The sequence below is a fragment of the Balearica regulorum genome, chromosome 2 (genome assembly GCF_011004875.1).
Source record: "Balearica regulorum gibbericeps isolate bBalReg1 chromosome 2, bBalReg1.pri, whole genome shotgun sequence".
NCBI lineage: Eukaryota > Metazoa > Chordata > Aves > Gruiformes > Gruidae > Balearica > Balearica regulorum.
This window is the reverse complement of record NC_046185.1, coordinates 1,215,666-1,281,626: the sequence shown is the minus strand read 5'-3', so window position 1 is coordinate 1,281,626 and position 65,961 is coordinate 1,215,666. Positions and strand designations below refer to the sequence as shown.

Here is a 65,961-nt window from a genome sequence, read left to right as displayed (position 1 = left end):
CAGAAGGCACAGGGCTGGCAGGGCCACCAAGGTGGGGAGCACTGCCGCGGCAGAAGGCACAGGGCTGGGCAGGGCCACCAAGGCGAGCAGCACTGCCACGGCAGAACGCACAGGGCTGGCAGGGCCACCAAGGTGGGCAGCACTGCCACGGCAGAATGCACAGGGCTGGGCAGGGCCACCAAGGCGGGCAGCACTGCCGCAGCAGAAGGCACAGGGCTGGCAGGGCCACCAAGGCGAGCAGCACTGCCACGGCAGAAGGCACAGGGCTGGGCAGGGCCACCAAGGTGGGCAGCACTGCCACGGCAGAACGCACAGGGCTGGCAGGGCCACCAAGGTGGGCAGCACTGCCGCAGCAGAAGGCACAGGGCTGGGCAGGGCCACCAAGGTGGGCAGGGAAGGACTGTCGCTTCCAGAGGACACGGGCAGCTGCCTTCAAGCTCTGTCTGCTTCGTCCCTCTGTGCCCAGCTTTGCTACTGGGACTCCAGGGTGCTCTTCCAGTTCCTGCAGGGTCCTTAGATTAGCACCGTGCAGCAGCAACGTCATTAGAACCATTAATTCCCAATTAGTCACCTGGTCTTCATGAGCGCAGAGGAAGAGCCAGCCCCAGCGTGGGCTGGCACAGGGTGGGGGGGGGCGAGCAGAGACCCCCCCTCACTGGCTGGCCTGCCGCAGCTCAGCGAGGAGGCGGTGCAGCCTCTCCGTCATGGCCACCTGGCACGGGAGCAAGAGGGGACAGTGAGCGGGTGCTCCCTGGGAGGACCGCAGCCCCCATGTCCTGCATCCACCCACCGCTGCGGCTCCGTGGTGGGGCCACGCTGGCTTTGCTCAGGCCACCGGGGCCGGGCAGGGTTCCTGGGTGCGGAGCAGCAGTGGCTGGCAAGTGGTAGACCTACCAGGTAGGGTTGTGGCTCGTGGAGGTGGCGGTGAGCGGGGCTGAGCAGGCTGAGGGACACCTGTGCGTGGCTCCTCACCTCCGACAGGCTGGGCAGCGGCTCACACACCTGCGGGATGGACATGCACAACCGTGTGTGTGCAAGCAGCTGGCCATCCAACCCTCATCTCCAACGAACCAGCTCCATGCTGGACTCCAATGCCACCATGTCCGAGGTGGCACCTGGGTTGTTGGGACAGGGGACATCTCCGATACAAGGAAATGCTGGAGTTTAACCCTTTGATTCTGCCGTTACTGCCAACACACCACCACCCTGGCTTGGTCCTTCACCCAACGTTGGGGAGGACACCCCACCACCAGAAGACAGAGCCACCACTGACCTGGCCATCTCTGAAGTAAATGCGATGGAGGGCTTCCACAGTAGTGGGAACGACCTTGCTGGTCTCACCAAGCTGCCCCAGGACACGGACCGCCAGCTCCTGCCCTGCGCTGGGTGAGGGCTCCTCTTCCAGGGCCATGAGATCCATGAAGGGGTGACCTGTGGGTTGCCAGGTTAGGGGCCAGTGGGTGCATGGGACAGCAGGGACAGATTTATGAAGCAGGAGAGGGATACAGGTCAACAGGACAACACCACGGCAAGGGTGTCCCAACTCACCAGCAGCATCATAGAGCCGATAGATTGTCTTAGTCCCTGGGATCGTCATCTTCTCTTCATCTTCTGTGAGCTTCAGGCATGGAGAGCCATTGACCTCCACCAGCTGTAGGAGAAAAGTTGTGGAGATGGACACCTTATTTTTGTTGCTCATGCCAGTGCTGGGGACTGTGCTGAGCTCTGTATTTTCTGTCTGTCCCCACATGCTAGGGAGACCACTGATGCAAAGAGCTGAATAAATCATAACCACCGCCCCCCCACCACCCCAAACCACCCCAAAGTTGGACATCCTGCCTCCTCCTACCTGCAAACTTCTTGTTACAGCAGTACCATGACCATTATTTCTGAGGAGGACAGAGAGATGGTGGGATCAAGTGCACCCTCAGCAAATTTGCAGATGACACCAGCTGAGTGGTACAGTTGATTCCCTTGAGGGAAGGGATGCCACCCAGTGGGACCCTGATGGGTGGGAAGAGTGGGCCCCTGTGACCCTCATGAAGTTCAACAAGATCAAGTGCAAGGTCCTGCACGTGGGTCAGGGCAATCCCCAGTAGCATCGAGAGCAGCCCTGTGGAGGAGGACTTGGCGATACTGGGGGGGGGGTGACAAACGGGACATGAGCCAGCAAGATGCGCTCACAGCCCAGAAAGCCACCCGTGTCCTGGGCTGCGTGTCCAGCAGCGTGACCAGCAGGTCGAGGGAGGGGATTCTGCCCCTCTACTCCCCTCTGGTGAGACCCCCCTGCAGTGCTGCGTCCAGCTCGGGGGTCCCCAGCACAAGAAGGACATGGAGCTGTTGGAGCGAGTCCAGAGGAGGCCACGGAGATGATGCGAGGGCTGGAGCACCTCTGCTCTGGAGACAGGCTGAGAGAGTTGGGGTGGTTCAGCCTGGAGAAGAGAAGGCTGCGGGGAGACCTTAGAGCCCCTTCCAGTCCCTGCAGGGGCTCCAGGAAAGCTGGAGAGGGGCTGGTGACAAGGGCAGGGAGTGACAGGACAAGAGTTTAAACTGAAGGACGGGAGATTTAGATTAGATGTAAGGAAGAAATCCTTCCCTGTGAGGGTGCTGAGGCCCTGGCACAGGGTGCCCAGAGAAGCTGTGGCTGCCCCTGGCTCCCTGGCAGTGTTCAAGGCCAGGTTGGATGGGGCTTTGGGCAACCTGGGCTAGTGGAGGGTGTCCCTGCCCATGGCAGGGGGGTGGAACCAGATGGTCTTTAAGGTCCCTTCCAACCCAAACCATCCTGTGATTTGATGTTGGTCTCACAGCAGCGTCTCTCAGGGCTGGAGCCCTTTTTGCTACTTAGCCCCAGCTGTGCAAAGCCTGGGAGAAGCCGGGGAGCCCCACGGCCCACGAGCCAAGCAGGGCAGAAAAACTGCCACCCCCACCTTGTAAACACAGCCCAGCGACGGCTGCAGGGGACACGTCACCAGGTTCGTCCCGACGCCGATCATGTTGATCTCGCTCCCCTGGTACAGCAGAGAAGACAGCGGCCATCAACAGCCCAGCCCAGCCACTGGATTTTAAGCACGTGCCAAAACCAGAGGCACGGGGCAGGTCAGAAGATGTCCACCTATCCCTCCCAAAACCCTTCTTCCCTTCTAGAACCTCTTCTCTGTTCTCAGGGAGAAAGTCCCAGGTGACGCTCATATCCATCCACCCACCCACCTTGGTGGGGCCAGTGAAAGCCCAGGTGATGTCCCAGCCCTGACAGCAGGTACCTCACCTCCCGGCTGAACTCCTCCAGGCTCCGCTCGCTGATGTCGTTGCTGACGGCGATGGGAATCGTCTCAAACCATGGAACCTGGAAGCTGGAGAGGGGCAGGGGAGTGAGCAAGGAAGGGGCTGCAGGGTTTGGGGGGGGACCCCAGCTCCACTCGCAGCACCCCCTTGAGCCGCAAAGGCTCCTGCCCTGGCAGGACAAGGTGCTGAGTGACGAAGCTGGGGACCCGGTGGTGGCCAACCCAGACTTGGTGGGGGACTCACTGAGCACCGCAGGCTCGGAGCACTCGACGGATCTCCTTGGACTGCTGGGCCAGGTCCCCGCTGTCCAGGCGCACCCCGATGGCCCGGTACCCCAGTTGGTGCAGGGCCAGCGCCACGGCACAGAAGTTCGGCAAGCCGCTCCTGCCGTGGGCGAGGAGAGGGTTAGTGTCCCTTGGCTGGTGGGACAGGGACCCAGGGCAGGTCCAGCAGCAGGTCCAAGCCTTGCATCCGGCAACAGCGAAGCGCAGGGATGCTGCCAGGTGGAAATGTCCCTGCTTCAAGGCCACCAAGCCAGGAGGGATACATCCGTCCCCTCTGCCACGGTGACAAAGCTACCCCAGGGGAACCCGGCATCCTCACCTCCTGGTGCAGTAGGTGTCCAGCAGCCCTTGGAAGTCACACGGGAAGGTGATGGCGTAGGACACAAAGGCGCCCAGCTCACCCCGGTTCGCCTTCTCAGGGGGAGTCTGCAGCAACTCGCACACCCGTCGCAGCCATGACTCAGCCAGGGCCGGGAGATCCACCGGTTTTCCTCCTGCCAGCGGCAGCAGCTCCTGCCCGGGGTGGGGGGACATGGGCATTACACACCCTGCGGCATCCCACGGAGCTGGGAGCGCAGCCACGGGCAGAGCATCTCATCCCATCCCCTGCCCACGGTGACGCTCACCCGGGGCTGCACCTCCTCCAGCGAGGTGAAGGACATGATGAAGGAATGGGCGATGGTGCCGCGCACTGGGATGCCGTAGAGCTTCCCCGCCAGGATGTTGCTGATGCAGTCGAAGCCTGCGAGGAGGGACAGCGGGGGACACGGGTGACGGCGTGGCCGCAGTGCCGCGGGGCACCGTGGAGCAGCACTCACCCCCGATGTAGGAGTACTTGGAGGCCGAAAGGGCACCGTCCGGCCCCTGAGCACGACGTAGTCCCATCTCCATCAGCTTCACGTTCGGGCCGGCAAGGAGCCGGAAGCGGGTGGCGTTCGTGGCCACCAGGCTGGGGGAGGAAGGGACAGGTCAGAGCAAGCCAGGCTGGGCATGAGGCCAGCACACTGCTAAGGTGGGAGGGGGGACACTCCAGGGCCCACTCCGCTCGACCACAGCCAACAGGCGAGGACATGGCGGGGACCACCACGGGACTTGGGAGGGTTTGGCACAGTGGTCAAACAGATGTGGTCCCCGGCAGCTGGTGGACCAAAGCAGGACATGTCCCTACCTGGCGTAGTTGACCAGGCACAGCAACATGGTCTCCAGCAGCTGCACCACCAGCAGCGGCCCCTTCACCTGCAGGAATGGGACCTGCCGGGACAGTCAGGCTGTGACATCTCTGTCCTCCTTGGGGACACACGTGCCAACAGCCCCAAAGCCCCTCTGAAGCAGGGGAGGGTATGGAGCACGTCTCACCCTGGCAAAGACGACGGAGCCCTCCGGCACAGCAGACACTGTCACCTCTGAGGTGTCCAGGGTGGCCAGATAATCAAAGAAGGCGTCCTCTGTGGTGCTGGGCAGGACGGAGCGTAGGTAGGCGACATCTGCAGGGGCAGAGCTCAGCGGGCACCGGGCTGGGTGGTGTCCCGAGCCACGAGTCCCATGGCACAGGTCAGGCTGGAGGGACCGAGCCTCACCGTGCTGGGGATGGGTGACAGCTTGCGGGCAGGGGGCACCTCACAGTCGCCCACCCCAGAGAGAGAGAGAGAGAGAGACGGTGAGGTAGGAGGTACCCCAGCCCTGCGAGGGTACCACGGCCCCCAGGTTCCCTCTGAGGAATTGTCCATGGGAGGACTGTCCTCCTGGAGGGTGTCCCAGTGTCCCCTAAGTTTCCCTGAGGGCTGTCCACGTCCTGTCCCCGCCATGTGCCCCTGAAGGGTCTCCCGGGTTCCTCTAAGGGACGTCCCTGTGCCTCCCCAGTCCCCCCGTCCTTCTTTAGCCTTCCCTGTCCCCCTAAGAGATGTCCCTGTCCCCACCCTGTCTCCACCAGGTGTCCTGCTCCCTCTGAGGGATATCCCTGTCCCCCTCACGTGTCCTGCTCTCCCGCTAAGGGCTGTCCCTGTTCCCACCAACCCACCAGTTCCTCCTGAAGGGTCCCCCCTGTCCCTCAGCTCCCTCTGTGGGCTGTCCCTGTCCCCACTAGCTCCTCCTGAGGGGTCCCTGTCCCACTTAAGTCCCCCTGAGAACTGTCCGAGCCCCCTGCGGTCCCACTGATGGGCTCCCCTGTCCCCCCACCAGCCCCATTGCGGGTTACCCGTGTCCCTCAAGTCCCCCCCAAAATGCTGTCCCTCTCCCCCCCCACCCCCCCGAAGGACTCCCGCAGATCCCCCGCCCTCCCCGTCCCCCTCCAGCCCCACGTACCGGCAGCGGAGAAGCGGAAGGAGCGGAGGCAGCGCAGCACCTCAGCCAAACCGGCGCCAAGGGCGAAAACGCCGCCGAAAGGCCCGCGGCGAAAGAAGAGCTCGGCGGTGGCGGAAACGCGGTGCCGCCCGGCCCGCCAATGCCCGTAGGCCATAGTGAGCTGGTACAGGTCGGCCAGCGGCGCCATGGCCCGACCGCGCAGTCGCGGGGCAGCCTGGGAGCGGCGGGGGAACGGGGCGGGGCCGCGGGTGGGGTTCGGGGACACGGGTGGGTGCGAGGAAGAGGGTAGGGGGATGCGGGACGCTGGGCAGCGGGAAGGGGGTACGAGGGAGATGGGATAGTGGGGATGGCGGCCGCGGCAGGGGTGGACGGGGCACCGGGGATGGCGGCACACGGGACACCAGGGATGGCGGCACACAGGGGACAGGACACCGGGGATGGCGGCACATGGGAGCAAGGATAAGGGGACACCGCACAGCCAGCAGCAGGCACGCGTGGCCCCAGCTGTGCCATCACCCAGGACACCAGGGACTCTGGGGACGGCAGCACATGGGACACAGGACAGGGGGGGTACCCAGGACACTCGGCCCAAGCCCCAGCAGCAGGCACACGGGACACCTCGCATCCCCAGCACGGGGCACATGGGACACTGGTGGCTTAAGGGACATATAGCACTTGGGGCAGGGCAGCGCACAGAATACCCAGACCCAGGTGACAGGCCATAGAAGGGAGAGGGGTGCACAGGACAGCAAGCACGGGATGTGCCAGGCATGGGCCGGAGTAGTACAAGGGACACAGGGCACATGGGATGGCAGCACCCAGGGGACACGGAGCAGCACCTGGGACCAGGCTTATGGGACACCGCATGCCCAGCAGCAGGCGCGTGGGGCTCTAGGGATGGCAGCACACGGGACGCCAAGCCCAGAGGACACCAAGCACTCCCAGCACTGGCAGGCAGGGCTCTGGTGACAGCAGTCCACAGCACAATGTGCACATGGGAGTCCCAAGCACAACCAGCGCAGGGGACACTGGGCACACAGCCAACACCAGGCACATCAGGGTATCCCAGCACCAAGCACAGGGCAGACGCCACACACCAGCATCCCATACACCAGGCCTAACAAAACACCGGCCAAACCAACGGCAGACAAGGCACCGTGCGCGTCGCTCCCAGCGCCGTGTACGCCAACGCCAGCCCCAAGGGGCACACCAGGCCCGGTGCTTGTGTTACCGCAAAGCACGCCAGCCACAGAGCAGCCAGGCTCCAGCCATACCCCTACCCCCCCCAGCACAGCATGCACAGGCAACCGCTCAGCACCAGGCTCCCCGGGGCATCCGCGCATCATCACAGGGCACTGCGCACAGCCAGGAAAGCTGGTACTGGAATCGTCGTCATCGCTTGGCTGTCGCGTACCGCCCAGGCTTGCAGCGCTAACCCCGCAGCACTCCCCATTTGTGTTCAGTGTTCTTGTGCAACTTGCGCCTGGACCTTGGACTCTGGCACTGCGACGCACTGCATGGGCCTATGGTTAGAAACGGCGCCTGTCTCTTTCCACAGGTCACCGTTCAGCACGGCCCTGGCTCCTTACAAACCAAATGATCAGCTGAAGACCTGTGGCAGGACTATCAAGAACAGCAAGGGGAAAAGAGGGAGGAAATTCAGCCCCAAACCTGCAATTCCTGGTGATTCATCCTGGGCTTTTTTTGTAGAGACTGATTGGGGACTCTACCTTGGGAAAGGTGATTGCAACACCCTTAGAGCACAGGCTACCCAGACGGGATGCTGCTCAGACTGTCATTCCAACCTAGAAATGTAGGTCACCCCTGTCTCAAGGCCTTTCCTTTTATGAAGGTGACAAGGAAGGGAAATATATCCCCAAGTGTCACAACAAATCACTCTGCAGAAGTTGCACTTGGCAGAGAAAAAAACCACCCCATTATTCAATCTGCACTCCCAATCTTGATCTTTATTAGTTACAGTTTCAGAAGGGGATACAGTTTTGCTTCTAGATCTTGTTGAAAGCAGCAATGTCAACGCTCTGCACCTGAAACAGAACAAAAGCAGCAGCTACAGGTCACCAAGGTGTTTTCAGACATTCACAACAAAGCAAGCACTCACATGGGGGATTTATTCACAGCATGCACTAGCAATGCTCAAACAGATGAAGGAGGGCCCAGGTCTTAGGTCAGCTCCTTGGCTGTGGTGCGCAGGGCTGGAGCTCCTACTGTCATTTCCGTGGAAGGAGGAAGGATGGGGATTGAGACATCTCCTCCAGCCTCAGTCACCAAGGTTAAAACATTTGTATGTCTACCCTGGTGCTGCCCAGGCTAAGTGTAAGAGCTGGGGTTCCCCAAAATAATCGTCGGCGGGGGCTGGATGAGCAGCAAGAGCCTACAAAATGGCTCTACAAACTATCTGCAAGATAGCTGCATCAGCCAGCTTTAAAAAAAGTGTATTTAAATACATTATGCAAGTGTCTCAGCAGGCAGACACCATCAATTCCATGCGTTTTTCTTTTAAAAATCCAAGTTTGCCAAAATCTGCAAACGAATCTTAGTTAAAAATGACCTTGCAGGTCAGGCATCACCCAGCATTAATTACACAGCTCGCTGCAAGACTTACGTAGTCTTCAAACTTGGTGATCTCCTCCTCCAGGATGTCTGTTCCGACCTTGTCATCCTCCACTACGCACTGGATCTGGAGCTTCTTAATGCCATAACCTACTGGGACCAGTTTGGAGGCTCCCCACACCAGCCCATCCATGTGGATGGAGCGGACACACTCCTCCATCTTCGCCATATCAGTCTCATCATCCCACTGGAAAAACACAAAGTATGAACTTTAGTGTTTTCCTAAAGATCACCAATAGCCCCAAGAGGTATCCAGCGATTTAAAATTCAATGCTACACCTCTCAGTACATTTCGGCTGATCCAAGCTGCCCTTTCTTGGCGACTCTTCACCAGAATTAGCTGATGGTGAAGCCAAGCGAAATCTGACTTTGCAGCGTAGCACGTGATTTCAATTCTACCTATAGGCACTGCAGATGCAAGGAGGATTCTTCCTGCAGCAACGCAACCACTCTGGAGCACTCACTTTAAAGTGACTTTTTACCAAGGGCATCTCTCACAGCACTAGCCAGCCCAGAGTTTTTGTTCAACCACGACAATTTTACAAAAACAGGTTTATTCCCATCTTTAGGGCATTTATTATCTGTCTTTTCAAAGAAAAAGGCTAGTCATGGGCAGGGGAACCTCAGATAACAGCCTGCATTTGCCACAGTGCAGCACAAGGGCTACAGATCCCAGCTGCAAAAATCCCCCCTCACTCTGACCTCTCATTTGGAAATCTGCAGGTCCTATTTTCACCAGTCCACTCAGACGTGGAAGTGAGGCGATTTATCACCTCACTCGGAGCTCCTCCACTTCAGTTACTCACTGGCTTCACATCCAGAAGGATAGAAGACTTGGCAATAAGACCCGGTTTCTTGGCCTTCTTCTCTGCGTACTGACGCAGTCTCTCCTCTCGGACTTTGGCAGCCTCTTGGTCTTCCTCTTCATCATCACTACCAAAAAGGTCGATGTCATCATCGTCATCTTCCTCTGCAGCGGCTGGCTCAGCTTTCTTTGCCGGTGAAGCAGATGGGAGCTCCACTTTCTTGGAGGGAACACTGAACGGCTCCACTTTCTTCATTGGGGTGACGTGCATTCAAGTTTGAGTTAAAGAAAAAGGGGAGAAGATTAACCTGAAGTTGAATCAGAGCAGCACTGAAGAGGAGCTCAGGAACAGAAGTCTACATTGCTCATGACAGCGAACATGGCCCACACCACGTGATTTGTGTGAAGAATCAGCTATTGGTCATCAAAATAGGACATTCAACCAGATGGATCTCTGAAACGGCCCAGCATGGCCGTACATATATTCCTAGAGCAAAAACCACCACATAGCCAAGAGGTGATCCTTCTCCTGATGGCTCAGGGTATTTAGATCAGGAGAGTCTGAGTGGGACAGCAGTTGGGAACACAACCAAGCACCCTCCCCTAGCATGAGGAGGGGCCTACACATTCTATAGGCTTACTGCAGAGACCACCAGCAGCACTGGTAACATGTCTTCCAACCTACAAGAAGAATTGATTGACTTGGTGCCACACATTCCGCTCCCACAGAGCTCTCAAATTCAATTAAATACATTCTTATAGGATCATAGACTGGTTTGGGTTGGAAGGGACCTCAAAGATCCTCTAGTTCCAACCCCCCTGCCATGGGCAGGGACACCCTCCACTAGCCCAGGTTGCCCAAAGCCCCATCCAACCTGGCCTTGAACACCGCCAGGGAGCCAGGGGCAGCCACAGCTTCTCTGGGCAACCTCTGCCAGGGCCTCAGCACCCTCACAGGGAAGAATTTCTGCCTTAGATCTCATCTAAATCTCCCCTCTTTTACTTTAAAACCATTACCCCTCGTCCTGTCGCTACAGCCCTTGTCACCAGCCCCTCTCCAGCTTTCCTGGAGCCCCTGCAGGGACTGGAAGGGGCTCTAAGGTCTCCCTGGAGCCTTCTCTTCTCCAGGCTGAAGAAGCCCAACCCTCTCAGCCTGTCTCCATAGGAGAGGTGCTCCAGCCAGGGGACATTTGTTTAAAAAAAAAAAAAAGCATCACCAATTCTGCTTATCTGTTGTAACAAAGTGGCATTTTACCTGGTGCGTGCTAACAAACTCACAGCACTGTGGGCTAAATGCTCATCAAGTACATATTAACTCCAAACTTCCACAAAGTTTGCACCAGCTCTCGCTAGCTGAAATCTCTAACGTAGTTTCTTTGCTGGTCTTAGGGCAGAACACTCCTCTCTACACATACCGTTTGGGAAAGATGAGGCAGGTGTCAAAACTGCTGGAAAAGCTGCAAACTCATCCTAACTATGAGCATCTCTCCATCCTCAGTGGACAGCCAGGAGACTTTGGAAATAACCTGGCACTTTGTGACTGTGAAGAATTCAAGAACAGCGCTTTGCAAGGCTCACCTGCGTTGGAGGAACTGGTGAGGGCTGGTGGGAGGTAGATGACTTTTCCAGAGCATTCAAGCGGCTTTCCAACTTGAAGATGGCCATCTGAAGGTCTGCAACAACTGCAAGAAGAGAGGGGGAAATAAAACAACAAAGAATCTTATCTTGTAGGCTCTGCATCAGCTCTCAAGTCAGGACAAATTTGCTTCTGCTCAAAGTGGGCTTTTAAAACACCAGTTGCCCCAGAGGGAAGCCTGCAAAGCTCTGATCAAGACACCAGCATATGCTCACCTGGTGACAAAATCAGTAAGGGATACACCCTACAGAAGCAGGACCCCATCTTTGCTTTCATGCCAGAAGATTCTCCTACTTACCACTGCGAAGGTTTTGATTTTCTACCTCCAGGTGAGAAATTCTGGAAAGGAGTTCATTTTGGTCACCAGCAGGCCCAGAAGTTGTGCTTGCACTCTGCAACAAGGAAAACCGAGATGAAAAAAAACAAACCTTTCAGCTACTCCCAAGTTCAGTGGATCAGTGAAGCAAAGCAGAGTCATGCCTTCAGGGAAGAAGAAAATATGAAAGCTAATCTAAGAAGGAAAGACATTTTTTCTAAAGGCTTTAAAAAAGAATACACTAGCTCTATAGAATGAAGCATGAAACACCTCTCGAGACATTTCAACTGATGGGCAAAGGATAAAGTAATTCTTTACAGTCTCAGATCACAGCCTAACACCGAACACACAAAAAGTTTTTAAAAGTTTCATACTAAGGCCTTTAAACGGGGCAGCTGGTCTCCTCTTACAGACAAACTGAGGCACAGAGCACAGAAGTGACCTGCCTAACGTCACACAGCAAGTGACTGTGAAAGCTGGAAGGAGATCCTGGCATTTCTATACTCCCACCTTTCCTGGTCTAGCCTTTAATTCCTCTCAAAACAACTTAAACCTACTTTAAGACATTCTGAGGCAGCAATTTTAGCGATCCAGCTTCAAAAGTATTTAACAGCAAAAAAAGAGCTTTTTTTTTTTTTAAGGAAGTCCTGATCTATAAATTCAAATTAGCAAAGGGAATGAAAATAACAGGCCTTCACACTTTAAGCGTCATTTATAACTAAATACAACAATAGAGAAAATAATTTGCACCCTGCATATAATTATGATGTGGTTCTCAGTTGCAGGTGACATGCTTCCGAGATCTCGGCAGTCACTTAAGATGGAGAGAGGGAAATACAGGGCTTAAGATGAAGAATATGTGGCACATGGAAAGCAGGTCTGGGAGATGCCTGGCCCTGGGAGACACACGGAGAAGCAGGAGCTGCTCCTAGCAGGAAGGTCAGAGAGACTCTTCTCCACCCACCAAAAAGGGGCAGGGGTCGTACGTCAAAAGCACAGTGAAACCAATCTCCGACGCAGCCTTTGCAACGGATACAGGCTCAGGAAGGCAAGCTCAGATCTGCAGTCCCCTGACACCAAGCTGGGAAATCTAAATGCCCCAGTAGAAGATATATAGGGTGAGCTACAACCACGTGCCAAAGGACAAACACTTCTCATCGTAAGGAAGGAGAACTTGATCCATCTCTCCAAGGCAGGACTGTCCTTGCCCTACAACATCGTCTCAAATCACACAACCAGCTCCATCCATGCGCAGGTGACTTACAGTTGAGCGGCCTGACTGCCTCTTGTGACGGGCAGAAGGAGCTTCTTTACTATGAGGAGCTGTCTTCTGCTGCAAAGGGCAAAAGGTTTGGAGGATGTTTGGTTCAAGACCGAAGATAGAAAAGGATTTCCACTCATGCTGGAAGAGGCAGTTCAAGTGCAGGAAGCAGATCCACATGCAGGACAAATTGTCAAGGAACAAGATACAGCCTCACACCAACTACACACCAAACAAAGCCTGCACGGAAACATTTATCCATGAATTCTACCACCTTCTTGTTAAACATCTCAGTGCCTGCAGAAAAGGTCTGCCTGCAGATGGGTGGCAGAACTCGACTGAGATGTTCAGAGCACGGTCTTAGACATCTCCCCATCTGTAAAATCAGAGGTGCAGCAGATGCATGCATTACTGCGGCATGCACCGCAGTCTGAGCCGGCTCTCCTGTCATTAGATAAAATCTAACACCTGACAGATGCAGAAACACATGCAAAGTTACCAAGACTCTTTCTCCTAGAGAGACGTAGAGCAACACAACGCCGGTTTGCACTAACAACTTGATGAGACCCCTGCATGGGCTTCCATCCTCGCATGCACCACCAAGAACAGAGGCTGCTAGCCGCACTGGGCTCATCGCATCAGGTTAGCCCTTAGCCTTATACACCAAGGACAAAAATTAAACCTCAGCTGAACTCGTTGCCTGACCTCTTACTGCTCTAGTTACACCATCAGGGCCAAAGTCTAAGTTAATTCAGTGAAAAGTGGATTTTGGCAATAGTCACATCCATCCCCACCCCTTGAAAAAGCACTTCTTGTTTTGACTCATCAAACAGGAGCTGTTACCCACAAAGAGATACATAGCTGGGTTTTTTTCTTCCCAAAAGCTGAGAAATCTAAATTGAGGCAGAACCATCTACCTTGACACTTGTCAGCTGCCATCCCGGAGTCTTACACAGAATAGGTCAGCACTGCTCCTCCCTGCAGTCCCACAGGAAAAATACCTACAGCTTGGCAGGATGCCTCCAGCGCAAGACAAACCTGCCAGCCTTGTGTGGTTGTGTCATTCCGGGGATGTTTAAGGAGAAAATCACGGCCGTTTTCCCAAAAAAGGCTGTGGCTATGGCTTGCAAGAGTAAGATGAGAGGATTTTGAAACCCTCTGCTCTGCATGAAGCTATTCTCACAAGGAAGAGCATGGAAAAATGACATTTTGTTATTTCAACAGACCTTTTGAGTAGTATAAAATACTAGGATAGAAACCTAGCTGTATATTGCTGTCAGGTGCCATTTGTAAAGCTTTGTGTAGCACCCAGGGAATTGCACAGAGCAAGGCAGAGCTCTACAATGCACAAACTCCTTCCCTTTTCCCCCCTCCTTTGCCAGCTTCCATTGACGACATTAAGGTTGCAAATACAGATAACGAAGCCCAGAGGAGAGGCAGCATTCTCAGTGGGGTGTTTAAGTACGCGTCTGCCCATCAGTACGCGGTAATACAGGTAGCAGAGGCCCTCGAGGAGCTGCAGCACAGATATCTGGGTGGCTCTGTGGGAAGCCGTCTCCCCTCCGGGATTTCTCAGCTGCAAGTTGCTACTGAGGTCTCTGCAGACACGGCAAGATTAACAACCTACAGGTTAAACACCCACAAATTTCATGTGAATAGTTCAGTGTTGTGCACCTGGACAAACAGATTCAGCATATTACACATGCTAAGCTAATCCTAAACCAGGTTTCATTTGCTCCTCCGTGCTGTATTTTTCACGCCTGTTTAAAAGGGAGGTTTACAACACGGCAAGGGCTCACGTTGCTCACAGACATGGCACAGCAAAGCATTTAAATCAACACCCTGTGGAATTCAGACGTTATTTGTTAGTCTTGGGCAACCCCAGGGCAGGGTGAGCCTGAGCACAGCTATCTTTTGCTGGCAAGAAAAGAGGGTTGCCTGTCCCAAGCTCAAGCAAACAAGAGATAAAGTCTTCACAAACCGGGCCAGGCATCCTTTGGGAACCTATAACCTCTGTAAAGCATGGTATAAGAGGCACGATTCTGAGCCAAGTTCCCAATTCTGGGAGATGGTCAAGCCACACGTGCAGAAATTGTGGAAAAGTTGCCTTTATGAGACTGTGAGCTTTCCCCTGAGGTGAGCATGTTTCAAAGATGTGGTCACCAACCTAAGCTGTACACTACCTACGGTGCGTTTTTTCCTACGCACAACCGAGCGTTATTTCCTCTTCTGACTCGACTGTGCCAAGAGGAAGCTTGACACAAGTGTTTGTGAATTTTATCAAGGACAATAATTAAAAATCTCAAAGATAGGGAGTTCCAGAGCATCACTTCAGTCACTTCCTGCGCATTGTCTCACGGATAGAGCTCTTAAAACCTTTGTTTTTTCTAAGCTTAAGCCACAGTTTTTGTGCTGAACCCACATTAGTGATACACTGATCACTGCTGCAAACTATTCAAAATATTTTGCATAGCAGAAGCAGTCAGCAAGCCCAGCACCACACCAAGGACTGCATATAAATTTAATCATCCAAGCAAATTAAAACCCTAAGACTTCTTCCTTATGAAGTGTAGAAAACAGAATCTAGCCTCAGCCTTAAAGGGCTTTCAACATCTGGCCCTCTCTATAGTTTAACTCTCTAAAACATACTTTAAAAAAAAAAATCAGAGACAAGAACACTAATTAATGAAGAAAAAGCTGGCAAAAGTTACATGTCGACATATCAGCTGAAGGAAATCTGTCTGGACAGCTACAGCTAAGAGCTCTTCCCTTCATATGTCAGGCCCAACCAACAGCCACAGCTGGAAAGCTGGCACTTCCCTCACTACAAGTAGTACGTGGAAGTTGTCAACCCTTTTCTCTTCATTTAACCAGTATTTATAACAGCATTTAACCATGCTGTTATAAAGAACAGCATGCAGATTTTACAAGCTCTGTTACAGATGTGATGCGTAGGTTTTTTTTCCAGTCTAGAGCACACATAGCTTCATCCAAAAAATAAACCTGTTTTGTGCATGCAGAGATATAACACCTTTCAGTCTGGTCTACCTGAGCTCTGGAAATAGGCAAAATTTAGCCACAGTTAGATACACAAAAGCTGTGAACTGTGAGGGAAACAAAGTTGAAGAACTAAAAGAGACTTTCCCCCACCTAAGACCAGTAGGATGGATCCTGGCTGGTTTCCAACAGAAGGCGTGAGCCTTCCCTGCACACAGATGCATTTCTGAATGTGGCTTCCAAACGTTTTAGTAAAATCAGAGGTTTTCTGGGAACTTTTTTTGTTTGAAACCCACAAATACAGAGGCTTTGTAAGAGGGAACTTGGACAGAGAGGGGAATAACAGAGCTTCAGACTCCCACACCAGCCACCCAGTGACATCCCTTTTGTTACAGCCCCCAGGGAGGGTGCAGGAAGTGAGAGTTCAGTCACCCGCTCTGTTGGACTTGCTTCCGATCTCAGGCAAATCAATCCTTTCCGTGCCTCGGGTCCCCAGCTGTAAAAACTCTCACCACCTGCGGTCTCAATGCCACCAGCTGCAGTACTGCACATGTTAACAACTTGATATCTAGGAAAGCATTAGCGATTGAGCAGATGGCAACTGGAGAGATTGTTTAAAGCAGAGATGACCATGCAAAGCGGGATGAAAGGTATGTGCAAACAAATGTTTCCAGCATCAGAGCTTTGTACCCTCCTTCGGTACAATCTCAACCCTTCTAATGCACATTCACACATTTCAGAATAACACTATCCAGCTGAAGCAGACCTGAAACCAGCAAAAGAAGGGCACTAATCTTCCATCTTCCCATCTTATAAGAGCCAACTCTTCACTTACTACATCTTTAGACTCCTGACAATCACTCTGCATCTTCAAGTGGAAGGAAAAAAACTAAATCCTGACTATAAAAACATGCTTCACTATTGTTCCATAGATCAGATAGTATAAATTTGGCTGAAACATAAAAACAAAGCGTGTTCTAAAGTCAAGCCTCCTTTATGCCGTGGCTGTCCAAGATTAGTGATGATCCTTCAGAAATGCAAGCTAGAAAAGCTTATGTTTCAGACTTGTTTCTCAACAGCTCAGTCTTTCTAACCCACACACTAACACAAAAGATCCAACCATGCTTTACCGCTTCAGGTTCCAGGGCAGAGATGTGGCAACGTGTGGAAAAACTGAAAAGGTGAAGCTCTCCAGGGTATCATATAAGCCAGGGTAAGGCATGATCAGTTAAACAGGATTATAAAACAGACAGGAAAGGGAGATCACTGTTGCCATGCGCTCTGCTTATCTAAACAACTGCATATTTTGGGACCAGAATGGCAGCTATAGGTTGGATAAATGATGGAGTGCCCCCAACAGCAATGCAGATTAGGGTGCACAGTGCTTTCCTTCATACAGATGTGCACTACATAATGCTTTTCCTTCAAGACTTTGCTGGAGAGTCCCAATCCACTTTTTGCAACACCCCAGATTCCAGTTTTAAGGCCCTGTGGCTCAGTCCTGACCTTAAATCCTCAAGCCCGCCACGTATTCTTCACAGGAAGCAAAAATCCAACAGATGAATTTTTCATTCAGCACTAACCCAAACAAATGCCACAGGAGTGCAAAGGACTTTATTCTCAAATTTCTGTTCCGGTTTTGGTCCGGTGCTTTGCCAGTTCCCCCAGTCTTCCCCATTACAGGACCTGGATGATCTAAACTTAACATGCTCCTCACACAAAGAGGCTCTTTAACATGAGTCACAGGCCAGGGCAAGAAATTCCTTATCTTTGACAAACCACAGACCATTCTGCAAGATGAGAATATGCCTTCGGGGTAGACGAGCAGCACAACCAGATGATTTGTATTTTGGTTTCCTGTCCCTAGTCACCACATCCAGCCTCTGGCTCCTGGAGGAGGCAAGTCTTGGAGGAAGCCACGACCTTGTTCAGCTTGAAAAGGTCTTTCCAAAGGCATTTAACACTATCTGTGCAAGAGTTCTCCAACCCTGTTGGACTTATTTCCCCACATATCTGCCTTAACTAAACTCCAACAAGAGCTGGTAAGTCTCTACTAAAAGCCCAAATATGTTATTTCAGATCTGTACTTAAATGAGCCAGTTGAGGAAAACCTTCCCCAAGCAGTTGGCTGAAATACTGATGTTGAAGTAAGAAATTAGAAATCTAGCACTAGAAAACTTGCAAGTATTTTCCTCTTCAACATGTTTTGGGGTTTTTTTATTTAATATTACTAAGATGTCCCAACTTTCCATTGATTCCCATGCTGTATTCAAGCTGGATTTGGGACCACTGAATCTAATCAAAGCAAATTTAATCCTTTCCCACCATCCTTTCATCAAATTTGCCCTGCTCTTCCTGCAGTACTGAATATCTTGGATCGCTCACATGAGCGGTTGCAGAAGTTGCTTTTGTAGTGTCAAGTTCAACAGGCACAGTGAGACCACCATGGGGAAAGCAATTAGCCTAACTGCTTCGTATCCACCCCAAGCGTATGGCTCCTTTCTGGTTATTTTAAGGAGGAATACGAAATATTCCCCTTGAGAAAGGCTCGATTCCCTGTTATTGTACTGATCTAGATAGAAACTGAGGGTGTTAAATACCCCAAGAGGGAGTTATGAGGCCAAATCAATAGAGATAAAGGATGGATACTCTCAGGTAGAAGGTATGCGCAGGTATGTAGTAGTCCCACTGCAGAGGTAAGAAATCAAGACATGCGGGCTGTGTTCTGTGAATTTTCTTCACGTACGAAACCAGACCACTTATTAGTTTAAGATTTCAGCTTCCTCTTGAAAAATTAAAGTTTTATCAGTGCTGGCTCTACATATCAGCACAAAAACACCTCCAAGAACAGATGTTACTGAACTTCTACAGGATGCTCCAGACTTAGAGCTAGTAGCCAAGCTGAATTCCGTAGATGTAGCAGATGGAAGATACCATTTTTTTGCACATACCCTAAACTGAAAGCAAAACAGGAAAGAGAAGGTGGCAGCTCAGTGTACCCCAAGAGAGAGACATACATACTCCTGCTGGCAGCTCAGCACTTTGCTACTCAGCAAGGTTATTTTAACAGTGACTCGTAACTTGTTAGATAAGGACTTGTGGGAACATTCCACCAGGGAAAAAAGAAAAGAAATGCACAGCTGAAGAATTTTAACCCTAATCAAGTTAGTTTTAAAAAGCACTCTGCAGGCTAGCAAGCAGGTAAGCAGCATGCATTCTAGTAGTAACGGTGCTCTTGATCAGATGGAGCTATGGCGGTGGTACACAGCGCTGCACACCTTAGTCTTCTCCTCTAACTTAAAAATAAGAAGCCACACAATCTATGAAGTGGTCACAGCGGGGTTCTGTGAGATGCATCACAGCTAAAAATGGTTGCAGGTAGCCAGCTGGTGAGAGAGCTTGGGTACTCACTCCGGCCAGCGATTTCTGGATATTCTCCCTGGCTCTGGCAATGTCGCGTAGGATCGTGCTGGCTCCGTTCTCCTGCAAACAGTGCAGAAAGAACCAAGATTTTTTTTTAAAAAATACGAAACATGGGAAACTGGTCAGGGAAGTTAAAAAAAAAAAAGAGGGTAAGAGTGGGGGAGGGTTCCTTCCAATGATTCAGCAAGTATTGTAAAATTAGCTGCAAGGATTGGTTCTAAATCAGGCAGCATCAACTGCAGTCCCTGGTCACATCAGGCCACGTGTCCAGAAGATCATCCAGTCAAGAGCTTTTCAAATTCTCTATGATTACCCTGAACGGTTTGGACAGCAGAGGGTTGGAGTCACTTCAGTACTCCTTAGAGATCTATCATTAGCAGCCCTTTGTCGTAGTTATTACCCATCATTGTATTCAGGAAAGACGTGACAGCCCTAACCGAAGTCTTCTATCCAGAGAGCTATGACCCAGGGTACAGCAGCACAAGTTTTTTGCCCCCATCCCCCTGCTGCTGTGCCTTAGCCTAGATTTGGAAAATTTCCTTCCTAAGGCACAAATTCAGTTTCCATGATCCATCCGCTCCTTGCTTCTCCCAGACTGCAACCCCACAAACAAGATCTGAGACAGCAAACTGCTCACAAGCCCAAAAGCCCGTGTCAAATAGACCATAGAAGAGCAACAGCCTGGACATATTCAGGTGGATACCACTTCCAGGTTGCAGGAAGGTTTTAAGGAGCATGGATCTTTTTTCCTTAGCAGGGAAGTGGCTGATAAACTGCTGCAGAATCTCCCCCAGAGCCTTCACACCACCTCTCAAAGGTGTCCTCTCTTCACATGTCCTAGGTGCTATGCCACCGCTACGCTAGCATGGGCAGCGGGAATAGAGAGAGTGTGCCTAGAAGCTATTACTTAAGCAAAAAGCTTCCCCTTAAATGCTTGCAAGACAGCCATTTAAAACTCTTAAGCAGCTTTCTACATAACCAACCAAATGCATAAGCAGTTAAACAGCTCTTTACATGGCAGGAAGAGGTTACAATAGCTCTGCACCTTTAAATAGTAATAGTTTGGGGCTAATATGTAAAATTGAACTACTTCAGGTCAGGTGTGTTGCAGCAGCACCATGCTTCCCCTCCACGTACTCCCACCAACTCACCAGTACTGCGATGCAGTCTTCTGATTATTTCGGGGGGTACAAAGAGAGGAACGTAATTCCTGCGGGTTTTTTTGAGCCATGGTGCCTCTCTTCAAACATTAAGCATCTCATATATCCAACACATCCCTTGCCAAGGGAAGCTTAGCTGCAACAAAACAGCATCTTCCTTGGCTGAATGGGACAGGTCAATTCTTCGCCCAGCCAACAGAACCGCAGCTCTTAGGGTCTGCGGCTCAAACTGTGCCCCCATTAGATCACACATAGCGTTCGTGCCCTGTCACAGCAGCCTGAAAAGATTAAGAGTCACTGCTGCAACCTATAACTGGTTGTTACAAGGGTATTTGATCTCCCAGGGCACTGGTTGTACGGGAGAAATTCTTCACAGGCCACAGAAGACAGTCTTTCAAAAGGTGAAAGGGGTCATAACTGGGGGTAGGCTTAGAGAGCCCCAGAGAAGACACTCACACTTGGAAAAAGCAGCACCCAGAGCAGAAATAGAGGAGCGCACATCCAGGTGGATCGTGTCCTTTTGCCCACTCTGAACTAGCTCTTAAAAGCTCCAGCACTCTGCTAAACCCCACCTGAGAACAAGCATTACCTGCTGCTGTGAAGAGCTGCTAACTGGCCCGTTCATCTGCTCATAGAATCTTCTCTCAGCATCGTCATACTTGTATTTCTCAAACCAGATCTTCTCATGCAAAAAGTAGTCGACTGCCATTTTTCTGCAGAAAGGAAAAAAACCAACAAAGTGAGTTCCTAAATGTACTTAAAGTTAGCAGCTTGCACTGAGCTTGTCCGAAGAGCGTTTTTCTTCCCCCATAGAGCTGTGTCTGCAGCTCTCTGCTTGGTGCTTTCCCCTCCGGTGGAAAGCTTTAAGTAAACAGGATCCTATTAAGAAAGCAGGGCAGTCTAATCACCCACCCGTCTGCCTGGCCTGACCTGCATTTACACCAAGTGGGGACAGAATAAATCAGCTGATCTGTACCTTCTTCCACAAAGAGAAGAAGTTTTCAGAGCAGGATTTTTTAGATCATGCTAGACACATGGGAATCTGCTGCTAAGATGTCTTGTGTATGAGAATCAAAAAGGGAATAATGCTTTTAATTCTTAAGATGCCTGGCCACGGTGAAAGCAAAGACTGAAGAATATGCGGCTCCAAGCAGCACGTGCCACGCTACAACGTGCCAACGAGGGAGCACTCTGTGACAGGTGACTCCCAACACTACAGCTCACAAATTTAAACACATCTCAGTCTTCCTCGAACACAACTCAACTGCGTTGACAACGGCTGTTGGCCAGCGAACGTCTCTACCTGGTCACGCCACGCTTCACTAGATGCACCACCAAATCCTCCTGTAAGGAACAGCCTGGCACAGCACACTGCCTGACATCCATCAGCCTCCAGGAACCCAGATACACACACAATTTACAATGGCACCACAGCTATATCTGCACACGTGCCCTTTTGGAAGCTGCTGCAAACGTTCAGAAATTAAAATCGTCACTTGCAAGGGACAGACACCTGTCACTACACAGAGGAACAGTGTAAAACATCCTAACGCTGCTGTGAAATGGTGTACATTATTTTTCTTCAGTGCAGCAGCTTCCAAAGGTTAACTGTTCTTGAAGACAAATGATGGAGCTCTCGCAACAGTATGAGAACAGGATGTGACCTTATTTTGAGCCAGGGGACAGCTAACAGAGCCAAGACCAGTTTGAGGAGGCAGTGAGAGCAGGGACAGAGCATCACAATGAAACCACACCACTACCAGGTTCCACCACGCAACTTATAGCAACCCACAAACCCTCTCCTTGTCAGCTCAAAACCCCACAGCTTTAGAGTAAAACACTTCCATGGAGGCCAACAGATGAGCCCTCCTCACCTAACCATTCAGAAGAGACCAGAGGCCACCATACCACACAGGTCCTCTACATCAAAGCCATTCCCAGCACTCAACCCTCCAAGACCCTGCTTGAGCTGCCAACCAGTGTCATTAATAGAGAATTCCAGTTGGAGACAAACTTATGCCATGTATTTTACAATGACACGTGGACTTTCCTGGGGAAGGGTGAAAGGAATGACCAAATATCTAGTTCTGTCCGATTACAGAGAAAATTATCCCAAACAGGACAGGGTGAAAGGCATACGTGCTCTAAAGCTTGTCTCTAACACTTGACAAAGATCTTAAAACTTTCCAGCAAATCCTAAGAAACTCAAGGATCAAAAGTGTCAGAAATAAGGACTGATGTTCCAAGAACATCAGTCACTGCAAAACAACATTTAAGCACTGGCCTTCGGACAGGCTCCCAGCCCTCCGTGCAGACTTCAGGCAGTCATACATAAAAGCATTTTAATGCAGAAAGCGCAGTATCATACCACACCTCGTCCAGGACTAAAAAAGAAGCCTTTAAATGATTGTCTGGAACCTGATTTATGAGTTACAACTATGAAGGTCATCTACAATTTGAGAATGTACTCTTCCTGCTCAGCTAGCACAGCCTCAGGATCCCCTCCATGTGAAGAGAGGGTCAAACCTCAGCTGACTTACCAGCCCTGACTTTAAATCCTGAACCTCTTGCACCACACAAAGACTACCTTTAGACACCAGCGTTCACCAAGAGAAGGGGGTTCCTTGAAGTAGTTTCCCCCCCCCCCCAGTTACCCTGCCCACAAACAGGCTCCCTGGTTCAGGAGCAGCATCTCCCTACAGCAGCATGCATGCTTGGTCCTGCAGACGCAAAGGACGCCCATCTTCTACACATGCAAATTTTTTCAGCTCAATCCTGACCCGGCAGTTTTGCATGTGTGAGTTTTACCCCAGAATAAACTTCTCCTACTTTGTTTCTGGCGCAGGTACACTTGAAGCATAAGCAGCTGGTTGGGAGGGTTTTACTACTGCGGATTCCTGCATCCCCATACTCTCTCCTGCTCTTGACATTTTCAGAGCCTCGGCTGCATAGTATCGTGACTCAGCACTGTCATACGTCGGCTTATTAAGCCACACAGTTTCACTGTCCTCGTGCAGAAAAAAGTAGGTAGGCGGAGGTTGCTCAGCATCACTGGGAAGCAGAGAGTTGGTGGCCATCTCCTCATGTTTGATGCCCGTTTGCTTTCCAACACCAGGGTTCTTGCTGTCCTCATGGCTGTTCTTCAATGCTTCAGGGGAGCCGCGTTGCTGCTGTCTGACTTTGCCTGATGGATGACCATCAAACATGTTCTCGTAGAAGCTCTTCTCAGCATCATCATAAAGAGGTTTTTCTAACCACACCTCTGACATGAGAGCCTGCAAGCTTGAAATCTGCGGCTTACCATTTACCGTCTGGCGTACAGAGCCAGGCAAACCGGTAACGAAGGAAGAAGCAGAATCAGCAACGACGTCTGGAGCTAAACTTGGCGTAGCAGGAGTAGGCAGGGCTGTAACATAGCCCTCATCCGGTGTTCTCAGCCCAACGTTGCCAGTGTTTGACCACACAGACGGGATGGTTAGGACATTTGGAGGAAGAAAGAAGTGAGATTTTTCGATAAACACCTCCTCGGCCTTATCAAAGTCAAACTTGTTGACCCAGACATCCTGAACAATATGGTGACACGCAGACAGACTACCATGGGAGCAGAGCAGGGCTGCTGAAAGCATCCTTGGCTTAGGAATATCTTGGACAGCTTTTGACCTGGCCACTAAAGGGGACTGCTCAACAGTTAGTGCAGTCTCAGGTGCCTCCTGGTTTTGACAATCCACTATTTTTTTCCTGTACACGTTCTCAGCATGATCATAGAAAGGTTTGTCAAACCACACGTGGTCAGCTAACAAACCAGTCAGAATAGAGTCTAACTTGGAGGCAACATTTTTGGGTTTTGGAGAGCGCTTCCGTTTCCTTTGTTTCTTTCCATTCCTTGCTCTCTTCAGGTCTCCCTTGAATTCACTTTCAACAGAGTCATCATTGCAGACTCCATTTACAGCCTCTACCTCCTGGCATTCCTCAGGCGCCGCAGCAGCTAGCATGGCTTCTCTTTCGTAATGCAGTCTCTCCGCTTCATCATATTTGTGCTTGTCTACCCACACTTTTTCTACCGGGCAGGGAGGCTTCCTTGTCCTCATCTTCCAAAGATTGGCAGCATTAAAAGATAAGCACAACAATGTAGTTGCAGCAAAACTAAATAAAGCAAGGGCATGCATCAGACTTTAGTATTTTAAGTAATACAAGAGTGTCAAAAGTTATCATGCCATTATTATACATGGTAAAGAACCTAAGCATTTAGTTCAATTTTTCCTTTGTTATACATTTTAATTCCAAGAAATTAAACTGCCTAAACATGTCCAGTTTCCAAAGTCAAAATAAGCTTCCCCCTAAAATAGTTCTGCTGTTCTGATAAGTATTCTGCACATTACTATTTAAAAATAAAGACACTGGATGAAGGTACTTCAAATTTCACTTTTGAAGACAACTGCCAGGAAAAAAAAATGAGGTTTTGTTCAAATCCCCTGTAACATATAAGATATTCTTCCAAGTTAAGAGATTAGTCCTTAATTACTTCTTAGGTATTCTCAGTTAGGCACTGTTTTAGGAAGACAGGCAAAAAAAAGAAAGATGCCCCAATTCTCAAGTATCTTTAGAGGTCATAGTTTACATCTATTTGTGTTTCACTACTAGAAAGCCAGCAGAGGGAGCTGACCGAAAAACTATGACTCCCTTTTGGTTTAAAACCCCAGTTACTAGCAAATTAAAATTGACCAAGAGCTGGAGATCTCATGATTAATTTAGCTTATCAAAAAGACTTTCTATTGAAAAGAAAAATATTGCATCTGCTTTGTGTTTTCCTGCCCTAGTCATACTTTACTACGGGGGAAAAAAACCCCAAGCAGCTCCTAGTATGTGTAGATTATTGGAAATGGTATAGGAAATACCTTTCCAAGTACAGAATTTACTGTACTGCTCAAATATCTAATGAGCAGGTAACTACCTCTCTGCCAAACACTACATGGTCAAATCCTCAGAGCTAAAAAATAAATAATCAAGTACCTGTACACCAGCTCTCTCTCTAGCTACCAACAGCTGCAAGTTTTACAGCTACAAATTTATCTGTGACACATTGCCAAATAAAATTCACATCCAGTCGAAATATCATCCAGACCTCAGTCAATGGCTTGCAGTTCCAACCATTCCTGGATGATTTTACAAGCCTCAAGTCCGGTGCTTGGCAGACCAGTAAAAATAATAAACTATTACTACAAGTAAATACTTTTGCCTTTTTAAGCTTTCAATTTAAATTTATATAGTTTACAATATTAAAGCAACATAATGCTATGTGTCAATTATAGAAATCACTACGAAAAGCAAAAGTAGATCTTGCTTTTTTTTTTACTGGAGTTGTGAAACTGCTGAAAACACAGTGACAGAGCTAAAAACAGTTTAAAATATCTAAATTGAAACTTATCTTGAAATCTTTATTTTACTTTACATTCTTCTCTTGCATTTTACACCAGTTATGGAGCTAAAACACTTAACTACAAGCAACTAGAAACAAACCAGTGCTTTCAATAAACATTAATCTACATCAACATTAAAATACACCCCAGCTGGAAGCACACACATTGCAAGGTAGGAGCAATGCTACGAGCAAGCAGTAACTTGGGTTTACTCAGCAGGGTAAGCTCTGCTACTACAGCTTCCACAGCACCAAGCAGGGAAAAATGACATCATGTACATCATGCAGACAGAAGACATGCCACTAAAGAGCTTGCACAAGTTATTTTGAGATATAAGGATTTGTTCCTGCTGTAAAAAAAAAAAAAAACAACCATTGAGGCAGCCTCATACTCCTGATTCCCACATTAAGAACATAAAAATATCTTAAATTATTTGTCCAAGCAGCTGAGACAAACAGCATCCCCCTTAAAAAGATATTTTTTACAGGAGATGCCAATTTAAGTGGGGTTCTTGGATGGTAGCATCAAGACAAGGCAACATCTGCTAAAGCAATACCTGCATTTCAGTCATTTGGCAGACTGGAAAAGGATTAAAAGATGCAAATAAAAAGTGTTGTGCTCAAACGCATTGCTTTGCAGTGCACATGTTCTACATTAACAGCCATTCAGACCTAGTGTAGGAACTTGCCAGCACAAAATCCATGGGAAAAGCAAAATACCCAACTGAAACTGTAGGTAGGACAATACAATTGAATTTTTAGGTTATTTATTTTTAGGTTATTTATTTTTAGGTTATTTAAGTCGATAAGGACTCCTAAACAGAATATCAGATTTCTGCATTTGCCTAACATGCTCTGCTTGGCTCTACATTCAGATTCGAGTTATCCCATGGAAAAAAAATAAATCATAGTTTATAGCCTTCAAGGAGATCCTTTATTGAGAATACTTCATTAGCCCAGTGCAGGTGGTGTTATACTCAGAGGTTACAACTCAAACTATTTCAGAAAGAATCTCTAGTGGGTGTAACAAGAAATCCAGATGACTCAATCCAGCTCAAACTGTCACACCTTTAAATATTTAATTTGCATTACAGACATTAACATTCTATATAGAAAGAGCATGACCATTTGACAAAAACAAAACTAAAATTTGAGGGTTAGGTTTTGGTTTGGTTTTTTTTAATAGGTGACTTTGCTCAAGTCCTTAAGCAAATAGCTTCAAGCAGTAGAGTTGCAACCCCCACATCACTCATCTCAAGGATGAGGTGCATTCTTGAGGACTCCAATTATCAGGAGGTTCTCTCAAATCAAAGAACTGTCTTGAATCGAAATGCGACAAAGCTGAATCTAATAAACCAACCTGTAAAGGTACACTTCTTTCCAGCAGAAATCAGAAAACTGTGCAATAATCTGTTTAGAAGTATCAGATCAGTGCCTATATTCCCCTGATTTTCCAGAAAGTGCAAAAACCACATGACAGCTAGAGAATACTTACTTTTTTAGCTCCTATGATAGCATTAAGAAAAAAGATAAAGTTAGAGAAAGTTTCAAGTTCTAGAGATGCAGCAGCTAGTCAGCAAGGACACAGAATGACAACAGCCAAATGGATTATCATATAGTTAACTCCCTCCCATATGTAATATATTAAACTTACAGCTGGTTAACTCTCCAAAACTACATTATCTTCATCAACCCACACCACAGACACAGTTACTTTTAATTTTAAATAACAAGCAATAAAAAATAGATATATCCAAAAGGATCTACCCATAACGACAGGGAACCAGCCAGACAAGGTCCCAACCTGCTACACCAATACTGTCAGCTGGTGCCAAAGTGAAGCTCAGGTCCCCCGAGTTTCAGGTAACTAAACACTAATAGCAAATATTTTAAAGAATTCTGAAAATGTAACAATTGTAGTATCAAATAATGAATTCACATGATTGTAGTTATTTCTACCAGAAGTTAGCTATCTGTACAATACTCTATGAATGAGACGGAAATAAAGCGCTAGCACCAATACTCAGCCTACTAATTTTTCAGGAAAAGCATCAAGACAATACGTGAAAACTTGCGGTAGAATTTAAGACTTACACAGAGCTGTACCTGTGAGGCTACATGTACAAAGCCTAACAAGACACAGCTTCTCGCATCACCAATTCAACATTACACATAAAAAGGGTATTTCCACAAGGAAGCAACACAAACCCCCAAAGCAAAGTAACTGCAAATGTTCCCCATCAAACCTGGTTCAGAGGAATTCAAGCGTTGTTTTTAAAAAGTTTATTATCAGGGAAAATCTTCGTAAAGGAGATTTACCACAAGTGACAATACCATTTTCTGAAAACAAGTCCAAGATACTTCCAGCACCTTTTTGTTTCCATGAGGGGCCAAACCTTAGGTTTAATTACGATAAAGACTAGATTTTCAATGAAGTTTACAAACACAAGAAAAACTGAAAAAAAAGTAATTTCTACTCCATATTCATAAGCTTTCCCAGAGGAACCTGAGAAAAGGCATATAGAAGGATTTTAATTACACAAACCATCACCTGAGCTGGTGCAGACAGCCTGATGAGATATATGAGCTACAGACCATTAATACCAGACCAGAGCACTACCAGTTCTCCCAGCACACAAATTTACTCCAGACAAGACACAAGCTCACAATCCTACTTCAGCCAAGTCTGCTAAATCATAGTACGATGAGTGAAGGGAATATACCTGCTCTGACAAAGTCTGGAGGGACAAATTCACCTTTTCAGAGTTTCTGGAAGAAATTTAAACTGACTTGGACTTCACCTCCTCAAACAGAAAGTTTTACAATTAAAAGAACATGATATAGTTTCATGAACACTCTCTGCTGGCAAAAATCAGAGCACAGAAGAGAGAGCCGAATTAAAGACCCATCAGTCTGCGCTGAAAGCAAAGGAAGGCAACATGAATGCAGCTACGCTCAGGTCTCTCCCTCAATCCACTCCCGAGACCACATTCATTCACTGCCTAGTAACATTTTTCAGAAGTGACGCACTTTTTCATTTAAGTAGCATTTTTTTTTAGTATGAAGATACATTAATACTTTGAGACAGAGGCAGCAAACTTTTAATAAAGTGTTTCAGAAACACAAATATGTTAGTTGAGTAGAAAAATGTAAGGGCTCTTACTGCACGCATCAGAGATTGGCTCCTGTGTACCCAGGACAATTTTGCTTTTCCAGTGACAGTGCAGACAATCAAAGCATGAAGCCACTGGAAAGGCAAATGCTATTATTAATCTTTATTGATGCCAAATAATCAAATACTCCCAAATTACAAAAAAAAAAAAATCACAGATCAATGTTTAGGTCTCCCACAGACCGTTAAAGAGGGCTTACAAAAACCTGAAAGAATTTTTAGTCATGGCTACTGCGTCAAAGCTTTGGGCTTGATGTTGTCTCGTCACCACGTCCTGGGTATTTCAAGCCAGAACAAATCTGTGCTGTACTTCCAGCGCTGCAGGGAAATGCATAAAGTTAAAAATGGGCAATGAAAAGGTCTCTATTGTTCTGTAAATCCAAAATAAGCTTTGGACTTCAGCTATTTGACCACATTATCCCCTTAAGTCTAACCACTTTTAAAAAAAGTCAGTAAAACAAAAGCATACAATGCATTACCCTAAGGCTGTAGCCAAAAAAAGAGTCAACTCCATTTATTGGTTTAATGAAAGCCACTCTTCCTCTCCTCTCCATGAGAAAGTTACATTTCTCCTGAACTGAGAGGCCTATAAAATAAATGTGGTTTTTCTGAGGGGGAAGTCAGGTTATAAATAAGCTTGCTTGTCACAGCGTCCCAGAGACCTAAATTCCACCAGGCCCTGCACGATTCCCTGCACTGGAACTGAACTGCGATTTTAATCTCAGCTGTGTGCCAGGCTGACCTGTCAGCTCCCAACAAGGCACAGCAAGTCAGGCAGCACCATGATTTGAAAGCAACTCTCCCAGAAATAATTTTAACAGTTTGATGTGGCTTAAAATATTCCCAATAGCCTTGAAAAAGTATCTTTAGATGAGCAAGAGCAGCAAATCTTATTCTTCACTGATTTCTGGAGGGATGGGACAGCTGCCTTCTGCAAGCCATAATCAAGAGCACAAGATTACAGTCACAGTTCAACTCCCTTCTTCAGAGAAGACATCAAAAAATGTGCATGAGGTGGCACCAAGGGACACGGGATGAGAAAGACACAGAGCAGCTTGCTGTGATTTGACCCCAAAACCACCCCATGGACGCAGCCCAAAAAGTTAGGCAGGAAAGTCCTGATTTCTGCAGGAAAATCAATCAAGCCAATGTCAGTCGCTCTTCCCCTAGCCCAGCACTAGCAAATGCTCGCTACAGGAAATTCTATCCCAATCTTCCATCTGCATATTTATTTACATGCCCTGGCACAGCTGATTTTAACCAGGCCAACATGGTTATATATTTAGTGCTCTATGTCACACCAGTCTCCTCACCAGAAGCTCCTGAACACTCATCCCAGCAGCAGCCAGAAAAATAAAAGCCAGAAAACCCAGAAAAGGCCCATTTGATGTCAGAGACAGAGCAAGAAGGTCCGCAGGCACCAGTCTGTTCCTTTCTACGGCCTCAGACCGGCACCTGGGCCACATCACACTCTGCATTACTCACACCTTCCCCCTAGTGAAATGCTTCTCTTCCCAAAACTGCTACTGCTGCAGTCCTGCACAAAAGCAAGAGCCATTTCAGCTAGGCATTTAGGCACCAGTTAGACACAGCTGCCTCATACCTACCTGCTCTACAGCAAAAGGCATCAACTCTGCCCCACCTCCTGCTTTTTTTTTTCTTTTTGGTGATTCAGAGTTAAAAGAACTGAGACTGCTTTCACATCAGAGGGTCTGATAGCCTCTTGTAGTTGAAGGGTCCAAATCTACCCCCTCCTTAACACTGGCACTGCCACTGAGTCATTACAGGCAGCTAAAGCAAAAGAAAACATTAACACTTGTGTAGTATTGCTCTACTACTGGTTTAACTCCATAAATTTGCTCTTCCCCAACTCACTGTGGCTCAAAGCAGCAGGACACGGAGACAGAGGAGGGACTTCATCACCTTTGCTATAATACAAAGCTCCACACTAACGTTGAGTCAGGGAAACAACAACGACTCCCAACCTCGATCACTCCCAACCTCGATCACATAAAAACGCGGCTGTTCGCTCCAAGCAACAACACTGCTGATTGCTAATGAAGAGATAATCAAGGACATGGGAAATGAGGAGTAAGGGAAGACAGGAAAGAAGTCACCTTCACAAGAAAAAGCAAAGTAGTTGAAAACAAACAGCTTAGGTGAAGAGAAAAAAGGCATACCTGCAAGGTCAGGGAGAAAGAGGGCACACCTAGAAAAGCAGAAGAAAGAATTACAGCTATGCAGCCAAAGTTATTTTCTTCTCCATACCGAGCACAACAGGATTGTGAACATCAGATTACAATCAAATCCAAAACATCGATGCTTTAGATGTGAAACAACAAATTCATATTGATTTCAGTGAACACCAGGAGGGGAGGAGAGGAAGAACGACAGACTGTAGCAGCCTCAGCAACTTTAGCTACCGCTGTAATCCTTCACAAACCCCCAGAGAGCACATTAGCAGCCCCCGCACAACCACTCCTCCCCAGCTCTGCCCATTCCCCAAATATAGTTTTGAAACAGATACCTCCCCAGTGAGCCGCTGTGGAAATAAAAAGGAGAAGCAGAAAACACAGGACGGGCTGCAGGAGGCACCACCAAGGGTACAGAGGGGTTGGGAACACCAGCACATGGAGAGGGAGAGGCGAGATGAGCAAAGCCCAGGCACACCTACACAGCAAGGGCAGGACAATGGGGGAGGTCTGACATTACAGGGCTCCAGTTCCAAACCAAGTCTGGAGAGGCAGCTAAGGGTGCTGGGCCAGGGGCTGGATCTGGCCACTGCTTCAATTACAGAGGGCTGCCAGCTGCTCTGTGCCAGGACACGGCAGCAGCTTGAGTTTCCCTTTGCAGGAGGTGACTCAACAAGAAACCCTTGCTAAGATGAGAAATCAGATGAACAACAGACCCCTGAAGCACCCAGAGCTGCTGAGGACGGGTGGGGGGGGTCCCCTAAACTCCCCTCCCTACCAGGACAGGAACCACACTGACCCCCCCCAGACTTGAAGAAGTGAGGCCTCATGTAGCAGGGGTATCTCCAAAACCAGCACCCTAAAAGAGAGGGAAGCTGCTCCCCCTCCCAAAAGGGTGAGCAGGTTTAGGGAGACCTCCAGCATCAGCACACCGAGCCCTTACCCTAAAAAGGGGGTGCTCTTGCAACCACCTACCTAGAGCCTGCAAAGGGGAAACAACCCCACAGAGATGCGTGAACTCTAGAACCCCTGTCTCCAGGCTCGGGACAGGGGAAGGGATCTCACAGATAATGAGGGGCCCCCCACATCCTCCTTTCTTAGCGTGTGAAGGGAGAAGAGACCCCACAGGGAACAGGGGAGCCTCCCACAGTCCCCCTTCTCAAATCTATTAAGACAAAACAGACCTAAGAGATTGTGGGGAGTATGTAGGGTGTACACGCTATTCCCTGGGACTTAGAAAGGGGAAAAGTAATCCCAAAGAGCAAGGGCACCCGAAGCCTTCTCCCTCAGGACTCCGGGGAGGGGAGAAGGGACCTCACCCCCGTTCCCAAGGATGTGAAGAGGAAGGGACCACATAGACCATGTGTGAACCCTACAACCTCCCTTTCCTGAAATTATAACAGGGAAGAGACTGCCACATATGAGGGTCCCCCACAGCTCCCCCCTTCTCGCCACAGTAAGGGAAGGGGCCCCACCGATAACGAGGGATCCCCAAAATCCCCTTCCCCTGGCCTATGAGCAGGAAGGAACCCCACAGATAATAGGGGAATGATCATAACCTCCTTCCTGGGGACCGTGAGAGGAGAAAGGGACCCCACGGACCGCGAGGAGCCCCCACAACCCCTTCTCGTGGCCTCTGAGGAGCAAAGAACCCCACAGATCACGGGGGGGGCTCCCACACACACCCCCTCCCCAGGGCTGTGAGAGGAGCAAGGGACCCCAGAGACCCTCAAAGCTCCCATTAGCGAGGCCCACGGAGGGGAATGAAAGACCCCACAGAGCGGGGAGCCAGCCCGGCGGGCCGCTGAGGGGAGCAGCACTCACCGGCAGCGCTGGGCCCCGGGCAGGCCGCAGGCGGCTCCGCTCCGCTCGGCCTCCACCAGGCAAAGGGAGGCGCGGCGTACCGCGCGGGGGCTTGTGGGGGCGGCGCGGACCACTCGCGGTGGAGGGGGGGGGGAGGAACGGCCGCGTGCAGGGACACAACGCGTAGCACTCACAGCGTGGGCCTCCTTCCTCCCCCCTCCCTTTTCCACGATGGAACAGTCAGGCGGGGAAGGGAGAAGCAGGGAAGGGGAAAGCGGGGAGGCGCGCCTCCCCTCTTCTCGTCGCAGAGTGGTACAACCCGAAACCGATGGCAGAGCTGCGGGGAAGAGTCCACCAGGGCAAGGAGGGGGGTTGAGACCGGCGCAACCTAATCACTATAGGGGGCGCGCATGCGCCCTGCACCCCGCCCCGCCCTACCGGCCGGCTCAGGGCCGGAGCGGAGACAAAGGCGCCGCGGCCCCCCCCCCCCCCCCATCCCCCGCCCCGCCCCGGTTATAACGCGCCCCCCCCCTCCCGGTACCGCGCCGGTCCATGGCTGCGGGGGCTGCTCTATGCCCGGGGGGGAGCCGGAGGCGGGTGGGGGGTCGGCCGATATGGCGGGAGGGCGGCGGAGCGGTGGCAGCGCAGCCGGGGGGGTGTCTGTGAAGATGGCGTTACGACGGGCCTACTCCATCAAGGACAAGCTACAGGCCATCGAGAGGGTGAAGAAGGGCGAGCGGCAGGCGTCGGTGTGCCGGGCCTTTGGGGTACCGGGGGGTACGCTGAGGGGCTGGCTGAAGGACGAGGCCAAGCTACGGTGGTTCCTGGAGCAGCTGGGGGGTGAGGTGGGCACCCAACGCAAGAAGATGCGCCTGGCCAACGAGGAGGAGATCGACCGTGCCGTCTACGCCTGGTTCCTTGCCCTCCGCCAGCATGGCGTCCCCCTCTCCGGACCCCTCATCCAAGCCCAGGCCGAGGCCTTTGCCCGGCAGATCTACGGTCCTGAGTGTACCTTCAAGGCCAGCCACGGCTGGTTCTGGCGTTGGCAGAAGCGTCATGGCATCTCCAGCCAGCGCATCTACGGCGAGGGCGGCCTTCCTACCGAGCCCGAGCGGGCTCCTGCCGCCTGCCCCGAGACCTTACCGATGCCAGCCGCTGATGCCGGAGGCTACAGCGATGAGCAGATCTACAACGCCAATGTCACCGGGCTCTACTGGAAGCTGCTGCCGGGGCAGGCCGGTGGGGCAACGGCGGCAGCACGGCGGCGGCCGGCTCCCCGTGAGCGGGTCACCGTGCTGCTGGCTGCCAATTTAACTGGCTCCCACAAGCTCAAGCCGCTGGTGGTTGGGGGCTTTCGTGATCCCCCCAGCCTCCGCCATCACAACCAGGACAAATTCCCCGCTTGCTATCGCTACAGTCCCAAAGCCAGGTTGGGGCCGGCACTTCTCCGGGCTTGGTTCTTTGAGGACTTTGTGCCGGGCGTCAAACGTTATCTGCGCCGGAGCTGCCTGCAGCAGAAGGCCGTGTTGCTACTTAGCTCCCCACCACCCCCATCCGGGACGGGCTCCGAGGAATCCCCGCCACTGCAGACGCCTGACGGCTCCATCCGTGCGCTCTTCCTTTCCAAGGGCCCTGCCGGGAGTGGCTCAGCTGGAGGAGGAGGCCGAATCCCAGCCCCGCTGGAGCAAGGGGTGGTATCCGCCTTCAAGCAGCTCTATAAGCGGGAATTGCTGCGCCTGGCCGTCTCGTGCGCAGCCGGCGGTGGCACCGGTGGCCCCATGGATTTTGTGCGATCCTTCCTCCTCAAGGACATGTTGTACCTGGCCGGCCTCTCCTGGGACCTCATCCCACCCGGCTCCATCGAGAAGTGCTGGCTGCTGGGGCTGCGTGCTGCCTTCGAGCCCCAGCCTGGGGAGGAAGAGCATGGAGACCCCTCGCGCAGGGAGGAAGGCGGCGGGGACAGCAAAGTCTTTAGTGACCTGACCCACTTGGCTGCGTTGGCCTATAAGCGCTTGGCTCCCGAGGAGGTGGCCGACTGGTTGCACTTGGACGATGCGGCCCCGGGTACAGAGGAGGACAATGGGGAAGACGATGCTGAGGAGGAAGGCCCTGGGGGCTGCGGGGCAGAGGAGGATGAGGAAGAGGCAGCTGCCGGAGATGGGGGTGGCAAAAGGGGCGGGGAAGGGGGGGATGGTTTGCTTCCCACGGCTCGGGAAGCCATCAAAGGTCTGGAGACTGCATTGCGCTGGCTGGAGGGTCAGGACCCCCGGCAAGTGGGGCCGCTCAAACTGGTGCAGCTCCGCTCCCTCATCAACATGGCCCAGCGGCTTCACCGTGGCGGCAGCCCCCATTCCTAGGGCAGGGCGACCCGTGACCTCTCGGCTACCAACTACCCCGTTTGGGGTGGGGGGGGGGTACGGGGCTGGGGACACCCTGGTTGTCCCGGGGGGGCTGGCGGCAGAGGTGCCAGCTCACCTCTCCGTGGTGGGGTGGTCCCTGAGGCTTAGGAGGCCCGAACACCCCTGGGTTACCACGGTTAAGGGGGGGGTTACGATTTAGGGCTAACAGGGGGTTTTTGTACAAGAGCCCCTCCGTACGTTGTGTATTCGAGGGTTGTTCCTAAGTATACTTAGGAGGTGCTATTTTTTAAATCCCATGAGACTGAACAGGGGTGGCCCCCTGGTCACTGGCACCGCTAGGAGGGGCTGGATGCCCCCTGTGCTGCCCAGTCCCCCCAACCCTGTCGGGAGAAGGGGCGAGGGAAGGACTGCTCGGCGTCACCACGAGGAGTCGGGATGATGGGGGAAGTTACGCTAATTCCTCACATTTCGGAGTGAGGCCGAGGTCGGCACAGCCGGCTGGATGGGGACCACTCTTGGGGTCAAACGTTCTGCCCTGGAGGAGGCTGCTGACACCTTTCCCACTGCCAAAACGGAGTCCTGTTAAACTGGGAAGGTTTGGGGCTGGTTTAAGACAACCTTCTTCATGCACTGGATTAGGACAGGGACACTTAGGTGGCATCCAAGAAGCTGTGGCTCCCCGGAGAGGGTCAACTCCATCACTCCCATCACAGCCCCCGTGCCTGGGAACACCCAGACCACAGAGACCTGCTGAAACGGGTACCATCATCCTCACGTCCTTGTGAAGCCAAAGGCTCCAGGAATGGGGGTTGAGGTTTTCCCCGCCGGGGTTTGCCAGGCAGCTGGGAACGGAGCCCGCATTTCGTGGTGCGGGGGAGATGGCCGCCAGTGTGATGCGCATCGCGAGTTGAGATGGGAGCAGGAAGGGCTCCCGGCATTGCCTTGAAATACCGGAGGCATCAGATGTGAATTTGGCAGCTCTTGACCTAATTTGGATTAATTTTAGCCTGGTTAGCCAAATTATTGAAAGGAGGAAAAAAACCCAAACGATTGATGAGTGCTGCCATGCCCCGTGTCAGCAGGCGGGGTGGGTGTTTTTACTTGTTGGTTCTTTGTCTCATAACTTCAGAGTTTATGAAAATTAAATGGATTTTTATTCCCACTTTGGGGTTGTCGTCTGTAAATGGTCACATGGGGTGGCACAAGGGGGACCTCCACGTGGTTGAGTCGTCTCGGTGTGGTCTTCTCCATCATGTTCCTCGCCTCTCTACAGCCTGTTTGACGTGGCAGGGACCCGAGCCACTGTGGCTACTCCCCAAATTGACTTTTTTACTTTATTAGTGGGGTTAACTTGCTAATAAAAGAGGCTGCCAGGGAATTTAGGGAGCAGAAAGGAAAAACACACAGTCAAATTTGGAGCTGAGGTTTGTCCTTTCAGATCATGAAACTCCGCCGCAGAACCAATGTCAGGAAAAGCCTCGGGTTAGGGGAGAAATGCACTTTTTTTTTTTTTTCCTCCCCTCCTGCAAACCCAACCAAGCTCAATTTCTGCTGTTCGGCTGCTGCCAGGTTCGCAGCCAGCACGCTGCGTGGTATCTCACCCGTCCCATGCTTCTCCCTTAGCTTTGGTTTCCTCATGATATGTGTTTGGAGCTTGATGCTGCTATGCGTGAATGCGCACTTCTATCCACCACTGGGATGTAATCATGTAAAGCCATGTTTCTATTGATTTTTATAATCTTTTGCACCAAAAAAAACCCCCCACAAAGACATTTTAGAGCTTGGGGATGTGGCTCACTTCAAGCAGTTTGTGAATTAAAGGAGTCTTCAGTCATTTGATAAAAACATTGCCAAGCTCAGCAGAAGGTTACCGGGCTGGAGGTCTTCACTTCTCATGTAGGTCAACCTGGGTGCACTCGCAGCACCATTAGGTCTGGTTTGGGAGGGGAGAACATCCAACCATTGAATGGTTTGGGTTGAAAGGGACCTTCAAAGATCATCCGGGACACCTACTAGATCAGGTTGCTCACAGCCCCATCCAACCTGGCCTTGAACACTTCCAATGATTGGGCACGCACAACTTCTCTGGGCAACCTCACCACCCACATCTTAACAAATTTCTTCCTTATGTCCAGTCTAAATCTGCCCTCTTTCAGTTTAAAACCATTGCTCCGTCTTTCTTATCAGCCCCCTTTCTATATTGAAAGGCTGCAATAAAGTTTCCCTGGGGCCTTCTCTTCTCCAGGCTGAACAACCCCAACTCTCTCAGCCTTCCCTCATAGCAGAGATGTCCCAGCCATCTGACCATTTCTGGGGCCTCCTCTGGACTTGCTCCAACAGTTCCATGTCCTTCTTGTCCTGGGGACCCCAGAGCTGGACACAATACTCCAGGGAGGTCTCACCAGAGCGGAGTAGAGGGGCAGAATCCCCTCCCTTGACCTGCTGCTCACACTGCTTTGGATGCAGCCCAGGATATGGTCGGCTTTCTGGGCTGTAAGTACCCATTGCTAGATCATGTCCAATTTTTCACTCACCAATACCCCCAAGTCCTGCACAGGGCTGTTCTCAATCCCCTTCATCTCCAGTCTGTATTGATACTGGGGATTGCTCTAACCCGTGTGCAGGACCTTGTACTTGGCCTCATTGAACATCATAAGGTTCACATGGGCCCACTCCTCCAGCCTGTCAAGGTCCCTCTGGATGGCATCCCTTCCCTCAAGCAAATCAACTGCACCACTCAGCTTGGTGTCATCTGCAAATCTTACTGTCTATGTCATTGATGAAGATATTTCATAGAATCATGGAATCGTTTAGGTTGGAAAAGACCTTTAAGATCATCGAGTCCAACCATTATCCTAGCACTGCCAAGTCCAACCACTAAGCCATGTCCCTAAGCACCACATCTGCACGTCTTTTAAATACCTCCAGGGATGATGACTCGAGCACTTCCCTGGGCAGCCTGTTCCAATGACTGACAACCCTTTTGGTGAAGAAATTTTTCCTAATATCCAATCTAAACCTCCCCTGGCACAGCTTGAGGCCATTTCCTCTTGTCCTATCGCTTGTTACTTGGGAGAAGAGATCAACCCCCACCTGGCTACAACCTCCTTTCAGGTAGTTGTAGAGAGCGATCAGGTCTCCCCTCAGCCTCCATTTCTCCAGACTAAACAACCCCAGTTCCCTCAGCCGCTCCTCATCAGACTTGTGCTCCAGACCCTTCACCAGCTTCATTGCCCGTCTTTGGACACGCTCCAGCCCCTCAACGTCCTTCTTGTAGTGAGGGGCCCAAAACTGAACACAGTATTCCAGCTGCCGCCTCAGCAGTGCCGACTACAAGGGGACGATCGCTGCCCTGGTCCTGCTGGCCACACTGTCTCTGATACAAGCCAGCATGTCGTTGGCCTCCCGGGCACACTGCTGGCTCATATGCAGCCCGCTGGCGACCAACACCCCCAGGTCCTTTTCCACCAGGTGGCTCTCCAGCCACTCTGCCCCAAGCCCGTAGCAATGCCTGGGGTTGCTGTGACCCAAGCGCAGGACCCGGCACTCAGCCTTGTTGAGCCTCATGCAGCTGGCCTCAGCCAATCGATCCAGCCTGTCCAGATCCCTCTCTAGAGCCTGCCTACCCTCAAGCACATCAACACTCCCCACCAACTTGGTGGTGTCTGCAAACCTACTGAGGGTGCACTCGATCCCCTCCTCCAGATCATTAATGAAGCTATTCAAGAGCACTGGCCCCGCTACTGAGCCCTGAGGAACACCACTTGTGACTGACCGCCAACTGGATTTCACTCCATTCGCCACACCTCCTTGGGCCCGGCCGTCCAGCCAGGTTTTGACCCAGCAAAGAGTACGCCCGTCCAAGCCAGGCTGGGGCTTAATAGTATTGGTTCCCAGTACAGACCCTTGAAGGGCACCATTCATTACTGGTTTCCACTTGGACATTGAGCCATTGACTGTAACTCTTTGCACATGGCCATCCAGCCAATACCTCATCTAACAGTCCATCCATCAAACCCGTATCTCTCCAATTTAGCAGCAGGAATGTTGTGTGGGACCATATCAAAGGCCTTACAGAAGTCTAGGCAGATGACATCCACAGCTCTCCCCTTGTCCACCAATGCAATCTCTCCATCGTAGAAGGCCACTACCTTTGTCAGGCACAATTTGCCCTTGGAGAAGCCATGTTGGCTGTCTCTAATCACCTCCCTGCCTTTCATATGTTTTGACGTGTCTTCCAGGAGGATCTGCTCCATGATCTCGGCGGGCAGAATGAGATGCCTCTCTTGAAGGCAGGAGTACTAGCAGTAAGGTAGTAGCAATAATTTACCTGCAGTGAGTGCTGGCTTTTTCTTTTTTTTTATATAAAATTAATGGAATTGAAACCTTTTTTGTTAAAACTAGCGCTTAGCAAAATGATGAAGGTCATCAGCATCCTGGCTTTGGGGTCAAACGTGCTGCTTCTCTGAAAGACAACCTGAAAACCCAAAACTCAAAAGCCTTTAGGAGGACACATTGAGAAGGGGAATAGGCAGGGGCTGGAGTCAGCTGCATCACAAGTGGTGGGGCTGGATTTGGCCAAGGATTTTTGGCCAGTTATGTTAAAGAGTGGTGTGGAGGACACAGAAGAGATGGAGATGCCCAAGAACGAAATCAGACGGCTGCATATTTTGGAGACATCAGTAGAATCGCCTTTGTAGGGGACCTGGGGACAGGACAGGGATAAAAGCAGGCAGAAGAAGGACAAAGGAGCTACCATGTGGCTTGGAAACCGTGAGGACCACTGCTTCCTTGCACCATGTAGGTGCCATGAGTCCCTTCCCTGGCTAGATGGCAAAGGATAGACATGGGCAGGAGAGATGAGCAGACTCGAGTTCCATCTCCAGCTTCTGTGCTGCTTTGCTAATTAATTAGATGCCTGGAGAAGGTGCCAAGGGACGTCATGCCTTGGTGTGACCCGGCCGCGCTTTATGGTTGCGGTATCTCTCTTGGCTTGGTGCCACCAGCATCTGGGATGACGTGGTCAAAGCTGTAGGAGCTGGAGGCTCAGCATCCAGCTGTTTCACTAGTGATGTTTTGCCTGGAAAAAGCCTTTCATCTTCAAAGCAATTTGCAAATCATCACTAATTGCATCCATGCAGGTGCCGGGAGGCAAACAAAGCTTAATTAGGGCGTGCAGAAGACTCAGATCCTCTCCAGACAGGCAAGCTTTGAGTTTCTCCTCCCTTGATGTGCAGCACCCCGGGGCTGAGAGGGGGCCTGGGCTTCCATCCCACCGCCTCGCTGCTGGAGACGGAGCCGTCTGCAGGACTGTGGTGCGATGCTGGTGCCTGGCTGCGGTGGGAGATGGAGGTTTCTCGGCTGATTGACTTCTCGCCCGTGGTTTCGGGATGCAGATAGCAGCTCCGTGTTTGCGCGCATCTCCAGAGCCGAGCAGAGGAGCAGGCATCGGTGCCCACGTGTAACCCAAGCACCTACCACCCTTGCTCGGTACTGAGTTGGGAAATCACAGCCTTTCTCTGTACTCACCCCCAGATCATCATCCTGCCAGCTCCCCACTTCTCAAGATCCCTTGGCATCCTCACGGCACCCTCCCACCGCAGACATACAGCCGCTCTGCCCAGTCCCAGCAGGCTTGACTTCCCAAAACCCCATCCCTCTCCCCGGTGCGATACATCCCGGCACAGCGCCGGCAAGCGTAGAGCCAGCGTGGCATCAGCTCCATCCCTGTTGGCCCAGAGACCCATGGCTGTCACCTCCCCATGAGGTGACCCCGTGCTGGGTGCAGTAGCCCCCCAGGACTGAAGGGACCAGAAAGAGCCAACCCTGCCATCGTGCTGCCCATGTTTATTTGGTCCCAGCCCTGCGGAGGTACCACGTGGTGTGGATGTGAGTCCACGCCATCTCCCGCTCCCAGCCAGGGTCTCCTGGGGGGGGGTGTCAGGGTCCCCCTGCTCCCTGAAGGGATTGGGTCTGGTGCCCATCACCCCTCCTGCTCCACGGGGGACGGAGGGGCTCATCCGCAGCCAGACCGCTAGTCCTCGGCCATGTCACATGCCCGTTTGGTGGCTGCTTCCACAGCGTTCATGACGGTGGCCCGTAGCGCGCCCTTCTCCAGCTGGTGCAGCGCGTGGATGGTGGTGCCCCCGGGTGTGCAGACGTCTCCTCGCAGCTTCGCCGGGTGTTCCCCTGTCTCCAGCATCATCTTCGCTGCACCCTACGAGAGACCAGGGTGGGTCAGAGAGAAGGGGACCTCCCAAACCCTCCTCTCCTTGCCCAGGGATTGGATGGCAGCATCCTCCCGTCGCCCACACCCCTGTGGCAGGGGACAAGGCACCAAAGCATCTGTCCCACCGCCATGACCTTCGCTGTCTCCTAGTGACCTCATCTTTGGTTTCAAGAGGGGAAACTGAGGCAGGACGCCATCCAGCACCTCCTCCCTCGCTCTGCCAGCCTGCCAGGTGCCACAGAGCCCGGGACAGCGATGGTGACAGGGTGCCCAAGCCAGGTGGGAGCTGCAGGGCAGGAGGGAGAGGAGCGATGCCAGGTGTCCCCGAGCGACGGTACCGACTCACCAGCAGCGTTTGAGCCGCGATCCTGCTGGCTAAGCCGCCCGGCATGCCCATCTTCACCGCTCCCTCGGCCAAAGCTTCAGCAAACAGGTAGACCTGGTAGAGAAGAGCATCGGGGGGGGTGAGCATGGCGCAAGGGCGGACCCCAAACCCCAACCCCACACGGGTGGCATTTCTGCCGGCGTCCCGCGTCCTGCCGGTGAACCGGTGCCTGCCGAGCGCAGGCGCTTACGTAAGCCACCCCACTGCCGCTGAGGCCGGTGTGGATGTTGATGTAGGATTCGGGGACCTCCTCGCAGAGCCCGCAGGAGGACAGCAGGCTCTTCAGCAGGGCAGCTTCTTCGTCGCCAGCACCGCTGCCGCGGGCGAAGACCATCGCCCCTGCCTGCACCACACACGGCAGGTTGGGCATGAGTCGCAGCACCTTGGTCCAGGCAGGGAGAAGCTGGGGAGAGATGGGGATGGGAGAGAGGTGCCGGCTCTGGGCAGCACCCAAGGGTGTCCTGAGACACCAGTGGGTATCAGCCATTGGGCTGGTGGAGAAGGTCCATGGGGAAGGACCTGGGGATGCAACCTGAGCGGGGACAGAGCCACAGCGACGTGTCCTTCTCCTTGGGCCCGGGTGCAAATGGGAGAAGGAAGAGGAGGAGAAGGAGGAGGAAGAAGAGGAGGAAGAGGGGGAGGAGGAGGCTCACCCGCTGCAGTGTCTGGAGGGTGACACCGGCCACTAGTGAGACAATGATGTGGTGGGATCCCACGGCAGGACGGATCTCCTGCAGGACGCCTGGCAGGACATGGGGTTTGGTGGCCAGGAAGACCAGGGTGCTCTCCTGCAGCACCTCCAGGTTGCAGTGCGTGGTCCGGCAGCCCGACTCCTGCCCACGGGCAGGGAGAGGTGTCAGAGCTCGGCACCCCCCCACCCTCAGCACCCCCATGGGTAAGGCACGTTTGCAAGTGGGGACGCAGATCGGGGACCTGCTGTGGCTGCAAAGCCACCAAGGCTCTGCTTGGATTTCACCCAAACCTGGGCAGAATGAGCCAAAACCCTGCATGGGGGAAAAGGGTCCCTCGAATTTGTGGCAGGGGGGACCCCAACACGCCTCCCAACTCCACGGCCACCGACCGGGGTGGCTTATCACCCCATGTCCCCACTCACCCGCCAAGCGTCCAGGTTTTTGTCCGAGGGAGCACTGGCCAGGATGCTGTTGGCTGGCACCTTCCCTTGGGGAACACGGGGAGCGGGGTGAGCGGCCAGGGTGGCCCCAGGGTGGCCCCAGGGTGGCAGGGGGGACACCTCAGCGCAGCCCGGGTACCCCAATCTCAGCTGGGACGTGCTCCTCTCCTTCAACCCCAGCTCCATCAGCCTGGGGGACATTGAACTAAAGGGGACCAGGGCCGGATCCTGCCACTCCGGCTGGCACGGACACCCCACGGGGGACGCCTGTGGGCACAGCCCCGTTGTGCCACAGTGCAATGACAAAGGAGGTGACCCCAAAAAACAGGGACCATCACCCGGCTTCTGAGTATGAGCAGGGCTGTCCCCACACCGTGTTACGGGACAGGGACACCCGGGTGAGACGTGGACAGGACACGGCTGTCCCCACGTCCCTGCACCACCCTATGGGGCAGCGAGCCGGGAAAAGGGGACCAGGACAGAGCTGTCCCCATGTCCCCACATTGATCTATAGGGTAGGACTCCCTCCTGCCCGTACCTGCCCTCAGCAGCCCCCGGGCCAGGCCACCCGCCATCCGCCCGGCGCCCACGAACCCCACTCGCAGTTCCGCCGTCTCCATCGCGCCGGGCGCCCTGCGGCCACTCCCCCTCCAGACCACACCCCCTCCGAACGCTCATTGGTCTCGCTTTATCCATCCCCACTCTCTCATTGGCTGAGATTGATATAAGGGGCGGGGCCTAAGAGTAGGGGGTGGGTGGGTATCTGCGCAGGTGCGGGGGGGGGGTTTCCGGGTTCGGGGTGGAGCCGCTTTGGTCCACGCGTGGGAAAGGGGGGGACCCCCCCACCCGGGGAAAGGGATTGGGGGGGGGAGACAGTCCCCAGCCCTTCCCACCGCCCCGGCTGGGCTGCAGCCGAGGCCACTGGTACCCCTGGGTGTATTTGGGGGGGGTGTCTCCCCCAATGGGGTGGGACCTGTTGGGGGGGGGGGGGATCCCCCAAACCTGTCTGTGGATTTGGGCCTTCGGGTGCTCCCCAGCTCCTTTCTCCCTGCAGGACCCTCTCCCCACCCCCCCATCATGCTGCCCCATAGCTGCTGGGCTTTGCTGCTGTTCCTCTGTGCTGCTGCCAGGTTTTTTGGGTGGCTGGGCCTTGGTGCCCCCCCAGAGGAGCTGGGAACCCCCCCAGAGGTGAGGTTCTCCCCACACATCCCCTTCGAGATGATCACGGGTGAGGAGCGGTTCCAGGCTGAAGCTGTGCACTGGGAGCTGTTGCCTCTGGATTCCTGCCACCATCAGGTGTGGCAGTGGGGATCCCCCCCCCTCCCGGGTAGGAAATGGGGGTCCCAGGAAGCTGCCACCTTGGGCAGCCACTTTGTTAGGTGTGGGGTACCCCATGTCCATGTAGGATGGTTTTGGGGGGGGGGTGAAGGCCAAGTGCTGAGGTGGGCTCATACTTTTCTTCCTGATTTCCCACCCTTAAACTCACCCTCTGTACCCCCACCCTGGTTGTGCTGGGAGCACCCATGGGTGCTGAGCACTGCAGTGCTGCCACCAGGCCATGATGCAGCTCCGCTCGTCCTGTGCTGACCTGAGTGAGGAGGAGAAGGTGGTGGCCAAGCTGGACGTGGAGCTCTTCAACTGCCAGGCCAGCGCCGAGGGTCGCCGGACATACCCCTGCACCCCAGACACGGTAAGGCGTCGGGACAGGGCACCCCAAATCCTGTTTTCTCCAATTCTACCCCAAAGCCTGCAGTAATCCCGTGCAATTCCCTCCCAAAATCTCAAACTTTGTAGCTGCAGAGCCCAAGTTGTACCCAGCCACCTCTGCTCGGCCTCTCACCTTCATTTTGGGGTAAAACCAGCCCTGTTTAGCCCACTTCCCCCATGGCAGATGGGAGTTTTCACTCCTGATCCCCTTCTGACCCCCAGCCTTGCTCAATTCCGAAGGCTTTTCCGAAGTCTCTTTTCCCCAGCACCATAGGATGGAGATTAAACAGTGGGGACTCGTTTTGGGATGCTAATGGGGTGCCCATGGGGACAACCGGCATCCACCTGGTACGCGGTGGTGGGCATCACCATGGGGTGTTGCTTTGTGGGGAGGCTGTGGGGCCTCCCCCCATCACCACCTCCCCAATGTTTGCTCCAGGAGGAGCCTCAGGAGCGGCCGAGACTGGAGACCCCCATCCACCACAGCCTGCAGCACCCGGCGCTGGATGAGACCCTCTTCTCCGGCAAGCAGCACCGGGTGGCCCAGCTCATGGAGGACATCACCCAGCAGATGGGTAGGAGCCACCAGCTGGGATGCTGCTACATTCTCGTATCCCACCTCGGGGACTGACCCAACCTCTTGTGCCTCCCCTACAGGGAATGTGAGCGGCCGTGGAGCCCCGGGGCTCCTGGAAGGGTGCCGGGTTGTCCTGTCCGACCTCCACCACGCGCAAGAAAGAGCTCAGGATGTCTATTCCCAACTAGGTGGGAACGTGGCACATCCCATTCCCAGCTCTTTTTGCACCAGGACGCCCCTGTGTGCGGCTTCTCTGGCTTATCCAAATGCCGTGTCCATCTCCACGTGCAGAGAGCGACCTGGCCCTTCTCCTGGCCCAGCAGCACCGGATGGAGGAGGTGATGGAGAAGCTGCGGCAGGTCAACCAGAGCCTGGGGCTGATGCTGGCGGCTATGGAGGGAGCCCAGAGCCAGGTGGAGAACCATCTGCAGCACCTCCGTGCCATCCTTGACTCAGCTGGTGAGCCGGGGATGGGTGCTGGAGGGTGGGTTAGTGCTGGTGGGTGCCAACACCAGGCTCTTGCTCCTTGTCCCACAGGTCAGAGCCCAAGTGCCATCTCCACCTGCATCTTATACGGCTCCTACGTTCTGCTACTGGTCATGCTACTGGTGCCCACGCCACCCCGTACCATCATCCTCCTCCTCTTTCTTGCCTCCAGTGTCCTCAGCGAGCTCCTCAGCATCCCGGCGCTCTCTGCTCTCCTGGCCCTTGCCGTGGCAGGTGGGGACAGGTTTGGGGGGACCTGGTTGGGGACGCACCACCCTGGGGGTGCTATGGGGGTGGGCTGAGGGTGCTCTGCGCTCTCCCACTCTCTTGCTTCCCTGCAGGGCAGTGGCTGGTGGCAGCTGCCTATTGTGGTGCTGGGGGAGCCTGGCTGGTGCTTCGCCAGGAGAAGCCCCATCGCCAGCTCACCTCCACCCCGGACAGGTAGGAGATGGTTGGGGGGGGGCAGGGGGGAAAGGGGCATGTGGGCATGGCACCCTTGGAGCTGCTAGGACCCAGCCTGGGCACCCATCCTGGATGTCCCATCTTGCTGCCATCTGGCAGAGATCCCCAGGGTGGGCTGCTGGTCCCTGGGAGGGAGCAGGACGCATCTTGATGGCTTGTCTGCAGCTTTTGGGCACTCCATCCCAGCTCCCTGCTCTAATTCTGTTCAGAGGAGGGTGTGGGGAGGCTGGGGAGGGGGCTGCCATTGTGATGGGGGTGAGGAAGGAGCCGCCAAGGTGACGGAGCTCCAGATTCCCTTCTCTCTGTGTAGGGAGCACGAAGTGGAGCTGTTGCAGGAGGAGCTGGCCAGGATGGAGATGAGCTGCCTGCAAGGTGAGACCTGGCTGGGCAGGGGGATGCGGGAGCGATGACCATGAGGTGGGAGGTGTGGTGGCTGTAGGACAGAGGTCTGAAGCTCCAGCATGTCCCCATCCTGTGCTGGGACATGTGTGTTACCCCAGAGTGTCCCCAAGCTATGCTAGGGCATGTGTACCACCCCAGGGTGTCCCCATCTAACACCTGGGGGACAGTGGCACTGGGAGTGTGTCACCACCCATGCCATGTTCTTGCAGAGCCCTTGTGCCTGGAGCAGCCCCCAGCGATGGCGGGGGACCTTCCCGGCTTAGCAGGGCAGGTGTTACCCGTCCCTGGTAGCTGGAGGACAAAGCTGAGCTCACGTGAGGTAAGCCTGAGCTGGAAGTAGGTGCTGGGTGGGATGCCCCCAGGTTGGGCCAGACTCTGCTGCTGGTGGCCAGTTGGGTCCCCCTGAGGGTCACGTCCTCTAGGGCTGAGGTGTCCTCATCGTGACTGCACCTCTGGGTGCTGGACACCCCAGTGGGAGAAGGCCAGGGGTGGTGCCAACAGCGCTTGTGGGGACATGATGTCCAAGGAGGACTTACGGGTGAAGAGGGTGTCCTCCAAGGATGGATGGTCAAGGCACAAATCCTATATGACCCACATGTCCCCATGGGACAAGGGACACCTGGAAGGTCACCAGGGACAGAGGATGCCCTGCAAGAACCTCTTCTTCCTCCACCAGGTGATGGTGGAGCCAGCCCTGGGTGCTGGGAAGCATTGGGAGCCCAAACCCTACAACCTGAGCCAGTCTCTGACCAGCGATGTGTGAGTGCCAACCACAGGGGACATCCCTTCTCCAGGGACACGTTGGGGCTAGTGTCACCTTGGAGTGCAGCCAGTGACCTGACAGGCCCTCTGGGTGCTTCTTGGGGTGCTGGTGCTGATGGGCCTCTCTTCCATAGGTCCTTGTTGTCCCCACGGTCTCCATGCCAGGGGCTCACCAGGGCCGGGCAGCGATGCCGGAAGAAAGCCATCCCTGGGCAGGACTTCTGCCATGTCCACACCACCAGTTGAGCCTCGTGCAGCAGCCTGGCCATGGACTTGTCCCCCCATATCTGACCCTCTACCTCTGCCCAGAGGAATTTTAAACCCTTTTTTGGCTCTTCTAGATCCTAGTGGAGAACACGTGGTGGTGCTTGGGGCCCTACGGGTGCCATCTGGCACGGGTACAGGACCGTGCTGTGGGGCAGACGTTCCTCATCCCACCAGTTTTATACTATTTGCACGTATTTTAATAAATGCCACATTTACAGTTGGAACCTTCCCCATTCTGGTCTCCCCCCATCCTGACGCTGGGGCTTTGGGACCATCCCCACGTGCCGAAAGCAACAGCAAATGCCCGGCTGCCATTCCTGCACCAGAGGAACCCTGACCACCTTCCCTTTATTACAGCTTAATTACAGGTAATTAGCAATATAGCTCATAACAGCTCAGCCAGAGCCACCAGCCTCTCAGACATGGCCAAGGTGGCGGTGGTGGCTCCAGTTGGCTGCTACGACCTAGTCTGGGGTCCCAGTGCCTTTGGGGTGCCCTGACCTTCCTCCCCGCTCCTGCCCTGGGCATCCTGCACCGTTCCCAGCAGTAGGCAGGAATGTGGGGGCTGCTCACAGGGCTCTGGCCCCCTTTTACTTTGGAAATGTCACTGTCACCCACCCAGCCCCGTCCTCTGCCCCAGCAAAGGACAACCCTGAGTTGAAGAGGATGATGCTGGTCCCAGTGTCGTGTTGGCCCATCACTTTCTGGCGTTGGCATAGTTGGTGGTGAACCAGGTGCAGGTCTCCTTCACGGCTGGGGAAGAAGATGGGATGGGGTTTGAGAATGCAGTTCGTTCATGGAATCAATGAATAATTTGAGTTGGAAGGGACTTCTAAAGGTCATCTAGTCCAACCCTCCTGCCACGAGCAGGGACATCTTCACCCAGATCAGGTCGCTCAGAGCCCTGTCCATATTGACCTTGATCGGTTCCAGGGATGGGGCATCTACCACCTTTCTGAATAACCTGCACCAGTGTCTCGCCACCCTCAGCGTAAAAAAATCTCTGCCTTATATCTAGTCTGAATCTCCTCTCTTTCAGTTTAAAGCCATTAGCCCTTGTCCTATCCCTACGGGTCCTATTAAAATGTCTGTGCCCATCTTTCTTCTAAGCTCCCCTTAAGTATTGAAAGGATGGACCATCCTGATGCCACCAAGGCTTAAGTGCAGTGGGTGGGGGACCCCTTGACCCCCTGGTTTTTCCCGGAGCCCCTCATCTCACCTTGCCTGAAAGGTGTGAACTGGAAGCTGGGCAGGTAGCGCCGTAGCTTGGCGTTGCTGGCCGTCTTCTTGAACTGCCCATCTGCTTTGCTGGTGTCGAACTGGGGCGGGAGGGATTAAGGGAAACCAAAGGGAGGAAAACCAGGTCTCGCTCTGCTCTGCTGTGTCCTGGCTGGGGCAGTGGAAGGGATGTTCTGGACCGTGGCATCTCCCCTGGAGCCCTACGGCCGCTGGTGAGAAGCGGGGTGCCCCCCACCACAGAGCAGCCCTGTGAGAAAGGGGGGATCAGCATGCAGCAAAGGATACGACAAGCTCTCCCCTGAAGTCCATGGCCTCCACGATCGCTTCTGCTGCTTCTCTGATGGAGACTTCTTCTTCTTCTCCCACTGTGGAGAAGAGTATGATTGTGGCTGTTCCTCCATCCTCTTGGTAAAGGGGCTGGAGCAGGGGGTATGGGGGGCCCAGCCAGGGCTTACCTGACAAAATGATGGGTTCCACCTCATCGTATTCCCGCAGGACCCAAAGGAAGAGCCGGGCCAGGTCCTGCGGAGGAGCAGATGGCTCTTGGAGGGTGGCTGTTGTCCCCCAGCCCTCCCATTGCAAGGGGACCCAACCCTAGGGCTGGCCAACGCTGCCCAGGATGACCCAGGTGGGCTCAGACCCTGCTGGGGTCCAGGCACCGGCCCCCCCAGCCCCTTACGCTGCCCTCCCCAAGTTGTGGGAGGGGAGTGCTCCTCGAGACCACGCATACCAGGGAGTAGATGAATTGTCTCCTGGGCTTGCCCGTGCCCCAGATGGTCAGAGCAGAGCCGGTCTCTGCAGGGGGAAGGAAGGAGAGAATGTCCATGAGCATTGGAGCCACCTCCACCCACTCCGGCTACCCTGCAGAGCAGCTCTTGGAGCAGGCAGGGGCAAAAAAAACCCCAAACAAAACAACCCAATCCTCCCAAAAAAGTCCTAAGAAGTCCTGCCATGCTCACGTTTGGCCAGGTAGACCTTGTGGATGAGTCCTGGCAAGACGTGGCCATCCTCAATGTTGAAGTTGTCGTCTGGCCCGAAGACGTTGGTGGGGATAACAGCAGTGAAGCGGCAGCCGTGCTGCTCAAAGTAGCCCCTGGGTGAGAGCAGGGTGGAATGCAGGTGGGTTGTCCACCAGCTGTAGTCACCTCCCTCCAGCCAGAGCTGTCCCCAGAAGACCCTGGCCAGCAGCATATCCATCTGCTGAGCCCAGGTATCTCCCCAGCTCCGTTTAATTTCCGGGAGTCCTAGAGAATTCCCCTTGCCCTGATAACTGGAGGGTGCTCGCAGCCTGTAAGGGCTCTTCTGTGTGTGTCCCCGCACCTATTCTGGATGTCGATCATCCTCTTGGCGTAGGAATAGCCAAAGTTGGAGCTGTGAGGTGGCCCGTTGTGAATCTGGAGACAAGAAAGCAGAGAGTTAAGCATGGTAGGGACCCGCCAGGGCTGTGCACGGGGATGGAGATGTTCACCATGCTCTCGTCGATGGGGTACGTTGTCTTGTCTGGGAAGATGCAGGTGGAGAGGCAGGAGACCACCTTCTGCACCCCCATTTCATATGCTGAGTGCAGGACATTGTCGTTGATATGGATGTTTCTCCTCTGGAGATGGAGAGATTTGTCAGATCTGTGGGGTGAGAACCCCCAAACCCCTGCACCCTATGGGTAATAACTCCAGAACCAGAGAAGCTCTGGTTTGGCCCTGGGAGCAGAGCAAGTCATGTCCCAGTGTCCCCATGTCCTGGCTCAGGGAGGGCAGGGGGTTGCAGCATCCTCAGGGACCCCATAACCGCCTATTTGCTGGGTGCTCACCCAGAAGTCGAGGTTGTAGCGGATGTTTTTGAAGAGGCCCCCGACCATGGCAGCCAGATGGATGACATGGGTGGGCTTGTGCTGCTCGAACAGGGCTTTGGTCTCCGCGGCACTCCTGATATGGGAAATTTTGAGGTTCTGAGGTACGGAGGAGCAGACCAGGGGGGTGTTCCAAGTGAAAACCCACACGGTCAACTCACGTCAAGTCGGCATCTCTGGAGGACACGAAGATCCACTCCTCGTCCGGCTGTCCCTCTCCATCAGCCACCACCTTCTTGATGGCGTTCCCCACCAAGCCAGTGCCGCCTGTCACCAGGATGCGCTTGGCCACCGGCCCCGCCGCCTCCGTCATGGCCAAAAAACCTGCAGGGAGTGTGGGGCCACGCCAGGGTCACCTTGGGGTACACCCAACTATGGACTGCTGAGCTCACCCCCACCCTGGCATAGGTGCTCACGAGCATCAGCCGTGTGCCAGGCTGGTGGTATTATTTTTTTTTGGGGGGGGGGGGGGGGGGGGTTTTAATTGCTTCTGCTGGCAAAAGCTAGAAGGAAAGCAGAAGTGGTGCGTTTGGCGGTGACGTGGCCAGGCCGGAGCAGCAGAAACTCATTAGCTGTTGTTGCTAATTAACGAAACTGGCCGGTGGCCCACAGGCTCCCTGTGCGCAGGCAGCACCTGGGCTGGAGCCAGACCTTGCCACGTGGCGCAGCACTGCCTGGCCTCTGGAAACGGAGGCTCACGCTGCACCCCCAAGCCTTTCCTGAGTCCCAGGTCTGCACCCCAAATCTTCCCCCCCGCACCCCAAATCCCAGCTCTGCACCCCACATTTCCCCTGCACTCCAAATGCCAGGTCTGTCCTCCATAGCTCCTACACATTCAGAGTCCTAGGTCTGCACCCCACGCCTCCCCTGCACCCCAAATCCCAGGTCTCCACCCCACACCTTCCCCCTGCACCCCAAATTCCAGGTCTGCACCCCATACCCTCCCCACGCCCCACAGTCCCAGGTCTGCACCTAGTTCTGCTCCCCACACCTCCTCTGCACCCCAAATCCCAGGCCTGACCCTCACACCTCTCCTACACCCCGAGTCCCAAGTCTGCACCCCAAACCCCAGGCCCGGCCCCCCCATACAACCCACAGCCCCCCTCCGTTGTTCCACCCCAGAGCCTCCCACTGAGCCTCCCCCACCCCATACCCCTCGCCCTCCCCCCGGGGCTTTCCCTTTTGCGGCCCCCCCCCCCCCCCCCCCCACTTCTACGCCCCTTCGAGCACCCCAGCGTGGGGGGGGGGGGGGGCGGCTGCGCCCACAAACGCCCCCTAAGGCGGCGGGGCGGGGGGGGGGGGGGGGTCCCGTCTCACCCCGACACGGGGCTCGGCTAGATTCGGCTTGGCTCGGCGGGGTTCGGCTCGGCCCGGCAGGGCTCGGCCTAGCTCGGCTCTGCTCGGCTCAGTCGCGCTTCCTGTCGCCCCTGTACCGTCAGCGGGCGCCGCCGCTCGGTTCCTCGGGAAATGGAGTCCGCGCCCGGAGTCACCGGGACCTGCCGCAGCACCGGGGGACCCCGGTACCGCCACCCATCGCTTCCGTGGGGGTGCTGGTGCAAGCCCAGGCACTTGCATTCTTGTACACATGCAGGGGAAGGGGGTGCGCAGGTTCCTTCCCCTCCTCCTTAACACAAAGGGCTCATCAAAATGGATTCTGATGAGAAAAGGCTTAATCATCTTTAAGGTACTTAAGCTGAGATTAAAAGATGAGCAGAGCTTTCAAGTGGGTGGGGGATGGTTTCAGAGACATTTTCCTTTGGGATTTCTGCAAGGCCCTTGCACTGCTTTAAATTAAAATGATGAAGAACGGGATTAAGGGAGACTCAGCCAGGAATTCCCACTTTTCCCCAAAAAGAGATAAAGCCCTGGTGTTGAGGAGTAGTAGGATATCGCAGCTTTTCAGTCCTTTTCTCTCTCCTCCTGTCTCCTGGGTAAGAACTAGAGATAGAACATCCTCTCTTCCTTTGGGAAAGTTTGAGGAAAAGCTGAATCCTTCAGGATCCCCTTCCTGGGAGATGTGGGTCATTTTTTTCCCCCTGCACGTTGAAAAGATGTCACCTTGTCCTCATGTGACCAACTGTGTCCCATGGAAGTGTCCAGCCCCTCTCCCAGCTGGGTGAGTCCCAGCACAGAATCCCAGACTGGTTTGGGCTGGAAGGGACCCCACAGCCCATCCAGTGCCACCCCTGCCATGGGCAGGGACACCCCCCACTAGCCCAGGTTGCCCAAAGCCCCATCCAACCTGGCCTGGAACACTGCCAGGGAGCCAGGGGCAGCCACAGCTTCTCTGGGCACCCTGTGCCAGGGCCTCAGCACCCTCACAGGGAAGGATTGCTGCCTCCCATCCCATCTCCATCTCCCCTCCTGCAGCTTCAGGCCATTCCCCTTGTCCTGTCACTCCCTGCTCTTGTCACCAGCCCCTCTCCAGCTTTCCTGGAGCCCCTGCAGGGACTGGAAGGGGCTCTAAGGTCTCCCCGCAGCCTTCTCTTCTCCAGGCTGAACCACCCCAACTCTCTCAGCCTGTCTCCATAGCAGAGGTGCTCCAGCCCTTGGATCATCTCCGTGGCCTCCTCTGGACTCCCTCCAACAGCTCCGTGTCCTTCTTGTCCTGGGGACCCCCGAGCTGGACGCAGCACTGCAGGGGGGTCTCAGCAGAGGGGAGTAGAGGGGCAGAATCCCCTCCCTCGACCTGCTGGTCACGCTGCTGGACACGCAGCCCAGGACACGGTTGGCTTTCTGGGCTGCAAACGCACGTTGCCGGGTCATGTCGAGCTTCTCATCAATCAACACCCCCAAGTCCTTCTCCTCAGGGCTGCTCTCTATCCATTAAGATGGATTGAGGTTGGCATGTCCCAGTCCCTCCCAGGGCTTTCTCAACTCCAATATCCTGCTCCCAAGAGCAACTCCAGTCCTGATGCTATTTCCCCCTCCATGATACAAGATGCGCTGGCTGTTCTCACATGTGGAGCCAAGGATGAAGCACTGAAGCTCCTCCATGCTGGCTAATCTTATGTTTGCCTTGCAAACACCATGACCTCTTTCATCCTCCGTGAGACTCCAAGGTTTAGCAAGAAAAAAACCTCATGTTGATGTTTTCTGCATGTTCCACTCCACCTGCACTGGCTCAAGGCAGGGGGATGAATTGCAGCCACCAGCTGCATCCATGCTTCCAGCTTGACACGTGGTAAAATTACAGAATAGAAGGGTTTGGATTGGAAGATCATCTAGTCCAAACCCCCCTGCCACGGGCAGGGACATTTTCCACTAGATCAGGTTGCTCAAAGCCCTGTCCAACCTGACCTGGAACACTTCCAGTGATGAGGCATCCATTAGACAAGCCAGGGAAATGAAAAGGCCAGGGAAGATTTTTCAGGTGCTGGTGGGAGGATAAGGGCTTCCTGCTGCATCCCGTGAACTTCAGAGACTAATTAGGGGTAACCCCTGTTTCGGCCAAGGAACCACTGGGAGGTGGCGCAGCCAGAGCTGCTGTGACAGCAGCTGAATAATCACGGTGCTGGATTTAAATATGGTAATTCTGGAACTAATTACCAAAGCATTGAGGGGAAGATGACAGGGGAGAGGTGTAAACTTGCAGTGACCGCATGGGATGGAGCAGGACTCTTTTGTTACTGAAATATAACTCAGGCTTTTGATATTAACTAGCAAGATCTTGTGAGTTAAGGATGAAAGCTTGGAGGAGACCCATTAGGTCAACTGGGCAGGTTTTCTGCATGACACCAACCAGAGGTCAGCCCAGGACTTTGCAGCTTGGGTGACTTGGTCAGATACCATCACCGTCAGAGAACCGCTGCTTTGGCTGATGTGTTGTTTCTCTAATGAAGCTTCCTTGTGGGTGACCTCTTTCTTTCAAACTGGTCCAGCCTACTCCCTGTTCTGCCCTCCCCATTTCTCCCAAGGCAGATGGGTACAAACTGCCCACATCCAGCCCATCCCAGCGTGGAAGCCAGCTCGTGATAATGCTGCATGGCTGCATCCAAGTTCCAGGAGCCCAGGTGAGACATACCATCTCTACACATCCCTCTCCAACTTGGATTTCAGTTTTGTGGCTCTTTTTTATACTTTTAGGTAGACAGCACACCAGTAGTGAGTTCCTTTCCAGGTCATGTCCTGCAGTACAGCCTGTGCCACCCTCCATGCATGATTTTGGCTGGCTGAAGTGCATCGTGTCCCAAGCAGCCCAGCTCCCACCAGTTTCCGTAGGGGTTGGGGCTTGCTCCCCACCAACATGGAGCCCCTTGGCAATGGGGAAGTTGTCCAAAAGCACGGGACAGTCTTGCAGAACCACAGAGGGGAATGGCTGGCATGGGAATGGGAGCGATGGTCACAGCTTTTCCTAGACCCCCTTGCTCTTGCTAACAATGGATGGTTTTTCATAATACGGAATATGAACTAGGAGCAGTTCGAATGGAAAATTTCTGACTTGGGTTGGAACAGGAACAGATAGGACCCCTTGCAGACTCCCCCGGTTCATGGGATCGGGAGCAGCTGCTACGCAAGAACATCCTTGCCGTCGTCACTTTGCATTTGCTCTACTGAGTCCAGTCATCTTGAAGGAGGGAGACAAGGGAAAAAGCCATGTATAGCTGCCAGCTGTGACCGCTCCACGACAGGGTTTGGGGCTGCTCTGAGAGTGAAGTCCTGGCTGGGTGGCTGAGAGTCCCATTGGGAGTCAGACACTGGGAGAGGTGCCTCCTGTTTCATGTGCAGCTTAGGAGGGTGCCCTGCAGCACATCCTTCCTGCTGCATGCCTGGCTTGGGGTCTCCAAGGATCAGGTGCAGATAACTGGGTGGGGGACAACCAAAGGGACCTAGCTTCTCCAGGGTGGATGGGAGAGAGTCATGTGCTGGCCCATCCACTGTCTGGGCAGAGGTCAATGTGGCTATGAGCACCCTCCCAGTGCTCCCTTGAACCTGTTTGAGCTGACTGTGCCCAAAATGAGCAGCTCTGGAGCAAGTTTGGGCTGAGACATGCTATGAAGCATGAGGCAGATATTCCGCCAGCCCTGGCTGCTCAGGCACGTCACAGGGCTGCGGGGAGACAAGATCCTGCACTCATTTTAGTCCAACGGTTGATGACAAACTCGCTGAACTCCAAAGTGAATAAATATTGCTCATAAGAGCAGGTATTACTTGAGTTTATCTTCTATTGATTAGACATTACTTTAAGATGAGCTGAAGTAAGCCCTTCAAGGCCAACGAAGCATATCTGCAGGGGAGATGCGCTATTTACACTAAACCACCAGACACAAAAGCCAAATAGATCCAAACCCCTTCCCCGTCTCCTTGCACGGCTCCAAGGCAGGTGATGTTTGGTTTTGATTTTAGGGAAGGGCTTTGTTCCTAGGCAAAACCATCCTCTTTGAAACAAGGCCGACTCCAGCTGTGCGCAGAGCTCTCTGGCACTCTGGACTCCAGCTGCTCTGGAGGCGTTCTCTTAATTTGCTTTTGATGAATATTTCAGTGCTGCCAATAGCCCTGGAGACTGTGGGCTCCCGTCTCAACTGAGCTCACCTGTTTTGCAGAAGTTTTTTTTACAGACAGTGAAAAATAAAAACCACAAAGGAGAAGAATGAGTGAGTGGCACTGGTGATGAGCAATTTTGGGGGAGGAAAAATCTTTTGTACCCAAAGAGCTGGGTTTGAGTGCCCAAGTTGGGAAGCACAGAGGTAAGAGGGTGGCAGAAGGAAATGTGCCAACCCCGCCAGCTCCTTGGCCATGCAGCCCTGCAGGAGCCCCATCTTCACAGCAGAGCAGGGTCATAGGCTTGTTCCTGCACCTTGTCCCCAGTGCCTCAGGGAACCCACGCTGAGGAGGATGGTGACCTCACACATGGGGCTTTCTGTGTGAACTCAGAGCAGAGGGATGGTGGCTTGGGGTCCCCTGTACAGGTTGTCCAGGGACCCTGCAGCAGGGAGGTTGGTGGTCTGGAGACCCCCCCTGCATGGATCACTGTGGCACCCTGAAGTGAAGACGAGATTATGGCCTGGGGTTTCCCTCCAGGGGATCACTTGGGGACCCCATAGCCTGGGGTCTGCCATGTAGGGGACCATGCATCCAGGCAGACAGTGCAACAGGGACCCACACTTGGGTCAGCTGAAGACCCCACAGCAAGGGGGTGGTGACCTGGGCACCCTGCATGGGTTGCCCAGGGTCCTAGCAACAAGGGAGGAGCGGGACACAGGACCCTGTGTGGCTGGCCCTGGGACCCTGCCAAGAGGGAAGATGGTGTCACAGGGACTGCCAGGTGGTTGGGCTGGGGATCACAGCAAGGGAGGACAGTGACAGGGAACCCCACATGGGTGTCCCTGAAACCCTGCAGCACAGGCAAGAAGTGCAGGGTCTGTTGACATATTTATTGATTGTAGCTTTTTTGGAGGGTGTTATTTAATCCGGGCATTTTCCCTCCATCTTACCCCTCTGAGTCCCCTACCTACTGTCATGTGAGGCATTTGGCTTTGTTTTCAGCAGCATTTCTACTCAGTTATTCCCTCTTTCACCCCTCACCCCTTCCAGCAGTGGTTTTGGGGGCTGTTTGGTGACAATTCTCTATTTATTGTACCTGAGGGGTTGATTCTGGGGTCCTGACAGGAACCTTCTGGAAGCTTCCAGGGGCCTCTGCAGCAGCTGGCACCTGTCAGCCACCTCCTGATTGGCAACTTTACCTGCCTCCTGATAGGCAGGTTGTTAGCTGCCTCCTGACTGGTTGGTCACTGAGGGTGCTGAGGGAGCACCTGGTTGTGGTGAGGGCAGGCTGCCCAGAACTGCCCACAGTGCTCAAGGTGAGGCCACACTAACGGTGAATACAGTGGGATAATCCCCTCTTTGACTGGTTGGTTATACTGTGTTGGATGCACCCCAAGATGCAGTTGCCCTCAGGGCTACCAGGGCACACTGCTGGCTTCTGTTGAGCCTGCTGTCAGCCAGCACCCCCAGATCCCTTTCTGCAGGGCTGCTCTCCAGCCTCTCCTCTTCCAATCTATACTTGTGCCTGGTGTTACTTCATCCCAGGTGCAGAATCTGGTATTTGTTCTTGTTCAATTTCGTGCTATTGATGGCTGCTCAATCCTGCAATCTATCCAGATGCCTCTGCAAGGCCTCTCATCCCTCAAGAGAATCGATGGCACCTCCCGGTTTGGTGTCATCAGCAAATTTGCTAATGGTACAATCAGCTCCTGCATCTAGATCATTGATAAAAATACTGAACAAAACTAGCCCTAGGCTTGAACCCTGCAGAACAGCACTGGTGACCAGTTGCAAGCCAGATACTCTCTAGAGGTTCTGTCAAATTAAATGATCTGTCATTATTTTTCTGAAAGGGCCAGAGGGTCATGCTGGGAAAGAGAGTTAGTCAAGTGTGTGCTGGCACAGGGAGACATCATCAGAACCATGAGCAGGCAAGCATTCTCGTATTAAAGCCTTTGTTTAAGCCAGTGAGGCGTCTGTGTCACGTTTTGGAAGCCCCCTAGGTGCCAGTCTCTGTTGTTGTGGTGATGGCATATTTCTGATGGGAGGTTGTCTTGCCCTTTTCCACCCACCTCGATGGCCTGTTGAGCACTGGCTTTGTGCTGCGTGAGGTTGCATGAGCCTTTAGAGAAGAAATGAAGTGGATGTGTCTCAGACTGCAATGCAGGAGACATTTATTGAGGGGAAAAAAAGAGTGAAAAAGCAGAAGTGCCAAGTGCAAAGAATCCACTCTGGGGTGCAGGTAGAGTGACCATTAGCTGAGAACCATTGCATGCAGTACATTTGGGCTGAGCACAGAAGTCTTCTTGCCCCACCTTGAGAATGGGACACCGCAGGTCCATGGTGGGCTTTGGCTTGTGAGAAGTTTGCAGACACCACCAGGTTGGTGGGGAGTGTTGATGTGCTTGAGGGTAGGCAGGCTCTAGAGAGGGATCTGGACAGGCTGGATCGATGGGCTGAGGCCAGCTGCATGAGGCTCAACAAGGCTGAGTGCCGGGTCCTGCGCTTGGGTCACAGCAACCCCAGGCATCGCTACGGGCTTGGGGCAGAGTGGCTGGAGAGCCGCCTGGTGGAAAAGGACCTGGGGGTGTTGGTCGCCAGCGGGCTGCATATGAGCCAGCAGTGTGCCCGGGAGGCCAACGACATGCTGGCTTGTATCAGAGACAGTGTGGCCAGCAGGACTAGGGCAGCGATCGTCCCCTTGTAGTCGGCACTGCTGAGGCGGCAGCTGGAATACTGTGTTCAGTTTTGGGCCCCTCACTACAAGAAGGACGTTGAGGGGCTGGCGCGTGTCCAAAGACGGGCAATGAAGCATGTCAGGCTGAGATGCAGGAGAACTTTATTGAGGGGGGAAAAATAGTGAAACAGCAGAAGCACCAGGTGGAAGGGAGGTCAGCCTTGGTCATCAGCCGAGGTGCCTTGCGTGCAGTAGGTCCAGCCAGAGCACCGAGGTCTTCCTGTCCCAGCGTGGGAGTGGGACACCGGAGGTCCGTGGTGGGCTTTGGCTTGTGAGAAGTTGGTTGCCACGGAGCGTAGTGGACACAAGAGAAGAGGCTATGCAGAGAAGGAAGTGGGAGGAGAGGAGAAGGTCCGTGGGCCGTGTTCGCATCAGCCCAGGCTGGCCCCTTCCCTGCTTCCTTGCTTGGTGCCTTGAGCAAGGCAGAGCCGTGGATGGCAGGTCCATGTGCCAGGGAAGGCGCGGAGGTGCGTCCTCAGTGCATGCCTTGGCTTCCAGGGTCTGGGTGGCTGGTGTTAGGGGTGGTGGCGAGGGCCCTTAGCAGGGGTAGCAGCCTCTTAGGCCGCCGAAGCAGCCCAGGCCTCCGAAGCCGGAGCCGAGGCCGAAGCCACCAGAGATGGGCACTCCCTGGGAGCTGAGGACGTTGCCCACGGCAGCCGATGAGGAGGATCCGACGGCGGTGTTCTGGGGGAAGGAGCTGAGGATGGGTCCGGGCAGGGTGACCACCACGGTGGAGGCTGGATGACGACGCGGGAGTCCTCGCACTGCCTGACACAGGGCTCGTTGCAGCTGTTAGCCAGCGGGGTGGGTCCGCAGGGGCGGCAGAGGTCGTAGCAGGCCATGTCTGTGGTGTGGAGGGGTCCTGGAAGAGAGGGTGTTGAGAAGGCGTAGGGGCGTGGGGGTGCGTGGAGGGGGTGCGTGAGTAGGGCGAGGGAGTGGGGAGGCGTGGTGTGGGGCTGTGGGGAGCGTGGCGGTGGGGAGGCGTCAGGGCTGGTGAGGCCGGGGGCCGAGCGTGCTGGAAGAGCTGGGCCAGGTGAGGCAGGAGACGGAGGGGAAGGGGGTTCGTGCTCACCTCGTTGACCAGCGTAGGAGAAGGCATCAGGAGAAGTGTGTGAGGGAGAGAGGCGCTGGGCCGGCTTTTATGCTGGTCCCCAAGTGCCTGAGGGTGAGAGACAGCCTTTGCACGTGACAGCATTTTTCAGCAAGCAGTTCTTGCATGCCACAACCATGCCAGTAATGAGGTGGGGTGTGTTTTCCTTCCTGCAACGCTCCCTTTTCATGTCCTCCCCTTGAGGACGTGTCCACTTGGCCCTGGCGGCAGCTTTTAAGTGAGAGTAGGTATTTGGGAGGATTTGTATGGAAGGTGCGTGTAAAAGTCCTGGGCAGGCACGGCCAAAGCATAGAAGAGGTGGGGCGTCATCAGTGAGGTCATCCCACGGCACTCATGTGGGGTGGTTTGCGGGTGCGTTGTGAAGAGGGGGCTCTATTCCCTCGCAGCCCTGGAAGGCTGCTCTGGGATTTGGAGGTGTGCTGGGCATGAGGCATGCCCCTTCCTCAGCATTCTCTCCCTCCCTCCCTCGCTCCCTGCTCGCTAAGCCTGTGTTAAGGCCTGGCCTTTCCCTTTGGGTGTGCTCTCTGGGTGTCTTGGTGCCTCCCTGGCTCCTAAGGTTGTAGCTGGCTGTATTGGGTTTATGTGGCAAGGTTTTGGTAGCGAGGGGGCTAGAGGGCTGGCTTCTGTTGGAAGGTTCCAGAAGATACCCGCCCTGTTCGATAGAGTCCCCACGTGCCGAAAGACGAGCCGTCGGGGAAGAAGGCCAGCCTGGCGGAACAGAGAGCTTTGGCTGGAACTCAGGGTAAAAAAAGGAGAGTTTACGCCTTGTGGAAGAAGGGACAGGCAACTCGGGAGGACTACAAGGATGTGGTCGAGGTTATGCAAGGAGAAAATGAGAAGGGCCAAAGCCCAACTCCAACTTTATCTGGCTACTGCCGTAGAAGAGACGAAGCAATGTTTCTTTCAATAGGTATAGCAACAAAAGGAGGGCTAAGGAGGATCTGCATCCTTTATTGGATGCAGGGGAAAACAAGAGTGACAAAGGATGAAGAAGAAGTTGAGGTTCGTTCGTTCGTTCGTTCTTTCTGTCTTTCTGTCTTTCTGTCTTTCTTTGCCTCAGTTCTTAATGCTGAGTCCAGTTTTTCTCCCGGTGCCCAGCCCCTTGAGCTGGAAGACAGGAACGGGGAGCAGAATGAAGCCCGCAGAACCCAAGGAGAAATGGTTAGCGACCTGCGACACCACGCAGACACACACAAGTCTATGGGGCCAGATGGGATCCACCCAAGGGGACGGAGGGAGCTGGTGGAAGTGCTCCCCAAGCCCCTTTCCATCACTTCTCGGCACTCCTGGCTAACCGGGGAGGTCCCGGTTGACCGGACCTTGGCAAATGTGACACTTATCTACAAGAAGGGCTGGCAGGAGGATGCGGGAACTAGAGGCCGGTCAGTCTGACTTTGGTAGCAGGGGAAGTTTACGTAGCAGATCATCCTGAGTGCCACCATGCAGCACGTTCAGGACAACCAGGTGACCAGGCGCAGTCAGCAGGGGTTCGTGAAAGACAGGTCCTGCTTGACTCTCCTGATCTCCTCCTATGACAAGGTGACCCGCTTAGAGGGTGAGGGAAAGGCTGTGGATGTTGTCTACCTGGACAATATTAAAGCCTTTGACGCTGTTTGCCACAGCCTTCTCCTGGAGAACCTGGCTGCTCATGGCTTGGACGGGCGTACGCTTTGCTGGGTCAAAAACTGGCTGGACGGCCGAGCCCAAGGAGGTGTGGCGAATGGAGTGAAATCCAGTTGGCGGTCAGTCATAAGTGGTGTTCCTCAGGGCTCAGTAGCGGGGCCAGTGCTCTTGAATAGCTTCATTAATGATCTGGAGGAGGGGGTTGAGTGCACCCTCAGTAGGTTTGCAGACACCACCAAGTTGGTGGGGAGTGTTGATGTGCTTGAGGGTAGGCAGGCTCTAGAGAGGGATCTGGACAGGCTGGATGAATGGGCTGAGGCCAGCTGCATGAGGCTCAACAAGGCTGAGTGCCGGGTCCTGCGCTTGGGTCACGGCAACCCCAGGCATCGCTACGGGCTTGGGGCAGCGTGGCTGGAGAGCCGCCTGGTGGAAAAGGACCTGGGGGTGTTGGTCGCCAGCGGGCTGCATATGAGCCAGCAGTGTGCCCGGGAGGCCAACGACATGCTGGCTTGTATCAGAGACAGTGCGGCCAGCAGGACTAGGGCAGCGATCGTCCCCTTGTAGTCGGCACTGCTGAGGCGGCAGCTGGAATACTGTGTTCAGTTTTGGGCCCCTCACTACAAGAAGGACGTTGAGGGGCTGGCGCGTGTCCAAAGACGGGCAATGAAGCATGTCAGGCTGAGATGCAGGAGAACTTTATTGAGGGGGGAAAAATAGTGAAACAGCAGAAGCACCAGGTGGAAGGGAGGTCAGCCTTGGTCATCAGCCGAGGTGCCTTGCGTGCAGTAGGTCCAGCCAGAGCACCGAGGTCTTCCTGTCCCAGCGTGGGAGTGGGACACCGGAGGTCCGTGGTGGGCTTTGGCTTGTGAGAAGTTGGTTGCCACGGAGCGTAGTGGACACAAGAGAAGAGGCTATGCAGAGAAGGAAGTGGGAGGAGAGGAGAAGGTCCGTGGGCCGTGTTCGCATCAGCCCAGGCTGGCCCCTTCCCTGCTTCCTTGCTTGGTGCCTTGAGCAAGGCAGAGCCGTGGATGGCAGGTCCATGTGCCAGGGAAGGCGCGGAGGTGCGTCCTCAGTGCATGCCTTGGCTTCCAGGGTCTGGGTGGCTGGTGTTAGGGGTGGTGGCGAGGGCCCTTAGCAGGGGTAGCAGCCTCTTAGGCCGCCGAAGCAGCCCAGGCCTCCGAAGCCGGAGCCGAGGCCGAAGCCACCAGAGATGGGCACTCCCTGGGAGCTGAGGACGTTGCCCACGGCAGCCGATGAGGAGGATCCGACGGCGGTGTTCTGGGGGAAGGAGCTGAGGATGGGTCCGGGCAGGGTGACCACCACGGTGGAAGGCTGGATGACGACGCGGGAGTCCTCGCACTGCCTGACACAGGGCTCGTTGCAGCTGTTAGCCAGCGGGGTGGGTCCGCAGGGGCGGCAGAGGTCGTAGCAGGCCATGTCTGTGGTGTGGAGGGGTCCTGGAAGAGAGGGTGTTGAGAAGGCGTAGGGGCGTGGGGGTGCGTGGAGGGGGTGCGTGAGTAGGGCGAGGGAGTGGGGAGGCGTGGTGTGGGGCTGTGGGGAGCGTGGCGGTGGGGAGGCGTCAGGGCTGGTGAGGCCGGGGGCCGAGCGTGCTGGAAGAGCTGGGCCGGGTGAGGCAGGAGACGGAGGGGAAGGGGGTTCGTGCTCACCTCGTTGACCGCGTAGGAGAAGGCGTCAGGAGAAGTGTGTGAGGGAGAGAGGCGCTGGGCCGGCTTTTATGCTGGTCCCCAAGTGCCTGAGGGTGAGAGACAGCCTTTGCACGTGACAGCATTTTTCAGCAAGCAGTTCTTGCATGCCACAACCATGCCAGTAATGAGGTGGGGTGTGTTTTCCTTCCTGCAACGCTCCCTTTTCATGTCCTCCCCTTGAGGACGTGTCCACTTGGCCCTGGCGGCAGCTTTTAAGTGAGAGTAGGTATTTGGGAGGATTTGTATGGAAGGTGCGTGTAAAAGTCCTGGGCAGGCACGGCCAAAGCATAGAAGAGGTGGGGCGTCATCAGTGAGGTCATCCCACGGCACTCATGTGGGGTGGTTTGCGGGTGCGTTGTGAAGAGGGGGCTCTATTCCCTCGCAGCCCTGGAAGGCTGCTCTGGGATTTGGAGGTGTGCTGGGCATGAGGCATGCCCCTTCCACAGCATTCTCTCCCTCCCTCCCTCGCTCCCTGCTCGCTAAGCCTGTGTTAAGGCCTGGCCTTTCCCTTTGGGTGTGCTCTCTGGGTGTCTTGGTGCCTCCCTGGCTCCTAAGGTTGTAGCTGGCTGTATTGGGTTTATGTGGCAAGGTTTTGGTAGCGAGGGGGCTAGAGGGCTGGCTTCTGTTGGAAGGTTCCAGAAGATACCCGCCCTGTTCGATAGAGTCCCCACGTGCCGAAAGACGAGCCGTCGGGGAAGAAGGCCAGCCTGGCGGAACAGAGAGCTTTGGCTGGAACTCAGGGTAAAAAAAGGAGAGTTTACGCCTTGTGGAAGAAGGGACAGGCAACTCGGGAGGACTACAAGGATGTGGTCGAGGTTATGCAAGGAGAAAATGAGAAGGGCCAAAGCCCAACTCCAACTTTATCTGGCTACTGCCGTAGAAGAGACAAAGCAATGTTTCTTTCAATAGGTATAGCAACAAAAGGAGGGCTAAGGAGGATCTGCATCCTTTATTGGATGCAGGGGAAAACAAGAGTGACAAAGGATGAAGAAGAAGTTGAGGTTCGTTCTTTCTTTCTGTCTTTCTGTCTTTCTGTCTTTCTGTCTTTCTTTGCCTCAGTTCTTAATGCTGAGTCCAGTTTTTCTCCCGGTGCCCAGCCCCTTGAGCTGGAAGACAGGAACGGGGAGCAGAATGAAGCCCGCAGAACCCAAGGAGAAATGGTTAGCGACCTGCGACACCACGCAGACACACACAAGTCTATGGGGCCAGATGGGATCCACCCAAGGGGACGGAGGGAGCTGGTGGAAGTGCTCCCCAAGCCCCTTTCCATCACTTCTCGGCAGTCCTGGCTAACCGGGGAGGTCCCGGTTGACCGGACCTTGGCAAATGTGACACTTATCTACAAGAAGGGCTGGCAGGAGGATGCGGGAACTAGAGGCCGGTCAGTCTGACTTTGGTAGCGGGGAAGTTTACGTAGCAGATCATCCTGAGTGCCACCATGCAGCACGTTCAGGACAACCAGGTGACCAGGCGCAGTCAGCAGGGGTTCGTGAAAGACAGGTCCTGCTTGACTCTCCTGATCTCCTCCTATGACAAGGTGACCCGCTTAGAGGGTGAGGGAAAGGCTGTGGATGTTGTCTACCTGGACAATATTAAAGCCTTTGACGCTGTTTGCCACAGCCTTCTCCTGGAGAACCTGGCTGCTCATGGCTTGGACGGGCGTACGCTTTGCTGGGTCAAAACCTGGCTGGACGGCCGAGCCCAAGGAGGTGTGGCGAATGGAGTGAAATCCAGTTGGCGGTCAGTCATAAGTGGTGTTCCTCAGGGCTCAGTAGCGGGGCCAGTGCTCTTGAATAGCTTCATTAATGATCTGGAGGAGGGGATCGAGTGCACCCTCAGTAGGTTTGCAGACACCACCAAGTTGGTGGGGAGTGTTGATGTGCTTGAGGGTAGGCAGGCTCTAGAGAGGGATCTGGACAGGCTGGATCGATGGGCTGAGGCCAGCTGCATGAGGCTCAACAAGGCTGAGTGCCGGGTCCTGCGCTTGGGTCACAGCAACCCCAGGCATCGCTACGGGCTTGGGGCAGCGTGGCTGGAGAGCCGCCTGGTGGAAAAGGACCTGGGGGTGTTGGTCGCCAGCGGGCTGCATATGAGCCAGCAGTGTGCCCGGGAGGCCAACGACATGCTGGCTTGTATCAGAGACAGTGTGGCCAGCAGGACTAGGGCAGCGATCGTCCCCTTGTAGTCGGCACTGCTGAGGCGGCAGCTGGAATACTGTGTTCAGTTTTGGGCCCCTCACTACAAGAAGGACGTTGAGGGGCTGGCGCGTGTCCAAAGACGGGCAATGAAGCATGTCAGGCTGAGATGCAGGAGAACTTTATTGAGGGGGGAAAAATAGTGAAACAGCAGAAGCACCAGGTGGAAGGGAGGTCAGCCTTGGTCATCAGCCGAGGTGCCTTGCGTGCAGTAGGTCCAGCCAGAGCACCGAGGTCTTCCTGTCCCAGCGTGGGAGTGGGACACCGGAGGTCCGTGGTGGGCTTTGGCTTGTGAGAAGTTGGTTGCCACGGAGCGTAGTGGACACAAGAGAAGAGGCTATGCAGAGAAGGAAGTGGGAGGAGAGGAGAAGGTCCGTGGGCCGTGTTCGCATCAGCCCAGGCTGGCCCCTTCCCTGCTTCCTTGCTTGGTGCCTTGAGCAAGGCAGAGCCGTGGATGGCAGGTCCATGTGCCAGGGAAGGCGCGGAGGTGCGTCCTCAGTGCATGCCTTGGCTTCCAGGGTCTGGGTGGCTGGTGTTAGGGGTGGTGGCGAGGGCCCTTAGCAGGGGTAGCA

General features: G+C 53.7%; 9 protein-coding genes across 18 annotated transcripts in view; 2 read left to right on the top strand and 7 right to left on the bottom strand.

Moving 5' to 3' along the window:
• The window catches only part of NAPRT (nicotinate phosphoribosyltransferase), a 7,552-nt gene extending 1,462 nt beyond the window's left edge, over positions 1–6,090 (bottom strand). The window contains exons 1-14 of one of the 3 annotated variants that reach the window (XM_075743169.1): positions 5,868–6,090; positions 4,923–5,050; positions 4,735–4,817; positions 4,385–4,515; positions 4,193–4,308; positions 3,886–4,079; positions 3,526–3,666; positions 3,266–3,350; positions 2,928–3,008; positions 1,549–1,651; positions 1,274–1,431; positions 895–1,002; positions 572–712; positions 43–502 (exon numbers count right to left, since the gene is read on the bottom strand). In XM_075743169.1, the coding sequence (XP_075599284.1) occupies positions 653–712; positions 895–1,002; positions 1,274–1,431; positions 1,549–1,651; positions 2,928–3,008; positions 3,266–3,350; positions 3,526–3,666; positions 3,886–4,079; positions 4,193–4,308; positions 4,385–4,515; positions 4,735–4,817; positions 4,923–5,050; positions 5,868–6,054 (1,575 nt within the window). In that variant the 5' untranslated portion in view covers positions 6,055–6,090 and the 3' untranslated portion in view covers positions 43–502; positions 572–652. Of the gene's footprint in view, positions 1–42; positions 713–894; positions 1,003–1,273; positions 1,432–1,548; positions 1,652–2,927; positions 3,009–3,265; positions 3,351–3,525; positions 3,667–3,885; positions 4,080–4,192; positions 4,309–4,384; positions 4,516–4,734; positions 4,818–4,922; positions 5,051–5,867 lie in introns of all 3 variants that reach the window. The other 2 variants (XM_075743166.1, XM_075743168.1) reach the window with 2 other exon arrangements.
• A 1,724-nt stretch (positions 6,091–7,814) lies between these two features.
• On the bottom strand, positions 7,815–32,827 carry LOC104643182 (elongation factor 1-delta). 7 transcript variants are annotated; one of them, XM_075743172.1, is made up of 10 exons: positions 32,701–32,823; positions 30,865–30,893; positions 20,686–20,809; positions 18,925–18,996; positions 12,520–12,588; positions 11,238–11,331; positions 10,882–10,985; positions 9,305–9,553; positions 8,491–8,685; positions 7,815–7,912 (listed from the first exon to the last, which is right to left on the bottom strand). In XM_075743172.1, exons 3-10 carry the CDS (start codon positions 20,803–20,805, stop codon positions 7,874–7,876), a joined length of 942 nt encoding a protein of 313 aa, XP_075599287.1. In that variant the 5' UTR covers positions 20,806–20,809; positions 30,865–30,893; positions 32,701–32,823; the 3' UTR covers positions 7,815–7,873. The 7 variants fall into 7 exon arrangements, with proteins under 7 accessions (XP_075599287.1, XP_075599286.1, XP_075599288.1 ...); XM_075743171.1 differs by lacking the exon at positions 30,865–30,893 and having other exon boundaries at positions 32,701–32,827; XM_075743173.1 differs by lacking the exon at positions 30,865–30,893 and having other exon boundaries at positions 12,520–12,585; positions 32,701–32,827.
• On the bottom strand, positions 20,842–26,291 carry LOC142600290 (uncharacterized). Its single transcript, XM_075743170.1, has 2 exons — positions 26,070–26,291; positions 20,842–24,184 (listed from the first exon to the last, which is right to left on the bottom strand). The coding sequence occupies exons 1-2, from the start codon at positions 26,082–26,084 to the stop codon at positions 22,922–22,924; spliced, it is 1,278 nt and encodes a 425-aa protein (XP_075599285.1). The 5' UTR covers positions 26,085–26,291; the 3' UTR covers positions 20,842–22,921.
• A 168-nt stretch (positions 32,828–32,995) lies between the features above and the next one.
• On the top strand, positions 32,996–36,201 carry TIGD5 (tigger transposable element derived 5). The gene has a single exon (XM_075743165.1). The coding sequence runs from the start codon at positions 33,090–33,092 to the stop codon at positions 35,034–35,036; it is 1,947 nt and encodes a 648-aa protein (XP_075599280.1). The 5' UTR covers positions 32,996–33,089; the 3' UTR covers positions 35,037–36,201.
• A 4,665-nt stretch (positions 36,202–40,866) lies between these two features.
• On the bottom strand, positions 40,867–43,428 carry PYCR3 (pyrroline-5-carboxylate reductase 3). Its single transcript, XM_075743156.1, has 6 exons — positions 43,324–43,428; positions 42,768–42,832; positions 42,307–42,486; positions 41,844–42,056; positions 41,615–41,707; positions 40,867–41,256 (listed from the first exon to the last, which is right to left on the bottom strand). The coding sequence occupies exons 1-6, from the start codon at positions 43,403–43,405 to the stop codon at positions 41,074–41,076; spliced, it is 816 nt and encodes a 271-aa protein (XP_075599271.1). The 5' UTR covers positions 43,406–43,428; the 3' UTR covers positions 40,867–41,073.
• Positions 43,429–43,853: 425 nt separating this feature from the next.
• Positions 43,854–47,665, top strand: LOC104641213 (protein brambleberry-like). The gene is made up of 11 exons (XM_075743153.1): positions 43,854–44,081; positions 44,341–44,475; positions 44,932–45,067; positions 45,150–45,257; positions 45,361–45,528; positions 45,607–45,789; positions 45,897–45,996; positions 46,328–46,389; positions 46,629–46,738; positions 47,096–47,178; positions 47,316–47,665. Exons 1-11 carry the CDS (start codon positions 43,863–43,865, stop codon positions 47,425–47,427), a joined length of 1,416 nt encoding a protein of 471 aa, XP_075599268.1. The 5' UTR covers positions 43,854–43,862; the 3' UTR covers positions 47,428–47,665.
• Positions 47,666–47,757: 92 nt separating this feature from the next.
• GFUS (GDP-L-fucose synthase) lies at positions 47,758–51,997 on the bottom strand. 2 transcript variants are annotated; one of them, XM_075743154.1, is made up of 11 exons: positions 51,851–51,997; positions 50,695–50,857; positions 50,495–50,609; positions 50,156–50,284; positions 50,008–50,081; positions 49,647–49,780; positions 49,418–49,482; positions 49,143–49,281; positions 48,973–49,052; positions 48,668–48,767; positions 47,758–48,201 (listed from the first exon to the last, which is right to left on the bottom strand). In XM_075743154.1, exons 2-11 carry the CDS (start codon positions 50,844–50,846, stop codon positions 48,146–48,148), a joined length of 1,044 nt encoding a protein of 347 aa, XP_075599269.1. In that variant the 5' UTR covers positions 50,847–50,857; positions 51,851–51,997; the 3' UTR covers positions 47,758–48,145. The 2 variants fall into 2 exon arrangements, with proteins under 2 accessions (XP_075599269.1, XP_075599270.1); XM_075743155.1 differs by having other exon boundaries at positions 49,143–49,209.
• Positions 51,998–62,619: 10,622 nt separating this feature from the next.
• On the bottom strand, positions 62,620–62,925 carry LOC142600701 (feather keratin-like). Its single transcript, XM_075747078.1, has one exon. It carries the CDS (start codon positions 62,923–62,925, stop codon positions 62,620–62,622), a length of 306 nt encoding a protein of 101 aa, XP_075603193.1.
• Positions 62,926–65,946: 3,021 nt separating this feature from the next.
• The window catches only part of LOC142600700 (feather keratin-like), a 306-nt gene continuing 291 nt past the window's right edge, over positions 65,947–65,961 (bottom strand). Inside the window, exon 1 of the mRNA XM_075747077.1 lies at positions 65,947–65,961. This exon is cut by the window's right edge and continues 291 nt beyond it. Within this exon, the coding sequence (XP_075603192.1) occupies positions 65,947–65,961 (15 nt within the window).

Coding starts and splice junctions, on each gene's coding strand:
- LOC104643182 (XM_075743171.1), bottom strand. CDS start 20,805: ATGGCAGTCGACTACTTTTTGCATGAGAAGATCTGGTTTGAGAAATAC. Junction 10,986..11,237: donor AAATCAAAACCTTCGCAGTG/GTAAGTAGGAGA, acceptor CTCTTCTTGCAG/TTGTTGCAGACCTTCAGATG. Junction 9,554..10,881: donor CACCAGTTCCTCCAACGCAG/GTGAGCCTTGCA, acceptor ACCCCAATGAAG/AAAGTGGAGCCGTTCAGTGT.
- TIGD5 (XM_075743165.1), top strand. CDS start 33,090: ATGCGCCCTGCACCCCGCCCCGCCCTACCGGCCGGCTCAGGGCCGGAG.
- PYCR3 (XM_075743156.1), bottom strand. CDS start 43,405: ATGGAGACGGCGGAACTGCGAGTGGGGTTCGTGGGCGCCGGGCGGATG. Junction 42,057..42,306: donor CCCTCCAGACACTGCAGCGG/GTGAGCCTCCTC, acceptor ATCTCTCCCCAG/CTTCTCCCTGCCTGGACCAA. Junction 41,708..41,843: donor GCGGCAGTGGGGTGGCTTAC/GTAAGCGCCTGC, acceptor CTTCTCTACCAG/GTCTACCTGTTTGCTGAAGC.
- LOC104641213 (XM_075743153.1), top strand. CDS start 43,863: ATGCTGCCCCATAGCTGCTGGGCTTTGCTGCTGTTCCTCTGTGCTGCT. Junction 45,529..45,606: donor TGCCATCCTTGACTCAGCTG/GTGAGCCGGGGA, acceptor CTTGTCCCACAG/GTCAGAGCCCAAGTGCCATC. Junction 45,997..46,327: donor CTCACCTCCACCCCGGACAG/GTAGGAGATGGT, acceptor CTCTCTGTGTAG/GGAGCACGAAGTGGAGCTGT.
- GFUS (XM_075743154.1), bottom strand. CDS start 50,846: ATGACGGAGGCGGCGGGGCCGGTGGCCAAGCGCATCCTGGTGACAGGC. Junction 50,285..50,494: donor GCTACAACCTCGACTTCTGG/GTGAGCACCCAG, acceptor CTCCATCTCCAG/AGGAGAAACATCCATATCAA. Junction 49,053..49,142: donor GGAACCCATCATTTTGTCAG/GTAAGCCCTGGC, acceptor TCTTCTCCACAG/TGGGAGAAGAAGAAGAAGTC.
- LOC142600701 (XM_075747078.1), bottom strand. CDS start 62,925: ATGGCCTGCTACGACCTCTGCCGCCCCTGCGGACCCACCCCGCTGGCT.